The sequence below is a fragment of the Petaurus breviceps genome, unplaced genomic scaffold, assembly GCF_028583685.1.
Source record: "Petaurus breviceps papuanus isolate PSGF00001 unplaced genomic scaffold, PetGlider_PUasm1.0 37, whole genome shotgun sequence".
Lineage (NCBI taxonomy): Eukaryota > Metazoa > Chordata > Mammalia > Diprotodontia > Petauridae > Petaurus > Petaurus breviceps.
Window position 1 is genome coordinate 20,031,469 of NW_027186296.1, and position 72,089 is coordinate 20,103,557.

General features: G+C 38.5%; 1 protein-coding gene and 1 non-coding gene across 2 annotated transcripts; both read right to left on the reverse strand.

The window, feature by feature from the left end:
* Positions 1-25,954: 25,954 nt before the first annotated feature.
* Positions 25,955-53,640, reverse strand: CYP19A1 (cytochrome P450 family 19 subfamily A member 1). Its single transcript, XM_069097503.1, has 9 exons — positions 53,463-53,640; positions 50,146-50,296; positions 40,509-40,663; positions 38,125-38,301; positions 36,082-36,196; positions 31,627-31,741; positions 28,696-28,858; positions 27,911-28,152; positions 25,955-26,958 (listed from the first exon to the last, which is right to left on the reverse strand). Exons 1-9 carry the CDS (start codon positions 53,605-53,607, stop codon positions 26,713-26,715), a joined length of 1,509 nt encoding a protein of 502 aa, XP_068953604.1. The 5' UTR covers positions 53,608-53,640; the 3' UTR covers positions 25,955-26,712.
* On the reverse strand, positions 34,306-34,411 carry LOC138169671 (U6 spliceosomal RNA). Its single transcript, XR_011170425.1, has one exon. It is a non-coding gene; the product is annotated as a U6 spliceosomal RNA (small nuclear RNA).
* Positions 53,641-72,089: the final 18,449 nt, after the last annotated feature.

Below are 72,089 nucleotides of genomic sequence, written 5' to 3' on the forward strand. Positions count from 1 at the left end.
TTGTTGGAGAGATTGGGGAAGGACTGATACACTGTTAGTGGAGCTATGAGATAGTCCAATGATTTTGGATAATAATTTGGAACTATACACCAAAAGTCACTGAACTGCAGACCCAGAAGTACTACAACCAAGTTAAACAACAAAGAAGGGACAGAAAAGAAAGGATGGAAGAAAGAACGCGTCTGTATAAAAATATTTATAGTGTTGCTTTTTTGTGTAGCAAAGAACTAGAAACAAAGAATTGTCCCATCAACTGGGGAATGACTTTAAAAAATTGTGGTATAGGAATGTAATGGGATATTTTTGTTCTGTGAGAAATAAAGGGAAGGATTCAGAGAAATCTAAAAGGACTTTTATGAACTGAGCAGAACCAGGAGTACAATTTATACAATGAATATGTTGTAAAGAAAAATAGTGACAAAAGACTTAAGAACTAAGATTGAGGCAAATTAATTACATCTCCAGAAAACTCATGTCGAAACATGTTTTCCACGTCTTGTCAAGTCATGGACATTTTCAGACATAACCAGTATGGATTTATATTGCTTGCTACCTTTCCCCCAAATCCAAACAACTCAGAGACTGGAAAGTGGTTGCCCTGTTTTCACTCCACTCATAAAGGGGAGGTGGGTTGATCATTATTAAATCTTTTGAAGGACATTGACTAGTCAATATTAATAAGGGAGAGAGGCAGCATGGAATAAGATAGTGGTTAGAGAGCTGGCCTCAGAGTCAGGAAGGCCAGGGTTCAAATCCTTGCTCTGACACACACTGCCATTGTGCCCCTGGCAAGTTATTTAATAACTCAGTGCCCCAGGCAATTCTCTAAGATTATAAAGTGCAAAGGAAGTCTTCATTTTCATTCTTTTAATATAAGCAGAACTTGCTTACTAACATAAATTAATGGGTTCTTCAAAAACTTGACAAGTGAAATGTTACAGAGCTCCATTTGTTGCATAGTAACAATTTTGTTGCTGGGGAGATCTCCCAAATTATGATACCTATGATCGTCATAATAGGATTTTTGCAACATTAAGTGGGGTTTGGTTCTAATAAATTAAAGATGTTTTGGGGGAACCATATTGATTGTGCTGTAATGTGGGGTTTGAGAGCCAATATTTTCTTTTAAGTAAATTTCCGGAATATACAACATGTTCATATTCAAATGTTAGTTCAAAGATACTTCCCTAAATCAAACAGTCTGGATTCCCTGTATGTCTGTATAGATAAACAAAAATTGGCTCTTCATGGAAACATAGCACTCACCTGCTGTTAATATCTAGACTTTTGAAGTATTTATCATGACATAAATTATCTGAGAAAGTAAGACAGACTAATAAGTAGTTGCCAGCACAACAGAGCAGATCTTAAACTATCTGAAATGCTTGTTTGGTTTTTGTCTTTTCTTTTCTTTTTTTGGCTGAAATATACTTTCACTGTGTGCCACCTGCTGGTCAGTGTTTAAATGACAGGGATTCCATTAAAAACAACCCGAGGAAGAACCAAATGAGATCAAATGGAATAGACCTGACTGTACACTAGACAAAACTAGATTCGAATTTTAGTGTTGGAGGGAAGCTTGGAGACCCTAGTCCAACCTCCCTTCCCTTGATTTGAGATGATAAGACGGGGTTCAGATAAAGTAAAATAAACAAAACAAACCCTTCCTTTCCTTGGCCTTCATCCCAAATTGGACACAACCTATGTGTCCAATGATTGGGAAGTGGCTGAATAAATTGTGGTATATCAATGTGATGGAATATTCTTGTTGCACCATGGAGATGACAACTCTAAAACATACAAAGGGAATTGGAAAGGCAGAAAGTAATGCAGAGAAAGAAAATAAAATTAGAAAAACAACATATAAACTGACTATGACCATATAAAACAATAATAAAAGTAAAATCTAAGATTTTGAGGGGAAAGGAACATAGAAGCAAATCAAAGATCCTTTTTATTTTGTTATGATTTATTCAGATTTTAAACAAAATTTATAAAAATAAAATTGTAAATAATTGGAACTTTATAACTTTTTGTAAAATTTAGTTTGGAACTTTTGTTTTTTCTGTTAATAATTAATCAATTTATAAAACAAATTGTCCATAAGTCCATTGAAATCCATACAATGTCAAGAAATCTAGAGAATGGATCATAACCTGAGATTACAATCTATACCATTTGAAAAAGTACTGAAATCAATTAGATCGATCAGTTAATAAATTCTTATTAAGCCTCAATTATGTGTCAGATACTGAAATCACAGAGACACAAAAATATTGAATGAATAAAAATAACTATTAAAAATTTACCATGTTTTATAAATAGAATATATACTCCTTGAGGGCAGGAATTTTTAAATTTTTGTCTTTGTATCCCTCCCATGTAACAGTACCGGGGACATACTAGGTGCTTAATAAATATATGTTAGTTGGCTGATTGCTTAATATTAATTCCAAGTTCATTTAAAAAATTTTAAGTAATAAACTTTTCAGAGAGAATTTATGGCAATTCTATTAGGAATTTTAAAAAACTGTCCCAAAATTACAAAGAAGAGTATATTTTGTGCCTTTAATTCTTACTATGGTTAGAAATCTCCTATATTCTTCAGGAGGCTATCAGAATTAGAGCTGAGATCCCTAAGACTCACTTGCAATGTCCCCATCTCACCTGTCTTTCTCAGAGATACCAAGGCACTTCTATGCCTGATGGTGTGCTTGGTAGCTCTCCCTCTTGGGACACGATGCATCTAGTCTCCCTCTCCCTCCCTTCCCATTAAAGTAATTTATCCCTTTAAATAGATATCTCTTGAAACAGGAATTTACAGGACCTATAAAGAAAACAAGCATACAATGATCCTTGACATTTGATCTTTGAATGAATAATGTTCCTTTGTAGCATAGTGGGTTTATAGATTTAGACCTGTAAGGGACCTTAGAAACCAGCCTCCTCATTTTACATATAAGGAAACTGAGGACCAGTGAGACACTATTCAAAGTAGTGTCAGAAGTGGTCCTCTGTCAGGTCCTCTGGCTCCTCTTTCCCATGATCCACACCACTGATGATTGGAGCAAAGTTTTAAGAGCAGTACGGGGATTGAATATTGACCATAGATGAGAAGTGGATATATGTGGAGAGCTGGAGTTTGTTTCCAGAAATGAAAGTCTGAACTGGACAGGAGGAATGAGTATTTCATACTCATGTATTATTTCAACATTCTCATCCTCAAGTTTTTTAGAATTAAATTCAACACAAGCATTTATGCAACACCTATTCTGTGTCAGGTGCCAAGATGAAAAACAACAGTCTGATTTCAGGGAGTTTATAAATTAGTCTGATATGTACATAATTACAATGATGCTGCTGCTGCTGATGACAATGATGATGACAACATTAATAATCATGACAACTAGCTAGCATTTATATAACACCTACTATGTGCCAAACACCACGTTAAATGCTTTACAAAAACATTGTTTTATCTCATTTGATAAAAAGGACTTTGACATGTACACAAATTAGTGTGGTCCAAGGTGAAAAGAATATGGGAAAAGGAGCAATCAAAGCAGAGTGTCCTGGGCAAATCTGAGAAAAGAGAGAACATTTACAGTTGTAGAATCAAGGAAGGCTTCATAGAGGTGTGACACCACACTTTGTGCCAAGGAGAAAGAAAAGGATTTCTTTCAACAAGCTGAGAGGAGAAAGCAATAAATTTCAAATATCACCACCAGGTGGTGATATCTAGCAAGGTTTGGAGATTTAAGTGGCAAACAAAAGCAGAAGAAAAGTCACCCTCCTCTCTTCCTCCTCCCTTCTCCCCTTTGGAATTTTCAGTACAGATCAGAATCTTTTCCCTATTCCTTCCTTAGCTGGCCAAAGTGTGAGAGTCCTCCTTAAATCAACCTCTCCAATCTACCCTTGAGAAAAGCCTTTGAATTGCTAAAGACAGGACTAAAGGTAGGGGAGGGAGGAGTGAACTCCCTTGGGTGAGTTATTTATCTGGAAGAAAAGCCAGAGACCTTTAAATATCTAAATCAAACTACTGAATAATCTAGGATAAATACCCCCAGAGTCCTGTAGCTCTTCTCCTGTGCTATGTAGAAGCTCTTAAGTATTATTGATAAAATGTTTTTTTTTAAAAAGCCACACCACATTTTCATTTAGTTCAGTCCCCAGCTAGGGGAAAAGGAAAAACTTGTAGTATTTTATTTCTGCATACCAAAAACTATTCATTGGTTCTCTCCATTGCAGTCCCCACCCCAACTGTACACAATTAATGGGACACAAAAATCACATAGAAGTTATGACCAATTATAGTTTTATATGAAAACATCAAAAAAGTTAAAAAAAACAGATAAATTTATTAGGAAATAGTTGACAAACTGCAGGCAGGGGACAAGGAAGTCAGTCACCAAACATTTATTTATCAATTATTATGCCAGGTTCTGTGCTAAGTGTAATGAACTGAGTGTGAACTCAAGGAGTGCAAAGTCCAATGGTGAAGAAAACATGTGAACAACTACGAACAAACTAGGTACATACAGATAAATTGGAGGTAATTTCAGAGGGGAGGCACCAAGATTAAGGAGTTGGAATGGCTTCTTACAGAAAATGGGATTTTAGCTGAGATTTGAAGGAAGCAGGGAAGCCAGGAGGCAGAAATGAGAAGGAAAAGTCTTTCAGGCATGGGAGATAGCAAAAAAGATTGTACAAGGAATAGCAAGGAGACTAGTGTCAATGAATCATAGAGTACATGGAAGGGAGTAGAGGGTAGAAAACTGAAAAGGCAGGAAGGTAGTGCATTAGATGGATCACCGGTCCAGGAGTTAGCAAGACCTGAGTTCAAATGCAACTCAGACACTTACTAACTGTGTGACCCTGGGCAAGTCACTTAACCCTGTTTGCTTCAGTTTCCTCAACTGTAAAATGAACTGGAGAAGGAAAAGGCAAACCACTCCAGTATTTCTGCCAAATTCCACCCCCACTCCCAAAGAAAAGGGGTCACAAGAATTTGACAGGATTGAAACTCAGTATAACAACAAGAAGGGGCTAAGTTACTAGGTTATGAAGGATTTTAAAAGCCAAACCAAGGATTATATATTTAACCTTGGAGGCAATAGGGAGACACTGGAGTTTACTGAGCCTGTGTTGGGGAAGAGGGGGTGATCACATGGTCACCACTATAGCAGCTGGATGGAAAGTGGAAGGGAATAAGTATTTATTAAGTGACCACTGTGTTACAAGTATTATCTCATTTGATTCTTACAACAAGAGACAGGTGCTATTATTAACCCGATTTTACAGAAGAGGAAACTGAGGTAGAAGGGAAGTGACTTGCCTAGGGTCACACAACTATTAAATGTTTGAGTCTGCATTAGGAACTTCAGTCGGAATTCCTGACTTGGGGCTCAGGGCTCTAGCCATTGTGCTAACTACTGGGGAGAGACTTGAGATAGGCAGTGCAGCCACCATGCCATTGCAATAGTCCCTGTCTTGGGTAGCATGTGGAACTACAGTAGCCAAGAGCATCAATCCATTCCAACCATCCAGTTCTCAGGAATTTGAATTAGGGTAAGCAAGAGGCTTCTAGTTGCATCAACACCCTCTGTTTTAATCTCCATTCAAAACATGGGCTGTGCCATTTCTATATTCCAGACTGTTAGACCACAGCCTGCCATTGCACTCCTGCTTCCCTAGACACTGAAAATGAACCTCTCCGATACTGAGTTTCACCTTCAGTCACCTCAGTTCCACATACTTCCCTTCAAATCTCATGATCTTTCTTCTGCCAGGTGAGAATAGGGAAATAGGGTCTTTCTGTACCATACTTCTCAGAAATCCAGGCCATCAAGTTCCTTAGCCTTTTCCTGTCCTTGGAAAAGTCATTGTGAAGACCCAGTTAGAACAGACTTGGGAGGAGAATGACCTGAGTTAATGGGTATTTGAGTGACTACCTAGACCCTACTGCCTAAAGACTGTGTTATATTTTACCCAGGCCCCCAGGGCTCTTCTATACCCTTAAGGGAGTTGGAAGGTGTCTCTTTTCTGTCATTGATTCAAAGTCCCCCAGATTGTGTGCCCATAATTTCAGGTTTCTAAGCACCACAGTGTCATTTAACTAATTTGCAGTCATATTGGCTTTTACAAAGCAATATTTACTTCATGTGTATAGCAAGAACAAATAAATGATTCTCTCCTCCCAACATGTGGGGTGCATAATCCCCCCTTAATCTTTAGGGTATAATCACCTCTATTCTCCTTCAGTGTCTGGGAAGATGAGATTCACAGTTTAGTTCAGTACCTATAAAACATTAACCTCATTAAGTTCCAAGTTCCTGCTTTGGCTTCTCAGGGTTTCCTTGCTGGGCTGGCAACATCATCTGTCCTGGAATCCTGGCTTCAAGAATGATGTTTATACAAAGGTGCCCTAAGGGTTAATGTTAAGAGTTTCTTTTCTAGTACTTTGTGAAGCCCCTAGTTTACTCTCTAACCTGAAGGCACCCTAAAGTCTCTTCCCTTATCTTGAAATATCATAAAACATCCCCCCTTGTCCCTGGACCATCCTTGTCTCCCCCCATCTTGGGTCATAAGATTTTCTTGTCTCCCTTATCTTGTACCATTCATTGTCCTCATCCTGTGTCCTTACCTTGCAAGACTTATTCTATCCCTAAATATCAAACCCCCATTAGAAATCCTAAAAATTATATCATCATCCTACAGGCTGTATAGCTTTCTATCTATATAAGTCTGGTCCTTTTCCTGTGTCAGTGCCTTTGTTTAGCTCCTTGCTAAATCTCAGGTTTGTGTGCTTTTGCATAAAACTCTCATTGGCTAAAGAGAAGGTCTAAGTGAATTCCTTCAAATCTGAACCAATTCTCCCACTCTGACCTCAACAATTGTACCATGGTTCAAGTTCCTAAGACCTGGTACTCTACCATCTAAGCTTAGAATGGAAAAGGGCAGACAACTGAAACAATCCCAAATTCCATTTCTTGGGGCCACAGGGCCTAAAGATAGAGGAGGGGACCCTTCTCCCCCCTGAGCTTAGTACACCCCAGGTATGCTTTATAGCATAGTTCATTTATTTGAACAACACCTAAACCCCTGGACACTGAACAATGAAAAGAGAGATGGAAACTGTCTCAGTTTAGTAGTTTTAAAGGTGTGGCCAAATAGCCAATGGAAAGAAGCTACTCCCACTCATGTGGTAGGGGAATACAGGAAGTCTTCTCCCAAAAGCCCATCCTGCCACCTCCCACATAAATGCCTCCATCGTAGGTGATCTGGGCATACACTAAAGCTGGGTAACATGGGTAATGAGGAGGGTATAGGATGAAATTGAGGAACAGCTATTATTTCAGGTAGGTGGAAACATAGAGTGCCTTTAGTTGAGTATTGTTGTGGTTCAGTCCTTTTCAGTTGTGTCTGACTCTTTGTGATCACATTTGGGGTTTTCTTGGCAAAGATATTGGAGTGGTTTGCCGTTTCCTTCTCTGACTCATTTTACAGATGAGAAAATGGAAGCAAACAGGGTTAAGTGACTTGCCCAGGATCACACAGCTAGGAAGTATTTGAGGTCAAATTTGAACTCTTGAAAATGAATCTTCCTTATTCCAAGCCCTGTGTTTTATCCACTGTTCACCTAGCTGCTCCTGTAGCTGAGTCAGTAAGATAAAACTGGAAAGGTAGGTTGGGGCTGGTTGTACAAAGTGTTAAATGCCAAGTTATGGAACGATCACTGAAAGAGTCTTGGTCTGGCAGTCAGTTAATCAGTAAGTGTTTCTAAAATGCTAGGTACTGCGACAGGTATTGGAAATATAGACAGAAAGAAAAAAAGAAAGGGGAGAAGGGAAGACAGCAAGTATTTATTAAATACCTATTGTGTTCCAGGCACTACACTAAGTGCTTTACAAATATTATCTCATTTTATCCTCATAACAACCTTGGGAGGTAGGCACTATTATTATCATCCCCATTGATGCTTCTGGAAAATGAGGCAGAGAGAGGTTAAATGGCTTGATCAGAATCACATAGGTAGTAATCATCTGAGGCCATATTTGAACTCAGATCTTTCTGACTCCTGGCCTAGTGCTCTATTCACTAGTTGAGGGCAGGGACTGTGCCTTTCTTTTCTTTGCTGTATTTTAAAGATAGTAAATGCTCAGTCAAAAGCTTAGACTCATGATGATGTTCAGACCAACATCAAATGTCAGGAGGTAACAGAGAGGAAGTCAAACAACTAGGTAGTACTTGGGTGAAAAATCATGACCAGGAAACATGACCAAATTTCCTTCCTGAAAGAAAGAAGGATGGGAAGAAAAGAAAGGAATGAAGGAGAAAAAGGAGAGAGGCGAGGTGTAATTGTTATTATTATATCTCTGTTTGATACTTCAGAAAACTGAGGCAGAGAGGGGTTAAGTGACATAACCAAGATCTTATAGCTAGTAAGTATCTGAGGAAGGAGAAAAGGAAAGAGGGAGGGAAGGAAGAAAGAAGGAAGGAAGGAAGAAGGAATGGAGGGAAGGAGGGGAAGAGAAAAGGAAGGAAAGAGGGAAGAAAAAGGAAGGAAGAAAAGAAAAGAAAAAAGAAGGAAGGAACCAGGAAAGGAGAAAAGGCAAGAAGGAGGAAAGATAAAGGGAAAGAAAAGAGGAAGAGAGGAAATGAAAAAAGGGAAGGGAGGAGGGAAGAAGGAAAAAAGGAAAGGAAGAAAAGAAGGAAGGAAGAAAAGGAAAAAGAAAAAGTCCTACATTAAAGTCCTACATAAAGAGACCCAAAACACATGTGAGGTAATCTCACTGTGCAGAAACAAGGGGGAGATGCCAGAAGTAGGAGGGCTCAGGAAAAGCCTCAGATAGGAATGTGAATGATAATCTGCAGTGAAGTTTCCCCATTCTGAAAAATCAAATCTAGAGTGGCTTCAGTATCCACTAGGCCTAAGTTTAGAGGTCACCTGACCTTACAGGAATCTGGGACTTAGAGCAATGGAGACTGTCCCCAGTGCCACCTCAGCACAAGATATGCCAAATAAGGATAAAACTGCCTTCCTGGTCTTGCATTGGACACCCACCCGTGTCCTTTGTCTCCAAGATAGATTCCCGGCTTAGGTTGTGGGTTGGCCTCCCTACCAATGAGAGTTCAGGCCAGTTGGGGGAGAGGGGGTGGGTTTTTGCATTAGAAGGTTATATAACCATGGGCTTGCTTCTACCTATTGCTCTCTCCCTGGCAGACGCCATTTGAGTGACAGGAGCAGAGGGCCCTTTCTCATGAGAAAGAATAAATAAACTTTTCTCTACTTTCCTAAGCAGATTCCAAACTCATTTACTGTGCTGTTGCACGAAGGAAGGTGACTGCTTAAACATTTAAGCTAAGATCTGAAGGAAGTTCAGGATTCTAAAGAGCACAGTGAGGAAGGATTGCATTCCAGGTATGAAAAAGAGCATATTCAAAAGCCTGGAGATAGGAGATGGAGGTGATGAGGGTTGGCAATATGGTTCAGCAGGAACTCTGATCTTTATGTAAGACCAGAAAGCCTGCGATTCAGTCTGGAAAGAATTCAGCCCAGGACAACTTGGAGTCAGAGTTGTAAAAGTTTATTGTATGCTTTACAGCAGGCAAGGATCCTTAGGGGACCTGCAAGTTTATTGTAAGACTGTACAGTGGGCAAGAGTCCTTTAGGGGACCTGCAACCTTAAAGGGGTAGAATTAAGGTTTTTATTGAAAAATCCATAGTAGAACCTGTGCCAATTATACTAACTAGATGATTAAGGATGGGATTAGGGAGCAGTTAAGGTGGGGCCAGTGTTTAAAGGAATATGCATTTTTAATGTAACTGCGCTGGCGTATTGCCTATGATTCACTAGGAAAAAGCCCAAGGGGGGCTACCTGGAGGTGTGGTTTTAGGCTTGAAACATCACTAAGTCAGCTAGCAGTCAAGGGCTGACTGAGAAGTGCCCAGTCTGCCACCCATCAGTGTCATGTTTGACAAGATTGATGTCTGGGAACCAAGGCTAACCAAGACTCAGTGTGTGGATAATAGGCTAAGGAGTTAACCCAGAGATAGGGTCCTGAAGGATTCATTGAGGCAGCCAATGAGTCAACCTAGAGATAAGGTACCGAAGAATTCATGGGGGCAGCAGGACACTATACAAGGGGGAGATAATAGTTGCCTAAACTGGAATGTTTGTAGATACTTTTGTGAAAGATTCATAGGAATAGCTTGTTATTGTTCCAAGCTGAGATAAACAATTCATGAGTTATTGCTGGGCAGAGTTAATGCTCTGAAGCTGGGGGGTGGGGGGGTTGGGGTATGATTTTACAAACTGGTTTTACAGTCTGATGTTACAAATATAGGTGAGCAACACGTCACATGAGAAACAAGTAAGCCAGGCAAGAGAATTGGGTTTTAGTCCCAGTCCTTCCATTATCTAACCGTGTGACCCTGAGCAAGTTCTCCTCATTTTTCTGGGCTACAGTTTCCTCATCAGTAAAAAGAAAACGGGCAGAAGAATCTCTAGGGCTCCTGCCCTCTGTAATCCTCTGATTCTCTGTGTTGCTTTCTGGTAGTGAATTTTCACCCAAATACCATAGTTGTTTGGTTTCTTCCCTGTTACCTCCTGCCATTTGATCCTAGTCTGAACTTCACCTGGAATCTAAGCTATGGCCTGAGCACTTAAAAAACACAATAAATATAAGAAAGCCTGAGTCTCTGACCTCAAGGAACTGAGTGGGAGAGGTGGAAAACTTCTCAGACTATATCCTAAAGTCTAGTAAGGTTTCTTGTGGGAACAGGCCTGCGTTTTGGTTTCCCCCTTCCTCCTTCTTTACTACTGCCCCATCAGCATTAAGCCCTTAGAAGTCTTTCAGGACCCTCCCCCCTTCCTTGCTTTGGCATTTGCCAAATAGGGACATGTACATTTGGATTGGCTATACTCTGTTTTCCTGTTCTTTGTCTTTTTCGCGCCTAGACTGTAAGTCCACCTTCTAGCCACTAAGGAACAGTGGTGGGCTTCTTTGTTCCTTTTCATTGAAGAGGATTTTGCGCTTAGACTGTAAGCCTGCCTCCCAGCCAATGGGAGCAAGGGATAGTGGTGCGAGGTGGCTTGACTGCATTAGGGTATAAAATCTTGCTTTGTCTTCTGTAACACGCCTCCTTTCATCAGTCCTCTTGGTGGAAGTGATGCCATTTTCTGAATAAAAGCTTCCTGTTCTTATCTTGAGACACTTCTGACTTTTCAGTTTTGGGTAGGGGATTTTTGCGTACCCCACACAGAACTTACACTCTAGTAAGGGAGAAGAAGGGAAAACACAAAGTAAATTATAGTAAAAGGTGGGATGAGATAAATATCATAAGGAATACAAGAGGCAAACTGAGAGTATAGAGAAGAGAAAGACCAAATCTAATTAGGGAATGAGGGGAAAACTTCATGGAAGAGGTGACATTTAAAGTGAACTTTGACATACAGATGGAACTTCAACAGGCAAAATGCCAGGAGCAGACCATGGGAGTGCAGAGAACAGTATGACAAAAGTCGTAATGGCTGAAAAATATTAGGCTTATTCAGGGCCTAGGGAGCTTTCTGTTCAGTTCAGAATAGCCATAAGGGCTGACCAGATTGGTGAAGGTCATATGCTGTATAAAAATAGGTTAAAGGAACTGGGGGTGTATAGCCTGCTGAAGAGAAGATTTGGTTGGGCATGGCGGTGGGAGTAAGAGGGCCTTGACATCTGTCTTCAAGGATTAAAGGCTGTTCAGTGGAAAAAGAATAGACTTATTTGGATCCGTCTCAGAGGGCAGAATTAGGAAAAAAAAAACGAGCAGAAGGTGTAAAGAACCAAGTTTAGATTTGATTTAAGGACATTCTTCCTAACTATCAGAATTGTCTTAAAGTATGTTGGGTTGCCTTTGGAGGTAATTTGTTCCCTCTCATGGGAGGTCTTCAAGCAAATGCTGAAGGACCACTTGACAGATATGTCGTGAATGAGATTCTTGCTTTGAATTAGTTGACCTCTGAGGTCCCTTACAGATCTGAGATTCTTTTGAATCTGTAAGTATAGTGGGATGTGTAGGAGATTAATGGAAGACAAGACTAGGAAAGAATAAAAAACAAGTCAGTCTTAATGGTAATGGAAGAGGCAAAGCCATAACCTTTTATTTGTCAATAGTTCATTACATTGGTCAAAATACATTCACAGAAAAGATAATGATTGTGTACATTGATAGTCACTGAATTCCAAAGAATGACACTGGGATTTTTTAACATATTAAAGCTACCATTTTTTTTTTCACTATAAATTAAAAGATTTTCACAATACCTGGTCATAAAATCACAGTAATAACAATAGAACACCATATTTTAAGGTAATTGAATACATACCTATCCTAAAACGTCAAACAATGTTTAACTATTTGTAGACTGCTTAGAAGGACCGAGAGGATAGCGCTTTTTTTTTTTTTTAAAGGAAACAATCTGAGACTGACTTTTATTGTACAGATTACCAGACAACTTTTGGGCATGTCTATACATGAATCCATCTCATGGACACGGGATGATATTGAAATGAAGAAGAAATGTCAGCACAGTCCATGATATTGTGAACCTTTGATCCTGCTGCCTGGGTAGACATAGCCTTGGACCCAAAACTTTTTTTTTTTTTTCACAAGTTTTAGTAGACATAAATTTACTTTATGGTAAAGCACCAGGTATAGAATCACACTATCAAAATACCAAAGGAAACATGGGTCTGATCTAGCTACCTACCATAGCTAGGCCAGTTTCTCACCCAATTAACCAGGAAGTCATCTATTCTCAGGAAGAAATGTATGATCTTGGTTATGTAGGAATAAAGGAAAATTTGATGACATTAAACATATTTTCAACAGGTCTTTTCATGATTTTCTTATTTATGGCAAGTACTCAAATTCTAAGTTCTTGAGAAAAATAAAATGAAAGAAACTATGATTTGAAGACCATCGCTGGAACACAGATTCAAACAAGGGTGAAAGAAACACTAGACAATTGTCTAGAGCAGTGGTTCTGAAAGTGTAGTCTAGGAATCCTGGGAGTCCTTATGACCCTTTCAAGGGGTCCCTAAGGTCAAAACTGTTTTCATAATAGTAATGAGATATTTTCATTTCAAACATGTTAAAAATAGCTAGATATAACCCACATAAACAAAAGATCTCATAGGAGGAGGTCCTCAAAAATTGTTAAGAGTGTTAAGGAGTCCTGAGATCAAAAAGTTTGAGAATCACTGGTCTACAGAATTTAAATATTGTACCTGGATGATTCTGACCATAAAACCCACATCTTTTGTGTGTTTCGATGTCCATCTGTTTGGGGTTTGACACTGATATGCATGTCTGATTGTGCACATGTGATTGAGCAAACAAAATTATGATGTGACCCAGAATATAAAACATGTATTGATATAGAAGCCAGGACCCTGAATAACCAGGTAGCTAGGACAGAGACATTGAGGGTAGAAGAACTTTAAGACACTGCTTGAGAAACAACCCTCACAACCTCCTTATCCTCTTGCCATTTTACTTTTACCTTCTTATATCTATACTATTAGTTATTGTCTTCATTTTCCCCAGAGTTAAACTAGTTCTGAGGGGGTAGCTAGATGCTGCAGTGAATAGTGTGCCAAGAAGACTCACTTCCTGAGTTCAAATCCAGCCTCACTTACTAGCTATGTGATCCTGGGCAAGTCACTTAACCCTGTTTGCCTCAGTTTCCTCATCTGCCAAATGAACAAGAGAAGGAAATGGTAAACTGCTCCAGTGTCTCTACCAAGAAAACTCCAAATGGAGTCACGAAGAGTTGAACCCAACTGAAAAACAACAATGCGCTAGTTCTAGTTCTTGACTTTGCCTCTTCTAATCACATATTTTCTTCCTTTCCTATATCTAGCCTGGAGGCAGCTGTGCTGTCACATAATATATGGGAGAAAAGGCTCCAAGTTAGACACAGGTGACATGAAGAGGGAGGGCAGGGCACTGATAGATATGGGAGAAGTCTGAATGAGTAGGAGACCAAGGAAATGAAAGACTCTCTATATACACACATATCAGAGAATTGGGTTATTTTATGCCAGATTTCAAAAGTGGGATTTCCCCCCTTATTTGTGTCTGATGAATTCTTCTGGTTACAGTGTTTATGTCTGAACTGGTTAATGTCTAGGCTTGTGTGTCCATAAGCTACTGGTATCTGTAAATATTCCAGCAGACCACATTTCCTAATCCATTCTTAAAAGAATAAAAAAAATGTCCTAACAATGTGATTTCACTGGTTTAGGAAATTCCTGGTGACTGAGGAAATTCCAACCACTGTAGCTGGAAGCCTACTTGCCTCGGAGTCCTGATACTGTTAAACCTTAATCCAGATTCAATTAGCCAATATTTGTTAGAGACAGGATTTGAAACCAGGTCTTCCTGATGCTGAGGTGGTTGGCTATTCATTCCAGGAGAGGGGAACCTGCGACCTCAAGGCCACATGTGACCCTCTAGGTTCTCAAGTGCAGCCTTTTTACTGAATCCAAATTTCATAGTACAAATCCCCCTTACTAAAAATATTTGTTCTGTAAAACTTGAACTCACTCAAAAGACCTCATCCAAGGACCTAGAAAGCCACATAGGGCCTTGAGGGCATAGGTTCCCTACCCCTGCATTATACCATACTGCCTCTTCAATAACAGGATGTTTTTATTGGAATATTTTGTTTGACTGCCCCAACTTTTGAATTGATTTTGCCTGGGTAGACACAAATTGAAATGGATTATTTTTAGGCCATCTATTATGAAATAAATTATATATTTTAGCTAGATGAGACAATATTCATTTCATGAATAATCTTTCTAGTCTCAGTTTCCTCATTTGCAAGTTGAAGGGGCTGAACTAGATAGTCTACCCTGTGAGGTCCCTTCTTGTGTTGGCTCTATGATTCCATGACCAATTTTCTAAGAAATCACACAATACTTTAGGCTTCTTTAGGTACATATGGAAAAAACAACAGCAACAAAAAACCATTTTCATTCCAAATGTTGGTTCAACTCTCTGAGGCTCTGTCTGTTCTGTATGCCAGTTTGGGGTAGCAATGGCTTTGGGAAAGGCCATCTTAAAAAACCAGATGTGTTTGAGGCTTTGAGATGTCTTGATTAAAAGTGCTGTGGAAGACTGTCTATATCATTAGATCTGAGGAATCTGGCAGAGGAAGACTGTGTGTTAGGTATACTGGAGACAATGAAACCAGGAACTTATCACAAATGCTTTTTTTTTTGTAGGAAAAAAAGTTTCTTTGGCTATTGGGTTTACTCTGTTCTTAGTTACTGTGGGGTTCTGTAGAAAGGAAGGAGGAAAGTTAGGCATGGAGGTATCATCAGCAAAACCTTTGCACCTATAATAAAAGAAAGAGGCAAGTGGAGAGGACCCTAGAGACCACTGGTGAGCATTAATGGGAGTGAAACTTTACTTTAGTTCCCAGATCTTTCAGGTTCAGGTAGAACTATCCTTGCCTCCATTGTTTACTTCTTTCCTTTCCCTTCTCCTACCTTCCCCTTCTCTCCTCTCTTCTTCCATCTTTCCTCTTTTTATCTTTCCTTTATTTCTTATTTTATACTTCTCTCCTTTCCTTCTTTTCTTCCAGACACTCCTTTGGTTCACTGCGGAGAAATTATGCCAATGGATCTATTGAAAACAGGTTCAGTTTTTTATCTGGGAATAAAGTCTCTTAGATCCCTTCCCTAAAAGCCTGAGTAATACCAGAGTAGATCTCTTGTAGGGGTGTGTGTGTGTGTGTAATGCAATAATGCAAAGATAACTCAGCAAAATCACCGGCTACTGAGGAAAAGGATGACTGGAGAGGGGGCAGGGCTTAAATTATCTAGACTGGATATCAATAACAGTGGAATCCATCAGAAGAAAACTCAGTCTCCCTTTCCCTTTTCTTCTTAAGCAAAGATTATGATCATATCTCTGTTGGAATTGTTTTTATGAACCCAACTGGAGAATATTGATTGCATGCCTAGTTCATCACTATTTTGCTACATAGTTTAGCTATGGTAATTACTGTAATAATATCAGTTCCAGTAGAATCAATAGCAATTATTCAGAAACTCAAGGATCAATGAAAAGTGTTGTTTAAATCCTTGTTCACTATTTTTTTTCTGTTGTGAAAGGAAGTGGTTACATGTATGTATGTACTATACACACACATACATAAAAATGAAAATAAATCAAGAAACCAAAGTAGTTTTAACTAGAGCCTTCATATGCTAAGTCTAAACATAAATGGTATTCTCCAGTGAAATGGGGAACAGAAGCAATTAGTTGAGTAATTCAGGGGTACAATGAAGTAAAAGACCAGTGTCCTTTCTTTCACTTTACTTTATTTTGACTGGCTAGATAGTCTGAGATGCTGATTTTCCTGTCTGGGCTCTGGAAGCTATTAACTCTGCCATTCTGGGCCCAGAAGGAGAAGAAGCTACCATTTTTTTTAAAAATCTGTGATTTCATTGATATAAGAAACTCCCAGGTATGGAAACTCCCTCCACTCACGTAGGTTGGCATCTTCTCTGTAATCTCTAGCCTTATAGAGAATGGCTTTGAACACCGAGAGGTTAAATCCCTTTCCCAAGGTCACATACCCAATATGGGTCAGGGGTAAAGTGGTTGAAGATACAGAGGTATTGTGTACCTCTCCTACCAGTGGCTTTTTCTTACGCGCACTGAAGCTGAAGTTGACACCAGTACCCCACAAATGTTGGCAGCTGTGACACAGGTGGAAATAAGAATTTCCTCAACTGGGAATCTGTGATAATAGGAGCAACAGAGTCAAGAAAACTGGGTTCTAAAACCATTTGTGTGATCTAGGACAAGTCATGACTTACACTGATAGAATATTAAAGTTGGAAAAGACTTAGTGCAACCATCTCATTTAGGGTTAAGAAATAGAGGACCCAAGAAATTAGGACAAACACGGAATTAATGGCAAAGGAGGGTCTAAAAATCCAGCTGACTTTTATGTTCAGTGCTCCTTCTATAATAACTCACGTTAACAGTTTACAAATAATTTTCCTTGCAACAACCCATAAGGTAGTAATACAAGTATTATTATCTTCCTTGTATTGTTGAGGTCACTGAGGCTTAGAAAGATTGCTTAGCTGGCAAATGACAAAGTCAAGACTTGAACCCTGCTTGCTGTCATGATTCTAGGCCTAACGTTCTATCCATTATGCCACTTGTCTCCTATCAGTAACATAATATGACATCTAAGGTTCCTTCCCAACTCTAAAATACTAGGATTCTATGTAAATATTAACCATATCACTACAACTAAAATTTCTGAGAAAATATTGATATTAATAAGAAAAAGACACATTTGTTCTATTCTTGTTATATTGTTACATCATATTTCATGACTTATAAATGAAATTACTTTGGAGGTGGAAGTTGAAAGTTATATACATTTTAAAAATTTGTCCTCTTTGATATGACCTTTTAAAATTACTAGACCCATTTTATTGTTTTAGTTGGGTATTTTATTGAATTGTGAATAAATATCATATCTATATATCACACTATAACTTTTCAGAAAAGAATAAGTATTGATGATTCATCACTATGACACAGAATAAAAAGCAAAATGCTCCATAAAGGATCCATTTCAGTCTGGCATTATTTAATGTAAAATCAGATTACTCCCTGGAAACCTGGGCTAGTTTGTCTCTCTTTAGCCACCCTACTGCTCTGTCCTCTCCCCATTGCAGGAGAGTCACCAGATTAATGCCAAGCTTCATGCAGAAACCCTTCACTGTAGTTCAGAGCTCCCAAATTCAAAAGATGCTGCAACTGCATCCTCCCTAGTAATGGGGATTACAGGCACAGCCCACCATGCCCAGCTATTAAGCATTTTACCCTTAGTTAACAACTCTTATTTGCAGAGTACTTTAATGTTTGCAAGTCATATTTGAGGTAGGTAATGACAGTATTATTATTCCCATTATATAAATGAGAAAACTGGGGCTCTCCATAGAGCTTTACAACTTCAGTAAAAGCTTAGGAGACATCTACATGACTTGGCTGAATCAACCCAGAAGATCTGGTGGGTCTAATTTTCTCAGTCTCATTAAATCAACTATTCTACATGATTCCAGAAAACTCTGCCTCTGCCTCGTAGGACCTCAATAACAGCCTTCAAGTGTTTAGAGGGATTTAGGCTGCATAATAACAGAGCAAAAAGAAACCAAAGATGATATGTTTTAGTTTAGGAGATTCACCTTTGAATATTAGTTGTTAGAAAAGAATTCCCAGTTCTGAGCACTGTGGAATGAACATTTGAGTGCAACGTTCAGGAAATCTGTAAAATCTCTCTTTGGAGAATTTAAAGGTGGCATGGCTATTTACGGTAATGGGACAAGAAGAGCATGGGACTATAAGAAGCAAAGGAAATTACAAGATCTCTTAGTGCTCTGGTTGCAGTCAATGGATCATGGTGAAATGAACAGAGTAATTTTGCAATGTTGGATCCCGCTTATTTCAGACACTATATCGAACACTGAGGCCAACTCTCTGCAGCACCAAGTGAAGGGGGAGGACTGGTAATTACACCAACCAATTAGGAAATCCAGGCTAGAAATCCCATTTTTTCCCCTCAGTTATCTAGGTAACTGGAAGAAAGATTTTTGTTAATTTCCCCTTGAATTACATGAGCAATTGTGGTTCGTGCTCATTGTGGAACATGAATTAAACCTATTTTAATAACTCCAACTATCCAGATAACAGCTAAGTCATTATAGGTTAATATATTGTTGAGAAAAGTGTTTCTGGTCTACAGCATAAGGAGAAAGAATCATAGTTCCCAGCCTGGGGTTGGCCTTGGAGTCAGGAAGATCTGGGTTTAAGACATGTGTCTGACACGTCCTAGTTGTGTGACCACGGCCAAATCACTTAAACTTCTCTGTGCATCTCAATCTTCTCTAGAAGACTTCGAATTACCTGGGAATCATTGAGCTACATCTCGGTAGAGAGGTTTCCATAATGGAGGTTTCCCAGATAGATAAAATCATAGATCTGAACCCCTCCAAATATATACATACACACACATCCTATCCAATTTTTTTAAAAAGCCTGTGAAGCTCATGTGTATATGGAAGTACTTTGAAAAATGTAAAATACCATATAAATGTCAATTAGTCAAAAAGCATTTATTAAGTGCTTACTATGTGCCAGGCACTGTAAGGGATAATTAGTATGACATCATATCTACTCAAAGATGGCACTAGGGTCAGACATCTAGCAGGAGGTGTGTATGTGGAAGCCAAAAGAAATGACTGAATAGTTTGATCATAGGATATTGACGTGTGGTGGTTAAGATAGCCAAGCCTAGCTGGTCAGTGTTTATATTTAGACTCGGCTCAAAGTGATGCCAGCCGACAAAATCAGACGTGTCTCTCCTCACCCCCTCACCAGGAACAGCTGAACTTGAGACACTTTAGCATGGATGAATAAATATGACTAGCTTAGCACTCACTTCCTCTCTCCTATGTACTGATATAGCTCACTATTAATTGGTGGTTAAGAAAACCAGAGCCTTAATTTATTATATTTAATAGGATCATGGTATTTAAAACTGGAAGGGACCTTTGGAGATCATCTTCTCCAGTCTTCTCATTTTGCAGATGAGGAAACTGAGGCACAGAGAGTTTTAAGTGACTTGCCCAAGGTTACATAGGATTTTAACCTCCGTCCTCTCACTACAGATTCTGTCTACTATATCACAGTTGCTGTTTTCATATAAGGTTGAAAAACATGGCTGAAGATGGGAACCAGAATTCATTAGTCTCTTCAATGGGGGACTGCAATCATGTTTTCAAAATTTTAATTCTGATTCATTATGCTAAGTAAAACAGACAAATGTTTCTCAGGGGACTCACAATCATAGTGTGACATATGAAGAGGTAGAAGGGAACTCAGAAGCCATATCATACAACCTCCTCATTTTATAGACAAAGAAACTAAGATCCAGAGAAGTAAAAAATGGCTTGCCAAAGAACACAAAGGTAGCAAGTTGCAGAGTCAGGATTTGAACCCAAGTTGTCTGTCTCCCAATCAAGTACTCATTCTACTCTACTATGTTTTTAAACATAGCATCACAACAATTGAAAATGGCACTTGCTTTCTGTTAGCACTTACTCAGGTGTGTTCTACCCAGTGCCAGGGCTATGGATCAGCCATCCCTATTGTCTTGGGTTTTTTTCCTTGAAGTCATGACTTTTTTTTATTTTTGTGTGTTAATTTCGCTGTTTTGGAAGTCTTTAAGCATCTGCTCTAGAAGTAGGAAGGAAGATGCTGAAGTGAGAATACCAAGAGGCAGGGGAACATGCCAGTGCCAGTAAAGAGAGGTGAGACTCATATCTTAGTGACTTAACTGGTTTGGCCATGGAAGTGAGGGGCATCTGTATCATTCATTCCTCATTAGCTCCAGAAGAATCCAATCTACATGTTTACCCCTTACTTTCCTCCTTCCCCATTTCCCTTGCAGTTGGGCACAAAAGAATCATTTTGGAAGTACCGTTTGAAATACCTCATAAGCAAATGTTTCTGTTGTGTATACATAGCCAACATCATCTTGCACTAGCAAGTTAAGAGACATAGAGAGCTGTATAAACTTTTCTTTTTTTCAGGTCAGTAGGGTGCCATCTGAAAGCTATTAGGGAATAGTGGCCAAAGTGCTATCTTTGGAGTCAGGAAGACCTGAACTCAAATCTTGCCTGATACTTATTAGCTCTGTGACTATAGACAAGTCATTTAATCTTTCTGAGACTCAATTTCCTCATCAACAAAATGGGGGTAATAATACCTGTTGGTATCTATCTCATGGGACTATTGTGAAGCTCAAAGGAAAACGCTGAATATAAAGTACTTTGTAAACTTTAAAGCATCTTATAAATGTTAGTTATTGTTTTTATTTGATACAAATTGGCCCCAATCATCAACTTGGTGAGCAAATCACACCTTTTTCTATGGAAAAAATTAATGTCTCCCCTTTTATGACTAAATTCCCACCAAAGTAAACTTCCATATGGTGGAAACAATTTATCTATGTTTACAAGGAGAAAAAGTAGGTTTTGTAATGTTGATACTCATAACTAGAAAGGAATTATAATATATCCTTATGAATTAAAGTAGCAAACCCTGTGGCATTGAGAGAATCATTGCTCTAATTTCCAGGTTTAGAATCAGAGAAAATAAAATAATCTAATCCAACTCATAAATAAGCAAGGATTTTCTCAATAATATTTTTAAACAAGTGGTCGTTCAGTCTCAGCTTGAAGACTTCTGGTGATGGGCTGCTCAGTACTTCCCTTGCCAGCTACCTGTTAGGACGATTGTCTTTGTATTTGGCCAAAACCTGCCTCTCCAGAACTTTCACCTGTTGCTCTTACACTAATCTTTAGTCAGACAAGCAAACTTTCTCTTCCACATGACAGTACTTCCAAGACTTGAAAACATCTAACGCGTTCCTGATGTCATCCCTTCACCATCCTAGTTGATTTTACTGAGGGCAAGCTCTAGCTTGTCAGTCACTATCCTGATATATGGAGGCCTGAGTTGAACATAATAACCAGGAAAGAATAGAGCGTGTTTAAAACTTCTCTCTTTTTCTGGACATTATACCTCTTGAATACAGCCTACGATCACATTAGCTTTTGTGGCTGCCCTATCATTGTTTCATATCAAATTTATAATCCACTAAATTCCTCAGAGTTTTTTGTTTTTATATGAACTGTGTCTTGAACAATTAATTTTTTTAATCCAAAGATGGGAGGGGAAACACCTGTAGGAGAGAAACAAATTATCGTTTAGTATCAATGAAGTTTTTAATTAGTTTGTTGAGTGATACTCTTGGTAAGAGGGAGAGAAAAGCAGCCATGGTCATGTGAGTGAGGGAATAAAGGGGGAACAATGAGCAAGAAATGATTTATAAAGGGTGCAAAAGGCAAATTTCCCAATTTTTGTTTAAGACCTGAAATAATTAAATGTCTTACCCTAATTTTCTGGCTTACTAGTTATAAAATGCCACATACTAGAGATAAATAAATTCATAATCAGTCAACAAGCACTTATACAAAGCACAAAGAATGAAATAATCCCTACTCAGCTGCCCATGCTCTTTTAATTTATTAATGTGTGCAAAAGCTCAAGGAATGGGTGTAGAGATAGAAGTAATTTCAACATAGTTACAATTTTATGGAAATAAAATGTATCTGGTCCAATTTACCCAATGAAAAATACCTGGGTGACTGGGAAATCTGTTGGATTAAAAACTGAACATAACAGATTTTACCAAGATGTTTGGTGTTCTGGTAAACTAAAGAGATGGTGCCACTGTTGATCCGGTTATCTTGGCTACATTAACTACTGGTGTGATGGACTGCTGCAGTCACTGGGGAATGCATTGTATTGTGTCCTGGTTTGCTGACTGGATTGGGTGTTGGGATGTTGAAAGTACTATTTTTTTGCATTATGATTGCAAAAAATCATTAACAATTAAAATGTCTCTAGTGGTTAGGTTATAACTGAACTGAACTTGATGGTTTGCTCTTGAAAACAGGTGTTTTCAAATGAATAAAATTACTACCATTTGATTATAGCTCTTTCCCACATATGATTTTGTTTGAGATCCTTTGAGTCTCACAATGACTCTGTGTAGTGGCATGGGAAAATATTATTATCTCTGTTTTACATATGAGGAAAATGGAACCACAGACCTTAAGGTCAAAAAGTTAGTCATTTTTGGAGCTGGCATTAAAACTCTTGGGGAACTCTTAGTTCAGGAGGGGAAAAAAAAACCTTTTGGGGATTGATCAGAATGTGCCATATATCAGTCAGATTGTTTTTGAAGAAACTTTATCTGCTCACAATACATAAGAAAACTTTTGACAAACATGAGGGAGTTGGGATAAGGATAATATCTGATTTTTATATGTTTAGCCATTGACTGAGTTTCTTTGAAGCAAATCTAACTAAAAGTACCATATAAAAAACCAACCAATTCATTATTTCTATCAAATCTAATTTGGAGGTGCTCTCTGGAAACAACAATTTGATCACTGAGGTATGGGAATACCATAGACTTACACAATGTAAGTACAGTGGAAAGATTGCTTACTCTGGAGGAAGGGGATGTAGGCTTGAATCCTGGCTCTGCCATTTATTGCCTTTCTCCTCTCTGGGCCTCAATTTCCTCATTTGTGATATGAGAGTACAAGACTAGGAAACCTCTCAGGCCCATACCTCCTCTAAATCTGTGATATGATACTGGATAAGGAGAGCCCATTTAGCATCTCCACATGTATATAGTAAAAGGCAGCAATGAAGAGGCCTTGAACTAGCTGTGAGAAGACCCGGGTTTGATTAGTTTAGTTATGTGACCGTGGGCAAGTCCCTATTTCACAGGCTTGTTGTGCCCTTGAAGCACTGTGTACCCTTTAATGTGCTATATTCATGAACATGCACTGTGTTCTTAAAAGTTGACCAATCCCATGTGCTAAAGGTAGATAATGGTGCCATGAAATATAAAGGCTACTTCTTAGAAAGTGTTAGCAGGGATTTTACTTGAGTATTTTCTTCTGGGTAGAGGAACATGGGAATGGCCTCCAGTGGGGATTTCTAGTAACCTGCTAAGTGGGAGAGGAAATTGTTGCCCACGTATGCCATATTACACAACAGAATGAATGCATCCACCAACAGAATGAATGCATCCACCAACATACTGGGCATAGTGGACAAGGCCTGATGCAGAATAAAGCAAAACTCTGGCTATTCTGTAAGAGCCTCACCAGCTCATCTTTTCTGTGATCAGTGATACAGTGTGGGTTCCCAGTTAAGCTAGGGTGCTAGTGGTGGCGGGAGTTTAGAAGGGGTGTGTGTGTGTGTGTGTTCTTCACTTCAGTTCACTTCACTATTGCAGGATACAGGGAAGAAGAAAGCTTCTTCTTCCTCTGTGCCAAGGAGATAGCATTTTCTATACCTTCCTTAGCTTGAGACTGAAAGCTCCTTGAGTGCCAATATGGAAACACATGATGGAAGATTCATGGCATGCTCAGGGAGACCTGATTTGATCATAAAGAAAGCCCTTAGTGCATGCATTTCATTGATACTATACACATTCAGATGCTTATGGAATTGATGATAAAATATAGTTCAGAGTAAATTTAAAGATGATCATTAAGCTCTTGAAAATACAAAGCAAAATTCCATGGAGAAAGTTGAAATTTCAAGCCTTTGACTCTCAACAGTCTTTTGAATAATCTATGCTATTTCAAATACCTGAGACCAGGCCAATAGAATATACAAGTATTATATGGACAGGCAAAGTAAAGAAAAAAGCTGAACAGTCATTTAGATTATTTGATTTTGACAGAGAGTCAATTTTCATAAGATGGCAGCTACAAACTTTTTTTCCTTAGTATGCTTTTGGGCTGCATTATCCATAAAATTCTCTCAACTTTCCATTATAAATGGATATATAAACATAAGCTCTTTCTAGATTATAGGGCACTAACACATCTGGTTCATCTGATTTAACATGACCATTCTTCAAGACTCTGTTATAAGGCAGGAAATCAATAGTAATTTGGCTCCAAGCCTGTCTAACCTTCACTATGTAGATCCAGAGAGAATCCAAGAAAAGATGCAGGCAGTAAACACTGAGTGAATCTAAGCATGACAAACAAAGAATAATGAAAACCTAAAATGCCAGTGCCCCTTTTGTGGTTCAGAATTGTTTAGATAACTATGACTGTATTACTCTGGCTTCAAACATACCCATGTTTGTGAAGGCATAAGTAAGTGAATGGTTGGGCAATTATCTAGTGAATCTGAGTCATGTAGATAATATAAACAATTTAAGTTAATAAAACCATCTTTTCTTTAAGTGGTTGGTACCCATTCCCTGAATTCTCTGGATAATTGCCTCAACTCTGCACTTTTACTTGGCTTGTGGCATCAGTCACTAATGCTGACTGAGTACTCATTGTGTGTAGTACTTTCCACACACTGTACTAGACACTGCATGAAGGATACAAAATAAAAACACAGAATATAGTACCTTCCCTCTAGGAGCTTACAATCTTTCCCCTTATATAAACTAGGTCTATACAATACCAAACTTCAGGATAAAAACTGAAAAATTCAGTCAAATATCGGGATGACTGCTCTATTTAATACCAAATATCTGGATATTTATAAATGTCTAGATAACAATGAAATGTTCAGTTTTACACATATGTCCGGTATTATTTAGCTGTAGCCACAATATCTGCAGGGTAGGAACTCAAGTGGATCTTTAGTAATTACTTGGTTTGCTTACTGTGGACAACCATTCTATATATTCTAAGCACAAATCTTGTTCATGGCTATACAGTAGTGAAATAAACCATGCACCTGTCAAATCCCTGCTTCATTCATTGATGTATAGAAGACCTGAGGTAGGATAAAAAAAAGACTGGAATGGTTTCCACTTTAACTCTGTTCTCCATTCATTTGCCACCTTGGGTTTGGAGGGCATTGAGAGAGGGGATGAAGAAACTTGGAAGAAAGTGAGGCATGAGGAAAAGGAGGATAAATGAAAGTAGATGAAGAGGATGGGAGATAGATTCTGGAATGGTTTGTACTAACTCAAGAGTCAGGGTATAGAAGAATTAGAATCCATTTCTCCTGTCTCCCCTCCAGCCTTAAGGAGTGAGTGTGTAGATTGTACCTACCTCCTGGGATTTGTGTGAGGATCAAATGAGATATTTGCAAAATACTCAGCACAGTAGATAAGTTAAGTGATTTCAATATAGTTACAATTTTTATATTTCATGGTCAACTCTCCATTATCCATATAAGTGTCATAAGATTTAGACATTTTTAAAAGTCTTCATATTTAACTTTAGAATGTAATGTGATCTCCCCCCCGCCCCATAGCTGATTGACCTTCTACAATGGATAATCAAGAGTTAACTCTGTATAGTTTGTGGTTGTATATACACAAAGCCATTTTTTTAAAAGCAATCGGGGTTAAGTAACTTGCTCAAGGTTATATGGCCAGTTATTTCTGGGTGTGGTGCTTAGTATCTGAGCCTGGATTTGATCCAGATCATCCCGACACTGGAGCCGGTGCTCTTACTCGCTGAGCCACCTGGCCGCCCCTCACAAAGCCATTTTTGAGCATTTGCCTGTTAAGTTTAATCTGTGCAGCAAAAGCTGGATGACTCATGCCCAAATCCTTTTTTGTCCACAACAGATTTCTTTGTCCAAATCACCTAGACAGTTGCTTGAGTTGTCCAATTCATTCTGCAATAGCCATTCAAATGCTCTTAAAGATAGGTCACCAGAGATCCCATAACAATTCAGAATTGAGATTTACTGGGGGTCTATCCTTCCCAAAGTACATTTGTGTAATTGGGTCCTTTAAAAAGGCTACCATTTTTCTCTGTTAACATTTTTCACCCTAAATAAAAATATTGTCTTTTTTCCATAGTCTGTTATCCTGGTTTGAAGATGACAGAATTCCAATTTGCTGACAATTTGTAAGTCCTGGGCCTGCAAAACATTACAGATAGCTAAATATTCATCATAAGAATGATACTACCTGGGAAGGGTGGATGTTTGTCAGATGAACCACAGATGAAGAATGTTCTCAAGAAGATGCTAAATAATCATCTTTATTATTCTTGGCATTTTTCTGTATTTCTTGGAATAAAAATCATTCCCAGAAAGTCCCTATTCTCATCGGGATGCAAAGACAAGTTATTTTTTTTCTGAATGCGTTCAAGACAACATCCTGTCAATGTCTGCACGCGGAATCTCCTCAGCAGTGTAACAAGGATGACTTTCATCATTACCATGGCAATGTATTTTCCTGCACAGCCCCGGGGGCCAAAGCCAAATGGCTGAAAATAACGCTGAGGAACCTGTGAGAGCAGACAGACAATTAGACAAGTATATGAAAGGCAAGTGGCATTTATCTAACACTAAAACATTTGGTTGGTCTGATACAGAGAGTTAGGAGGGAGCTTGGAGCTCATCTCAGTCTAATGTTGTCAAACTCCAAACTACAAATTCACATTATCTATGTTGTATTGTTTTTTCATTTATTTTGTTAAATATTCCCCAACTGCATTTTTAATCTGATTGCAGCAATACTTAGGAGATTTTCTGGGCAGTGAGTTTGACACATCAGATCTAGTCTAATCTCGTTTTTACAGAAAAGGAAACTGAGCCTCAGAGAGACTAAATGACTTGTCCAGAGCCATGGGTGGGGTGTGGAATATTAGTAAGCAACAGGGCTAAGTTATAAACCGGGATCCCTTTCTTCCACTCCAGTTCTCTTTCCATAGTATTATACTGCCTAGGTGGCACCATAGCGCAGAGAACACTGGGCCTGGCATCAGGAAGAGCTGAGTTCAAACCAGGTCTCAGATGTTTGCTAGTTATGTGACCTTGGGAAGGGCACTTAACCTCTGTCTGCCTCAGTTTTCTCAACTGTAAAATAGGGATAATAATAGTACCTACCTCCTGGGATTTGTGTGAGGGTCAAATGAAATATTTGTAAAATACTCAGCACAGTACCTGGTCTGTAGCAGGGGCTTAACAAACCCTTGTTTTCCTCTTCTCCACTCCTCCATTCCCCTTCCCTTCTCTAATGTGTAAAAAGGTTGCTTGTTTGGGGTGGGTTGTAAGAATAGGGCAGATTAGCCTCTACTCCAAAGAAGGGGAAAATGTGCATTTCTTGTGAGGAAAGGAGTCAAAAAGGGTGACTTTTATTCAGGGTAAAAATATATACTCATTTTAATTTTTTTCAATTTTACACTGAAAGGAGAGATACATTTTAGGTTCTTAAATGCCCAAGGCAGATTATCTTACATTCTTTGCAAAGTTTTCAAGAGTAAATTCATTCGGTTTGGGGAAAAACTCAAGTCTATGCATCCTTCCAATATTCAAGATAATGTTAGTTCCCCTTTTCACTGGATAACCATCAATCACATCATCTTGCAAAGCCTTGCGCATCACCAAGTCCACAACAGGTTGGTATCTCATGCTCTCATAAATGAAACTTTCAACCACTTTTAAATTTTGCACATCACCGATCTTAATGTCTCTCTCACCTGTAGGAATATTACAAAAAAGAATAAAGGAAGTTAATGTTATCTTCATTACAGTATATGCACTTGAGCTATTACAGTTACAAAGATCAGTTTTGAAGGGTTTAGTTAAATAATTTTAAAAGTTTATATTACCAATTCATTGTATCTAAAACCTAGATTCCAGGGGACATTGGTTCCATTAGAAAAATGTAACCTATCAAAAAGAGAGGTGCCTGTCTTATTCTTAAATCTTGTGGACATTTGGCCTTCCTATTTTACATGCCATTCACTTTACAGTTGGTAACTCTAATATGGTTGCTTTTTAGCATCCACAAATTTCATTCCATCTGGCGAAAGAAACTAAGTTTCAGTATCCCAAAATATTCTCTAAAGGATTTGATCATAAAGTGGCAAAAAGATCATTTTACTACTTTGCTCTCTGGACAAGTTATTTAAATCTTATGTTTAAACTTCAAGTTTTTTCAGCTATAAGAAGGGGACCCTCTGACCAAATTGTTTTTGAGCGCCACTGACTTAACTGAGGCTTTCTTTTATGATCCTTACCAATAACAGTCTGAATTTCATTTATTACTGCTTCTTCCACCTTTGGGTGCTTTGCAATCAGCAATAACATGAAGTACACAGAGACAGAGAGAGTGTCAGGGGCCGCAATCAACATTTCCAGGATGCATTGGTTCACATTCTCACCTGTCAAGTCTCCACGCCCCTGGAAAATGCAAAGAGGTTTTTTAAAAAAAATGACAGTAAATATCAAAGTGCTGAGGAAAGTAAAGTGAGGTTTAGCATTCAGAACAAGAATCTGTAAAGCATCTGGGAATGGTTTAGAAAACAAGGAAATCCATGTTCTCATTGTAATTAAACAGTAATAAATACCTACAGAAAGCTGAGAATTTGGATACGAACTAAAAAATCCAGCCATCTAGCCTGTTACTTCCAAATACCTGGCTATTTGGTGTTATTCAGATATCTGAATATCTAGTTTAAGGGTCAGGCTTTCTTTTGTTTGGTATGGTAACAACACAATCATATTTTCAATCCTGAAATGGAAGAGGGGTGTGTGTGTGTGTATGCACACGTGCATGTGTACACCTGAGAGCATGCAGGAAAGGGACACTCTACTGCATGTGTTATAGAGGGTGAGGGTATGTAGCATCACCAAGGGGACCAATGCCAGAGGGTGTGGGATTTTTTACTGACGGCTCTTCAACTCCCACTACAAAACATGTCTTGATGGTGGTTGGGAACAGGGTCACAGGTAACAATTGTAGTATACCTCCAAACTTGGCTTTTAGGGGTAAGTAGAAGGTAACCAGATTATTGAACACAGTGTTTTCAGATCTTACCATCTAATATGAGAGAAAAACACAATGGTTCTGGAAACAAATTACTTAAGTTCTGACCTTGCTTCTATTGCATTATTACCTTTGTAATAACTTAAGTCCCTTAGCTTCTCTAGGCCCCAGTTTCTTCATCAGTAAAGTGAGGGTATTGGCCTAATAGACTCTCAGGTCCCTTCCCCTCTAGATTTATAATCCTGTTAAACACATTCTACACTCCCCCCCGCCATGTTCACATGCACATACTCACACTCATATGTACACACACACAGGTGCACACAGATGCACCAACTGGGAAAGTTTGCCCTCTACGGATTTATCATACATTTAGCCTGGTTTCAGATTATATCTAGATAATGATAGAGCATACATTCAGTTGGGCCAATTCGATGAGAAGCAGTCCAGTGAAATATTTGGCATAGTGTATAAGACACAGCTGGTTAAATGAAATATCCAGTTTTTAAGGCATTGTATAGCTATTGCCTCATGATCTTGGATGTCAGTCCAGATAAAAAGTTCCTTTATCTCCAAAATTTAAAAAGAAATAAAAAGCTTGAACTCAGTTTTTTCTTAGTAGATAAGACTTGTATCATTCCATAAAAGACACTTCTTTAAATTTGTACCTTTCTTCTGTCTTTTAATCTTTGTTTAACCAAGCTCCTCTCCACTCTCTTCCCAGGATAATACTAAAAATATGGCTCTACCTATATATTTAGATCTTATTATGAATGCTTTGGCCTTCTCGGATATGGCTAATTCTAGCCTTAGAAGCCCCAAGTGAGACAAACTATTATGTAAATGTTGATCTAGTTAGTGCATATTTAATGAAGATTGAGTAAACTGTAGAATGAATTCTCTAATCAGCATGGATGCCTCAAGTCTATGTTAAATATATGGGACTAGGAATGTTATGCAAGGCCCTAAAAGAGAGTTTGGTCAATGGAGATAAGGTAGGAAGGAACAGGGGTGTAGTCCTTAGGGCTCTACCTTACTCAGTTTCTGGAGTATGCTCCCCAGTTATGCTATGTTTACATCAAATAACTTATCCCCAAAGCCAAGTCAATCAAATATATAGTATTATCCTCTGAAGAGAGCTATGCACTCACAGGGCACATTTTACTAATGGCATAAATGCCCTGATGATGGAACAAAATTTCAACAATGTCTTGTTTTAAACATTCTCATGACCACCACTGAAACCCTACTTCTTTTTTTTTTTTTTAAGCAATAGGGGTTAAGTAACTTGCTCAAGTTTACACAGCCAGTTATTTCTGGGTGTGGTGCTGAGTATCTGAGCCCGGATTTGATCCCCAGGTCATCCCAACACTGGAGCCGGTGCTCTTATTCGCTGAGCCACCTGGATGCCCCTTGAAACCCTACTTCTTTATGACAGCTTTTCACACCTACATCTTACCATTAAGCCTTGCTGGTTATATTAACAGACAATCAGATTTTCATTTTTTTTTTCTGGCCAATAGAGCCCAATTCTGTCATATAACCTGCATTAGAAATTAGACTGCAGCTGTGAAAATTATCCAAATGGTTATTCTAGAGCAATATTTGTTTAGAAAAAGAAATATTTCTGAAGAACCAAACAATGAATTTTTTCAGCCTAGTTGTTGAATAGGTTTAAATCGGCTTGCACTACCTGTGCCTTCATTACTTTTTTATAGAAACACGGAAACTTGAACCAGCTAGGGGACAAGGCATTTTGAAATTTGATTTGAAAAGAGGCTAGTACAGGGTCAAGAATTTCCAGTAAGACCACCTCTAAAGTTCATAACTTTTTGCTTGTATGTGTGTATATATATACCTATGCAAACACACACACACATATATATACATACATAGAAACATATTTCTCTATACACATATATATTCTACAAAGAAAATTAGTCATCATATTAAGGTAGTTGTTTACCAAAATGTAGGGTTCTTACAGTTATCTGGATAATTTAGACTAAAAAAAAATGTATCAAAGAAAAAAATATTTTATCTTGAATTATATCGATCATCAGCCTCTTTCTAACAAACTTGTAGGATAATTACTCTATCCATCATTTCACTTTTGCTAAGTAGACACAAGTAATACAAGCAAGCCTAAGAGCCCATTTCTATGCTAAATTGTTGACTGTACCTGGGCAAAAATCAATTGCGAAGCAAAATCCATACAGTTTTCCAGTTTATCATCTGTAGAAAGTCTGTGTCTTTTTTCCTCTATTAAAATTTCTAGGGCATCCTTCAAATCCTTGCTGAAATGAAAATAAATAAAATTAATCTACCATGGTTCATCATAGTTCTAGGCAATACATCTGCCATTTGTTTAAAGGTGTTCAATCTTGATTAAAACCATTTGTATCAATAAGTAAGTGATATTGAAATTTTACAAATATATTTGAATTACACATATTTTCATTTTACAACAGATAATCAGGGTCAATTGAGACTTTGATATGCTAAAGCTATATACAGGGTGACCCAAATGTCTTAGTGAAACTTTAATTGCTTAAAATTTCACTAAGACTTTGGGGACACCCTGAATATTAACACATATGTTTGTATATGTGTATATGACTGCTATGATCTATCATTCATGAAGTTAACATATATACACATACATTATATATGTATGTATACACATGTATATGTATATGTATATATATATGTTTTGTTTTCATATGTATAGTCTTAGAGAAATCCCTAAAGCAATGCTGTCAAACTAAAATAGAAATGGGCCATTGTATTTCCCATTGTAATCTGGTTTCAACTTTTCTTGGGAGGGTTTTGCCACTCAACTCTCAAGGTAACACACTTCTGGCCTAGAGCAACATTATCAGTATGTAGATGCATATGTACACAATACACACGTGTATATGTGTGTATATATGAACACACAACATACACATACACTATATAACACACATATATACATGACAGGCAAAAAATGTTTATATAGGTATAGGTATATGCATGTGGGTGAATACACAGCCCTTCCTCCCCCCAATATATAGTCTACAAACACACATTCTTGCCCATATACTGCATAAGAAAGTGGTTCTGGATTCTCAATGGCTACACCAGTGGAGCATATTTTGGAAAGGTTTTAAGTGCAGGACAAGTAACAGAATGTACATCTATTACATGAAGGGCACCTTAGCTGAAGGTGCTCTTCAGCAGATTAGATGGTGGATGATTAAATTTTTTATCCACAGTCACTCTTGAAGGCTCTCTAGTGGTAGTCCATAGAGAGATTGGGTCTATGCTGGAGGAGTGAGTAAATTACACATAATAGAGGTAGAGAAATACACACATACATAATTTGTTGTTGTTCGATAATTTTTCAATTGTGTCTGACTCTTCATGACCCCATTTGGGTTTTTTTTGGCAAAGATACTGGAGTGCTTTGCCATTTCCTTCTCCAGCTCATTTTACAGATGAGGAAACTGAGGCAAATAGGATTAAGTGACTTGCCTAGGATCACACAGCCAGGAAGTGTCTGAGGTCAGCTTTAAAGTCAGGACAGACTCCTGGCCCAGCACTTTATCCACGGAACCACCTAGCTGCCACATACACATATATACTACACACACGTTTATGTGTGCACATATATATGGACATGTATGTTATACATATATACAATGTGTATATATATGTGTGTGTGTATATATTCATGGTGATATAGTAAAATGAGGACTAGACCAAGATTTAAGAGACCTAGGTACCAGTCTTATTTTTGCCACTAATGACATAAATATATACCCTTGGGTAGGTCCTATAACTTCTCTTTGCCTTAGTTTTATCATCTATAAAACGAATTGCTGAACTAAATTAAATGTAAATAGCCTTTCTGGATCTATCTACCTTCAAGATGCAATCATCTTTGGGTAAATCATACTTATAAAATCAGGTGTTGGTAAATGTGGTAAGTATGAAAAAAAACAAGTATTTTTTTGGAAGGCACTAGCATTTGGGGTGATCAGAAAAAACTTCAGTTAGAAAGTAGCACTTGTGCTGAGCCTTGAAGAGAGCTAGGAATTCAAGAAGGCAGAGGAAAGAAGGGGTACATTTCAGGCAGGATAACCAGTACAAAGGCAGAAGGGCATGGAGTTCCATGACTGAGAAGCAGTAAAGTAGGCCAATTTGACTGGACTGCAATGTTTGTGCAGAAGACTAATGCAGATATAATATGGCTGAAAGGATAGGACCATATTGTGAAACTATAGAGTAGTTAATATTTGATCCTAGAGGTAACAGGGAGTCAATCAAGATGATTAATTAGGAAAATGACATGCTCCAACTTGCACCTTAGGGAAATTACTTGAGCAGCTGAATGGAGGATAGATAGGAGTGGGAGAGAACTGAGGCAAATAGAAAAATTAGGAGGCTACTATAATAGCCAACAAGAGGTTTTGGGAACTTGCATGGGAGCTCCATGTGAGTAGAGAAGAGGTCAATTGTAAGAGATGTTTGAGAGAGAGAAAAAATAAGATTTGGCTACTGTCTGGATACATGTGGTCAGTTGCAGTGAAAAGTCAAGGACAATTCAATGAGGTTGAGAGCTTGGGGAACTGCCTCAGCTCTTGACAAAAAGAGGGAAATTAGGAAGATATATGGACTAGGAGGGAAAGGGGAGAAAAGATAATAAGTTCTGCTTTGGACAGATGCTTATATAGGACATCTAGTTTGAAATGTTTAATAGGAACTGGTGATGCAAGGCTGGAGCTCAGGAGAAAGCTTCTGTCTTTGTCTGTCTCTGTTTCTCTTAACATCTAAAAGATCTTTATTTAAGTTTAGGAATTTTTTTTATTACAAACTTTAAAGTATGGAATGTTTCATAAAATTGCCTGTCACCCTTTTTCAGGGGCCATGCTAAATCTTTTCTGTATTGTTCCAATATTAGTATCTATTCTTCTGAAGAGAATACCGAATACAGGAATAGTTAAAAAATTATTCCTAATGAAGAGTATGAAATGGTAAAAAAAAAAAAAAATTAAGAAAACATTTTGTAAGCTTGTGGGGTTTTTTGGTCTGAAATAGAATATAGATTTCCCATGTGAAATTGGGAATAAAATGGAGAAAACAGGCAACTTCTCAGCTTCTCCTAATATAGCTATCACATTCTTTTGTTGGGAATGCTCTAAATCCCATGCCAATAAAGATTCCCATTTCAAAATGTAAATCCTTCCAAAAAAAAAATAGTAGTTATTTTTCTCAAATACCATTTTGGTTTACTCTATATGAGGCAGCTAGGTGGTGCTGTGGATAGAGTGCTAGGCCTGGAATCATGAAAACCTGAGTTCAAAACCAGCCTCAGATACTTACTAGCTGTGTGATACTGGGTAAGTCACTTAACCTCTACCTGCCTCAGCTTCTTCATCTGCAAAATGGGAATAATGACAGCACCTATCTCACAGAGTTGTGAGGAACAAATGAGATAAAATTTAATACTTAACACAGTGCCTGGCACATAGTAAGGTTCAAAAATGTTTGCTTGCTTCCTTCCTATCTATGTATTTCTTCAACCTCCAATTTTCAATTAATCCATAAGTTGGATGCTTTTTCTCTCATCTGAGTATGTGTCAGATAGCCTGTGATATGTAACTGGTCAACTTTCCAATGGGCTAGGCCAGTGTAAGTGATAGGCCATGATCAAAACTGCTAACTATATGCAATTTATTGATATCTTCAAGTCCTGCCAAAAGCCACCTAAACACACACACACGTAATATTTTCTTCAGAGATAGTCACATGATTTTGTTTATAGTTTCAGTCATTTTCTTTTAACCTGAACTATTTCAGCCTTAAAGAATATTACAGGGGCGGCCAGGTAGCACAGCAAGTAAGACCACCGGCTCCAGTGTCGGGACGACCTGGGGATCGAATCCGGGCTCAGACACTTAGCACCCACTCAGAAATACCTGGCCATGTAACCTTGAGCAAGTTACTTAAGCCCAATTGCTTACAAAAAAAAATATTACAAATTCCCAAATTTGTAATATTACAAATGTTACAAATAAGTTGGGTTAACGAAAATTACTTCTGAAGTAACAGAACTTGACTCTGTGGCTCCATTTTTGAGAGTTAAAAAAGTGGTAGTCTAGCACAGGGGTTGTAGACCTATGGTCCACAGATTGTGATATTTATGATTTGAGTTCCTTATCTTTTGATGATGACTTTATTTCAATATAATTGGTTTCCTTTTTAATTCTATGTATTTTATTTTTTTTATTCTGGCAAGGGGACCATAGGCTTCAGAAGACTGCAAAAGGAGTCCATGACAAAAAACATTATGAACCCCTGCTTTAGACAAAAAAGAGTTATCACTAAATGACAGAAATGGGATCAGTCAACCTTCCTCTACAGCAAAACAACAGTGTTCTAGCTCCAGACTCCAGAGCACACAAATCATATAGTTCTGTATCAAAAACACCCATCAAGAACATTTCTCCTTTGCTTTGTGATCCAGCCTAAGATAGCTAAAATGATATAACATGCTTATAGCACAGGTCTCAAACCTATTAGAAAGGCAAAGCAAAGTTAGAAAGGAAGAAATCTGACTTTTTCCCAAATTTTCAATGTTAGTATTACTTACACAGACTTTTCATACTTCTTGTATAGCCAAGATATTTTAAAGAAGATGTCTGGTTTGAGAAGGAGAGCTTGCCAAGCATCAAAATAGCTTTGTATTTTGACCACAATGGCATTTTCTGAAAATAAAAATCAGAAACCAGTTTAGGTGATATGTGAGTCAAAGAAGACTACTTTGAAAACAGTTATTCCCCAAAGACTTTCAAATAGCAGGCTCCTAGCCACCTGTGATTCTCTTTTAGACAAAGCGATATCAATTTCAACAGGAATTTTAACCAAATAAGAAGCACTACACGATTCAGGCTTTCAATTATTCAGTTCACCTATCTATGTCTCTGCATTGGCCAAAAGATAATTGCTAGTTCCTCCACTTTGGGTTTTGTTGACACAGAACAGAGTCTCATATACACTATAGGACAAGCCTCCATGGCCACACAATTCAAACCCATGCTATTCTCTAGGAGAAGAATGGAAATCAGTAGTTATAGGAGGCAAAGTCCCAGGAATGGTACCTAAGAATAGGAGGGGCAGAGTCACTATTCCTTCTGCTATTGGAAAACTGCAAAACCTTCACTTCACTTGATGCTGTTGGGTTAACACAACCACAAAGTAGCCATATCTACACAGCCCAAATTACACAATAACATGGAGAAAAAAAAATATTTTTCTTAAATTACACCAGGCCTCTTCAACACAGACTGAAATGTGGAGTTGGTGATTATTTGGTGAATTACCTGAGTAGACAAAGGAATGTAAATAATCCATCTGGCATTATTTAGGCTGTCTACATTCATGGGATAACTGACAATGCTTCATTTCCTTTTAAATATCCTCTACAAAATGAAGCTTTTATCTGAATTAATTATAAGGTACTTATGAGATCTAAGGCTATTTAGAATTAGGTAACTTCTATATAGCATAGCCAAACTGGGCATGGTATTCCCTGTCTAAGGGAGATTTGGATGGAAGAATGTCATATAGAATTCAGACTCTGAGAGGTGGACAGAATCTTAAGAGGCCATCCAGCCCAGCCTCTATCCATAGCTCAATCCCTTCTGGATCATCTCCAGCAGGTGATCATCTGACTCTGCTCTCAAGGTCTCCAGTGAGAGAGAACCTGAGACAGCTCTTTTCACACAGGATCAGCTCTAATTACTAAGAAGCTTTTGTTGAAATCTCCTTCCCTGTAAATTTCACTGGTCTGGTTCTGACCTCTTGGTACAAAGCAGCACAAGTGTAATTCCTTTTTCTATATTACACCTCTTCAATGTTTTCAAATAACTATTATCCTATTTCTCCCCCTTCTTCTCTCTCCAAGACTAAACATCCTCAGTTCCTCCAAATGTTCCCCTTGTGAGAGAGGTTTGAACCCCCTTACCATTTTGGCTACTTGCACATATGCACATGCTCTGACTTGTCAATATCCTTTCTAAAATGTGGTGTCATACACTGGACATAATAGTTTGGACGTGGTACACAAAGGGTAGAGTACAGTGAGACTCTCACCCCCATCATTCTGAAATGTCATTTGCTACATAAATGTAAGCTACTCTCCACTTCATATCATATAGATATAGTTTTTATATATTTTAGAGGAGGATGGGGGAGTAGGTATTTTGCACATATACAACCCCATAATAATAGTTGGAGGTATATAAAAATTCAACTTGCTGGGCAGCAGGCTGTCCCAACTAACAAACTCAACTCATTTGTTTGTTTTTAGCCTTTGATCAAAATAGTACCAGTTTGTTAACCATATGAATTGAATTTCTGCTATGTATAGAGCAATATTCCAGGCCTCAATAGAGACATAAAATAAATAGAAGACATAGTTCCTGTCCTACAAGAACTCACAGTCATATGGGAAGCAAAACACACACACTTGGAGAAACAAAACCCATGAGATCAGTTAAACATACAATCAGTTGCAGGACACAAATACAGGAGTCTTCTCCTATCTCTCCCTTCTCCTTGCAGCGGGAGGAATCTGGCTCTCTGATCGATAAAAGGACAAAATGTAATATGACAAGAACAAGATTTTCAGTACCATCTAGAGGGATGCCTAAGAAGAGGACATTGGAGGTATCCAACATAATGCGTCTCATGAGGTTCAGCACATTGACATAACCCAATTCATTGGTGTCATCCTCCAGTTTATCCAGATGAATTACAGTTGAGTTAACACAAACAGCCACCATCCGCACAAGGCCTGGCCCAGATAAAGCTAAAAGGCACATATATATATAAAACAGTCAGTAAGCTGGAATTGAAATCAAAATAATTCAGTCAGGTGACGTCCACAGTCCAGAAGTAGAACTAAAGACCCCCAGTTACTAAATGGCTTGAGCACATCTAACATTCTAGGGGTTTTGCCTGCGTGTTAAAGAACTTGAAATACTGTTTAAGACAAACTTTTGTCTCACTTACAAACAGTGGTGAGAGGCAGATACGGATTTAAGTGGAACGCTTAGCATTTGCTCCAAAAGGCTGGATTAACACAGACAGAAGGAAGTTAAGAGAGGAGCAAGGAAATGGTGCATTCTATCAATGTAGATAGATATCTAGAGTCTAGGATGTTCCAGGGTAAAAATTTCTCAGAAGCAATAATTTTGGCCCAGTTTCCTGAAACACTCCCTCAGCTTCACTTCACTATCACTACAGAAGACATACCCAGATAGCTGATAGACTACCAAACTGCCACAAATGAATATTCTGCTGGGGCAAGAGAATAACCATGAAACTTTTGCTTTGAGGGATGAAAGACAATTTCATCAAGAAATGCTGCTAACTCTTAGTGATCACTTAAAAACAGTCTGTTTTATCAGTTTAATTTCAATAGGCAATGTGAATTTACTTGATCTCAAAGACAGGTGGGGTCCAGTTTGATGGACAATCTATATACAATCTATGCATCTCTTGGGCTTCTTGAAGGTCTAAGATAAAGATGCCAAAGGGAGCCGGATAATTAACTTAAAATCCTATTACCTCTTTAGAGCTAGGAAAGTTGTTGGTGAAGGCTAACTGCTCAATAAGTCTGAGCAAAGATCATTGAATTTGGAATCAGAGACCTGGGTTTGAAAATCCCCGCTGTCACTTATCATAGATATGGCTTTAGGCAAACCACTTAGAGTTTCTAGGCCTCAGTTTCCTCATCTTGAAAATGAAGACATTGGATTAGGTGACTTCTAATAGCTCCTACAACTCTAAATCTATGATCCTTTGATCCTTTTTGACTTGGATGATGCTGGTGCAGGGGGAGGGGGTAATTATTATAAATACTCATAAAGAAAATACAAGAAATATATTCTTCCCTTCTAGAGTCTGTGCATTCACTTAGATCAGTGTAGTCACCAAAGATTCATTTTCCCCAACATGTATCAGATCTGGAAGAAGACAGGGCTGTCTTCAGGATAGCTGTAGTAGTTTCATAATTCAGTAGCCATGAGGATGAACATCTGGGTGAGGGCTTTTTTGACACTTGCACACTTTTCTCCTATTCTAGAAGCTATGCAAATGGGGTCTTGTCTACTATATAGTTTAGCTAAAAGGGAGACGGCTATTTGGCACAGTACATTCTAGTTATACCTGAACATCATCTGAATGTGAAAATAATCATACAAGCACGATCTATGTTCTATCTAGAACAGTATTATGTCTTGGCCAGAGGCACTGGGGAATGAGTTATACCAAGGCATACCTCTTTTCTTCAATATTTACCTCAAAGCAAAGTATACTCAGAATACCTCAGTTTACTCTGAAACCTTATGTGGCCCAGTGGCATGAGCACTGGAGTGGGAGTTCCTAGGCATGGACTTAGGTGCTGACTGCCATGGTTGAGGTTTTTGCAGGGAAGGGAGCATGTCTATGATTTCACAGATATTGGCAGCTCTTGATATGGAACTTCTCCTCCCAGTGCATAGGAACACCTTCTTTGAAACTTGTAGTCTTAAACATTTGCCTGGGTCATTGAGGTGATCAATGTCATGCCCAGAATCACACAACCAAGATATCTCATATGTGGGATTTGAACCAAGAAGGGGCATAACTCTTAACCTCTTCACTTCTCAGTTTTGTCATATGTAATATGAGGAAGTTAGATTACGTCACTTATAATGTCTCTCAGCTCTATGACTTCTATGATATCTATTCATCATTCTATCATTTTCAAAACATCTGATCAACTTGATCAAGTCTGTTGTTTGGCATTGTATAGAGAAAACTTTTTAGTGATGAACAGTTCTAGATTGAACTAACCAAACATGCAGAGACTTTCTCTTCTTCTGTCCCATGAAGGAGACATTCTGATCCAAAGAGAAAACTAAAACTCAGATTGACACCTCAATCTACAAAATAACAGGATTGAGTAGAATTATCAAAATTTATCCACAGAGGGAAAAAAATAAGGATATAAGCCCAGAATAACTTGATTACCTTTTGTAAAGAAAGGTCGAATAACTTTCCAGAGAGCTGGGTTGTTATTAAATATGACACCATTTTCATGCATTCCAATACACTGTAACCCAAGTTTGCTTCCAAACCTAGAAATATAGTGGCTATTTTTCATTATATGAAACATACTTGAAGACCTGAAAAGAAAGGAAAAAATTTAGAAAATTTTTATTATTAGGAAATGCTCTTTAACTGACATAAATAATCTTACAAATATAAACTGACTTATTCATATGCTTTCCATTTCCCAAGTCTGGCCATGCCACTCCCCTCCTCAATGGCTCCCTATTGCCTCAGAGATAAAATTTAAACTCCTCTGTTTGACACTTCACAACCTAGCCCTAACACATCTTTTCTGACTTACTTCCTGTACTTTATGGTTCAGTCAAATTGGCTTTTTCTCTCTTCCTCATTTACAGCCATCTATTTCCCATCTCTTTGACTTTGTACTATCTGTCACCTGTATCTGGAATGAATTCCTTCCTTCCTCCACATCATGAATTCCTGCTCTTCCTTCAAGGCAGAGCTGAAATACCATCTTCTACACCAAGCCCTTCTTGTTCCCTTCCAGCTTCTAGTGACCTCTCTCCCTAAGTACTCCGTATTTAATTATCATGCATTTATTCAGTAAATAGTTATATGTGTACATATTATCTCCCTTTAAGAGAATAGTAATGAGAGTAAGAACTGTTTGTGTGTGTGTGTGTGTGTGTGTATTTGTATACCCAGCAACTAGCACTGGATCATAGCTCTTTAGCTTTTTTAGAGCACACCAGGAAAATGTTTTTTGATGCTAGACAACTACGAAGAGAAGTAAAGAGTTGAGGGAGCAGTTTGGTGAAAAGAACAATAGGTGGAATGCAAAAGAGCCTTGAACTTATCCCAGGACATTTTAATGGACAAAAAGCCCCAAACCAAAACTCCCAAAGTGCTGCCTGCCACGCACAGGATGGTGTCCTGCCTCCCTTTAAGCTCTCTGACAGATTGAAGATCCATGTACTAAGACAACCCAGAAGATGCTCTATCCATTCTTCTGTAAGAGTGAAACAGATGGTGAGCAGACACTGGTGTGGTTAAGACCTCAATGTCTTAATCTTCTACCAAAAGCTGTCCCCCTAATACTACCATCCACCACTCATAGTTTCTAGTCAAGCTTTTTTACTTCTGTTCAGTTTTGAGATAGATTTTAAAGAATGATAAAGATATGTGGAAAGTAAGAGGAGGGAAGGAGGGGCCTTTGCCATTGCTGCAGTGGTTGCCATCATATTTCAGCCTCTCAAGGTTGAAGGAATTTTTCCTGTTTCCTTGGCAACTTGCCTGCCTGATGGCTCACAAGCTGAGTTAGAATTACATCTGGAGGAACTGTCTCATGAGCTATGCTTGACAAGGACAAGGTGCCAAGATTCCCATTGTGCCCAATTGGTTATAGAGTATTCTCCTATAGTGCAGTAGGTGGTTCATGATAATGGTGATCATGTCCATTACAGAAATGAGAACTTGAATGATCATTCTGTTGTAGCAAAGTAAGTTAAAATAAAAATAAAACAGAGCAAGGTTGATAATTCAGGTCAGTTTTTTTTTTTTATGCAGACCACTGTGGTCCCCTTATTGTCCAAATCCAAAGTACCAGCTTTCACCAACTAACAGTGCTTAGATTGACTCCCTGCATGATGAAGAAATTGAGAGTGAAAATCAATTACTGTGGGCCAGAGACATTCTAAAAAGTAAGCCCCTTGAGAGCAGGAATTGTTTCATTCTTTGTGTTTACATCCCCATGGCTCAGTACAGTGCCTGGAACACAATAAGTTAATAAATTCTCATTGATTTGTTGACAAATTGATTGAGAAGGTTCTGTGGAAGATGTCAGTCAATCTGTTGTCATGTAACAGCTCTGCTCTGACTGAACCAATCAATCAATAAACATTTATTAAGCACTTACTATACTTAACATCTCTACCAAGGATGAAGACTAAATCCCCAGAGTGCTCAAGGGTACAACTCTGCCACAAATCAGGTTAAACAATCTAGCAGACCCAGTATTTGGCCCACTCCCCCAACCGCCACAGGGGAAGATTATAGAAGAATTACCAGAGATTGATCAATGTCAGTGAAAAGCAGGGATTTCTTCCACTGGACTGGAGATACAGCAAAGGGACTTGGAGCATGGCCAGCTCTACATGACCAAAATAAAGTGAAGAGTGAAGGTAGTGATTCATATCTTGTGAAAATGGAGAGTGTGTGTGTATGTGTGTGTGTTTGCCATATGCTCTATGAATTAATTCCTTAGCACCATCTCACATATACCATGTTTCCCCGATAATAAGACCTATCCCGAAAATAAGCCCTCTGGTGTTTTTCTGTCCAAAAAAAATTAATAAGACAGTGTCTTATTATCAGGGAAACACGGTAGATGTTTTTTTCAGTTCTCCATTATCATTTTGGCTGTAGAGAAACTTATCCTATCTGGGCATTATTAGAAACAAACAGAATTTATCCTTATCACAACATTCATTACCCTTAGGACAACACAAATTTCAATGTTAATAATAATGATATTGATAATTATATCTAGCATGTATATAATGCTCGGAGATTTGCAAAGCACTTTACATGTATTAGTTTGTCTAAACCTCAACACAATTGCATGATGTAGATGTTATTGCCATTTCACAGATGAGGAAACTGACTGAGATGGGCTAAATAACATTAGATCAAGTGTATACAGATATTATTTATGTCTTTTTAGTAGCCCTCTTCACACAAATGGACACATTTTTGTTTGACAACATAAACTGAGAGTTGTTTTTTAACCTAAATTATACAGTTACTTGCCTAAGCCTTAATTTAAGTATGTGCTTTAAGCCTTAACAATTTCATACTGGTTAATCAACCACACTGAAATGCCTCATTTAATAAACATTTGAATTAGTAGCGGAACAAATGAAGGAAAACAAGTATTTGAAGACACAGGTAACATGAAGTCTAAATACTAATGAACCAAAAATCTTTCAGAAACAAGATTCCATCTTTGAATCAAAGCACTCAGGGTTAAAGATAATATTTTCCTGCCTCCATCCCAAATAACCTAATGCATTAAACAATACAGAGTTTTGTAAAGTTTTTTTCTCCTCTTTCACAAGCAAATAAGGATGACAAAAAATTCTTCTATTTCATTCTAGGGTCTTTCTTCAATGTAGACAATACAGCAAATAGTATAAAACTGTTGGCTCAGAGGGAAAAGCCACCCTATATGGGATCTAGACACCTCAAAACATAGAGATCAGAGATCCTGGGTTTACTTTCTATCTGCCCCAATATCACTTATAATTATAGCAAAGATTTGGTGATGCTCTTAAAAAAAAATCTGAAAGGCAAAAAAAAAAAAAAGGCAAGGTATAGAACAGAGTACAGTAAGAACATTTTAGGACACTTTCTGAATATGTAACCTTTTTTTTGGCAGATGTCTCTGTAACTTTTGCACCTGCTTAAACTAAATTGTTCAGTACAACTCTGTCAGAATTGTTTTTGTTGTTATCTGCATGTTTCCTTCAGTCAGTAAATTGTGCTATTACCTGAAAATAATGTCCAATAGAGGGCGCTAACATCTTAAAAATGCTGAGCCAGAAACAACCTTAAGAATCAAGAACAAAAAAGGGATTGCAGAATTACAGATTCGGAGTTGGAGCTCTACCTTAGGAGTCCAATCTGGACTATTTATTTTATAATTAAAGACACTGCAGCCCAGTTTGGGGAAATAGCTTGTCCAAGATCACGTGGGTTGTAAACACTGGATTCTACATTTGGACTGTGGTCTTCTAACTTCACATCCAATGTTCTTTCTACTAAAGGAACTGGCAAAAACCATAGTGCATGCACTGCCTCTGCGGTCAGAAGACCTGAATTTGAATACTACCTCTAATGCATACTGTCACTTCAACTCCCTCAGGCCTAGGTTTCCTCCACTGTAAATGAGGGGATAAAATAAGATGGTGCCTGAGATGCCTTACAGGGCGCTATCTATTATTTATAATCAGTTTCTGCTGTATACACACACCACACACACACACACGCACACACATTGAACTTCTCTGAACAGAAGACCAGTAACTAACAATGTCACGGACAAAGTTCTTGAAAGCATTTAACATGGTGGGATCACGTCTGTGGTTTAGTTCTATTGGTCAATCTTCCCCTCCCCCAGGTCCACCCACGCAACACTCTGTGTCCTGCCTTGTGCCTTTGCACTGGTTGTTCTCTATACCTGAACCACTCCTCTTCCTTACCTCCACCTCTTGGAATCTCTGCTTCCTATGAGACTCAGCTCAAGGGCTACCTTCTTCAAGAGCTCTCTCTCTTATTCCCCCAACTTTAAGAGCTCTCAGGACTGTATATACCTTTATAAACAGTCAGTATATACATGGTCAACATATACATAGCATATGCTGTATATACATAGTTAAGAAACATTTATTAACTACCTACCATAAGCTACACACATATATAAATACACACATGTTGTCTACTCTGTTAGAATATAAGCCCCCTGAGGTCAGGAACTGCTTTGCTTTTGACTTTGTATCACCAACACTTGCACAGAGACTGGCACAGAGTAGGAACTTAATAAATACTTGTTAGTTGATTGATTTTATATAATCTGACAATTTGATTGCTATGAAGATCTTGTTCTGGAAAGACAACATGATATAATAGAGTGTTAGACTTGGAGTCAGGAAGGTTTGAATGTAAATTCTGCCTCTGATAATAACTACTTGTGTAACTTTGGGTAAGGCAGCTAGGTAGAACAGTGGATGGACTGCGGGGTCAGGAGTCAGGAAGACCTAAGCTCAAATCTAGCCTTCCATATTTACAAACTGTGTAACCTAACCCTGGGCAAGTCACTTAACCTCTGTCTACTTCAGTTTCTTCAAGTGTAATGTAGGGATAATAGCACCTATTTCCCAGGGTTATTATGAGGCTACAATGAGATAATATTTGTAAAGCACTTTGAAAACCTTAAAGTGTTATAAAAGTATTGCCTATCCTAGCCGGCTAGGTAGTAGAGAGGATAGAGCACTGGGCCTGGAGTTAGGAAGACCTGAGTTCAAATTCAGCCTCACACACTTCCTAGCTGAGTATTCCAGGGTAAATTACAAGTCTGCCTCAATTTTCCAACTGTAAAATGGGGATAATAGTGTCTTCCCTCCAGGGTTATTATGAACAAGAGAGGAAATATTTGTAAGGCACTTGGCATAGCATTTAATAAATGCTTGCTTTTTTATTTAGCCTTCCAGGGCCTCAGTCAAAGTACTGACTTAAATGAGTTATAGACAAGTTGCAATCTGCATTGGTGGAGGAAATTTCCACACCAGGAGGTACTGAGCAATCCCTAAGTTCTCTGCCCACCCAGCCCTCTTCACTGCCCTTATAATATACAAAGCCTGTGAATTAGTATAATTTCTTTACAGCCTCAACACATTTCCAATATGATGAGGAAGGAGACTCACAGCAATAAATGATCACATCAACCTGGTCCATTTAAGGTCATCCAAAACCAATTCTGAGCCTGCCTTAAGTGTCACCGTTTGATACATCTGTTTTTCTGTAAGGACAGAAGGGGTTTCCAGAAAATACTTCTATTCCTGCATCAACTCTATAACAAGTTGAGACTAATCTGAAATGGGTAACTGATTCCCTCCTAGTTTAACCATAGCTTCCATGTAACCTTAAAATTTTTCAAAAGAGAGAAAAAAAACTAACAAAATTTTCTTACAAAAAGAAAAAGCCTTCTAGTGTCAAAAGGGGGTCTTTCCAAGAGTTACTGGCAGCTCTAGATAAGATTTGAAAAGTCAGCAGGAAAATAAGGGAATTGAGACAAATACTTTCTCCCTAGGAAGAGTTTGCCTTCAATAACAGGGTGGCATACCTGTGAAGTAATTAAATTAATTGTAACTTAGCGTGCATGTGAAAAGTTTGGGCAAAGAGGACAAGGAGGGAAATGGAAAGATGGGGGTGGGACAAGGAGGCTGTGGAGATCTCACTGCTTGAATAAGCTTCCCTGGCTTCATTAAGATTCATAGGAGCATAGATTTAGAACATGAATAGTCATCTAGTCCTGATTCCACCCTTTAATGATGGGGAAATTGAGTATCAGATGGGTTAAGTGACTTGTTTGAGGTCACACAAGAAGGGCTTTGCTGTTGTTAATAGAACTGTCCTAGTGATGGTGTATAAGTTATTTCTCAAAATATTTTTTAAAAAGGAATAAAATTGTGATGCCTGCAAGTTCTTTCCTTCCAAAAGTAGAGCTGTCTGCAGTTGGCTTCAATAAATACCCTAGAAGAGGAAGAGCTCTATTCAGGGAGTAAATGCTTGGTCTTGAATCTGCTGCTGGGCTAATACTTCCCTCAGAGACACTTCTTTATTCTATCACTTTCTAGGGTCTACTCTTCCCCCAGAACTCTATTTTTAACTAAATCATCTTAAAAGTTTGATTGAACTCATCAATTGAGTCTAGTAAGAAAGCTTCTCCAGAGTAATACAGAATGGCAGGTAATTATATGATAGCCAGAATTACCTGGCTAGAAGCTCTCATAGGCAGTCTAAAATGAGAAGCTGATACCTTTCTTTTTAGAAAGATCCTCTTCCCATGAAAGAGCCTTGTGGTTGGTTCAACCAATACATCTTTGAACTGTGACTCAAGCTTCCTCTAGTCCTTGGGAACTTGGTAGATATTATCAACTCAGGTCAGAGATCCTGAAGTTAATGGGACCATTTCACCTATTTGATGAGGAAAGAAGGTGTCTGGGTAGACAGAAGCCCAGATGGGACAGGACAGGCATTGAGCAGGAAAGAATGGCTAAATGGTGAGTGGCAGGAGTTTGAGCAGGTCACAGTAAGTATCCTCATCTAACAGTCAAGATTACAAATGGTGAATGGGGAATTCTTAAAACAGCTGGCTGCATAAGTAGCCAAAATACTGATTTTCTAAATGATTTTAAATTAAGTGGTTCAGATGGAAAATTAGTTTCAACTTGTTGGTAAGAACGCTGTCCAAGGTAGAAAAAAGGGGCAAAACTCAAACTGTATGTTTTGACTATTATGGTGAGTTAGGGTGGCTATTTGCATAAATCATATAAACATTACCTACCGGGCATTTATGGAAGCTCTACAATACCACTTGAATATAAAAGAAAGTAATCCAAATAGTCAAATACTTGTAGACCAATCTCAAACATCTGGATATTAATTCCACCCCCTCCCCAGTTTTCCTCTAAATAACTAGTTCAAGGAAGATAAGCTAAATTCTAGCTCTAGCATTTGGTAATTCTTTTAGGCTATGAAGGTCTTATTTAGTACAGTTAAGCAACAATTTATTAATTGATAGTCTTGACCTGAAGTAAAACAACTTGCAAAAGTGCTTTACTTACTTTTTTTTAACCAGACTTATGATTTCATGGGCATAAGAAATTCTCTCTAAAAATGGGGATCAATACTTGCATTATAACTGGTAGTCTTAGTTGCTGTGGCAGTAGGAGGTTAAACAACTACTACTCTTTTCAGAATAATATTTAATAATATAAAATGCATAATAATAACAGTAACTAGCATTTATATAGTGCTTTAAAGTATTCTCTCATCTATCCTCACAACAACTATGGGGGGGGGGTAGGTTCTATTACTATCCCTATTTTATAGAGGAGGAAACTGAGGTAGGAAGTAGTTAAATGACTTGTGCCACTTAGCTGCCATGAAAATTTTAAAATACATAAAACATATTACAAAAAGAAAACCAATTATATTGAAATAAAGTTATCAAAATATTTTTTAAAAAAGTATATAGACTTCAAATTAAGAACTCTTAGGGTAGATGATGTGCAAGTTCCCTTCCAGTTCTCCATCTATGCTGATTTTTGTTTTTTATGTCACATTCATTTACCAGCCTACCTCTTCAAATTGAACCTTCTATAGAGACAAAGAAAAACAACTAAGCAAAAGCATCTGATAATAGAGATCAGGTCTGATAATATTCTGCAATATAATATTCTTCCCTGGTAGTCTTTCCTCCCCATCCCCTGCCCCCCAAGGAGGAAATAAATTTCATTTTTATCTTTTATAGAACTTTCCTTGGTTTTCCTATTATCCAGGATCATCTTCCTTTGAGTGATCTTTCCATGTACATCATCATAGTCACACACACACATACACGCACACAAATGTTCCCATGTTTTTCTAAATTCCTCATTCGTACTTTCATACTACACAACAATATTAAATTACATTCATACATCATGATTTTTTCAGCCATACCCTAGTGATGGTCACCCACTTTGTTTCCACTTCTTTGCTACCACAAAGAATACTGCTATGAATATATTCAATCATTTTTGCCTTTGATTTCTTTGAGGGTTCATGTCCAATAAGAGTATTGTTGGGTCAAAGACATTTTGTTTGTTTAATTCTATAATGAAATCTAGAAAGGCTGGACCACTTCACAGCTCTCTCAACACAGCAACATTTTACAGATGAGGAAACCGGGGCAGACAGAAGCTAAGTAATTTGCCTATTGTCATACAGCTAGTGTCTGAAGACAAATTTGAACTCAGGTCTTTCTAACTCTAGGCCCTAATGCTCTATCCACGTTCTCACCTTTCCCCCATGTTTTTTACTGCTGCTTTCTATGTAGTAAAACCTTAGCCTTTAAAAATTTGCCTCTCCCTCATTATTAGTGACTTGGAGCACATTTCCATATGACCATTTATACTTTGCAATTTTTTGAAAACTGTCCATATCCTTTGACCATTTATCTACTAGAGAGTGACCCATTCTACTTTGGATAGTTTCCATTGTTAAGAAAATTTTCCTTAAAGATAGCCTAAATCTACTTTTTTGCAACTTCCATTGTTTCTAGCTCTGCTTTCTGGGGTCAAGAAGAACACTGTGCCTCTCTTAATGTAGCCTAAAATCACATAATTTATTTTGAGCCATATCACAGCCAAAATTAGACCAGCATTAGAAAGGCAATTTGGACAATTCAGTCCCTCAAAACTTTTTTTCTTGGTAATTTATTTTTTCAAGATTTATTCAGAAATTGCTTTCTTCTACCCATCAGGTGGATCATGTACAATCCTGTTTTCCACATAAGCAACATGAGCTGTAAAATGCAATTGGCTTGTTTTTCTGTGATTTGTCCATTTGGCAGAACAGAGTAGTACAGAACTGGAAATACATAAGCTATTCCCTCAAGCAAACCGGACCAGCCAGATTTCTTTTTGTTATAATCCAACAGTACTGTTAATTCGGCTTTTAAAATTGGCTTTTAAACTCTCATTAATACCTTTATTATATATTTACAAATCCTCTGTCAAGATTTGTTAAGAGAATAATTCAACTTTCCAACTGTTTTACCTATAAATGTCTCAATTTGAGTAAAACCTAAATTATTCAGTGTGTCTATACTGTTCAATTTTATCAGGTAAACTGATCAACCATGTACCTTACTTTGCTTGTAATTACACAATCATAGAAAACATCTTAAAATAATGAAATAATTATTATTTATAATAAAAAGCCCAAATTAAAACTTTCTAATGTTATTTCTTAAAAGATTAAAAATATTTACTTGCTTATAATGAGTGTCTCCTCTCCACCAATCCATACTCTCATAAATTCACCGTACATCTTATTGTAATAGTTACAGGCACTGCCTATTCCCATCCACAGAAATCTTCCATGTGAAAGAAGGGGTCCAATTCCCATACAGTAACCAGGACCTAGAAAAAATATTCAAAATATAATCACTATCTTAGCTCACATTAAAAACCAGATGCTGTTTTTATATCATACAAATTCTTTTAAATCTGAATTCTAATGTAAATTCTTGAGTTTCCATGGAAATTAAATTAAATTAAAATTTAATTTAATTTAAGCAGTATTACTTTGAAGAATTTTTTCCTTTAATAAATAAGAGATAATTAGCAGATGAAGTAATTCAATTTAATATTAGTCCTACTAAAGCCTAAATGAACTGGGGGTAGATTGATTTCTCATTTTGGATAATTTTGTCTGTCAGCTGATCAGGTAACAAACACAGGAATCTTAGTGAAAGAAATATAGTTAAACCATTTGAATTGTCTAATAATGCTCCAAATCTGTCTTTTGTGTAAAAAAAAAGTGACTGAGTCAAGATTAAACTGAATCGTCATTTTGGAGTAACCATTTTACAGATTATTAAACTGACAGATCAAGTGAGTCCTACAACTTTATAATGATAATAATGTCTATCAAAACATATAGCTTCACTTTTAAATACTGCTTCATTGGTAAAGGAGAACTTTAGTCTAAACAAAGTGGGCCAAAGAATTGAACAATTATCTAATACCTGATCAAGGCCAGCCAATTTGGATAATCTGGGCCCAACAATCCATTCCCCCATCCCCTTCCCCAAAGAACCGATGTTTTGAATTCAAATAATTGACTCAGTTCCCCACTTCACATTGCTTTATGCAAACATATCCAGAGAATTGCAAAGGCACTTAATTCATCATACTGATGAAAAAATTTATATACCGCTTATTTCAAAGCACCAAAAGAAGTGATCTGAATTTAACTGGTTGTGGCAAAAGGTTTTTTTTTTAAATTTGAGATAGTTTTGTGGTTTTATTATAAATAACCTTTCTAATTTTCTTCCTTTTAAACTCAAACTGTCAATTACATTACATTTAATGAGAAGATCCTTTCCCTCAACAGCCTGTAAACTTTAGGTTTATAGAATTAAATGTACAATCATAGAATCATAAAATTTTGAAGTTGATGATCATCTAGTCTTACCCCTTCATGTAGCAAGTGAGAAAATGGAGGCCCTGAAATGTAAAGGTCCCTGCCTAAGGTCAGATAGCTAGCTGGTGGCAGACCTGGAATTAGAATCCAGGTTGTCTGATTCTGTTTGATTTTTTTTTTTTTACAATCTTGATAATATAAACTTTGATCTAAATTATCTGAACTGGTTCTCTAGTTTTTAATTCACCAAATTACTATCAATACTTAGTTTTACAATGGCTAGGTTAGAGTAGCCACAAAGGCAGCTTTTCTTCTAACTCCTAAGAAGATGGCTATCATTTTATATCAGATAAAAAACAAAGAAACCAAATTATCATTATACACACATACACACATATGGGCACACACATAGGCATATGTGGATTTTAAAAATAAGAATACAACATATGGTTGTTTTCCTGTAGAAGATTTTTTTTAATAATAGCACAAGTCTTTCAACTCAGCAACCAACTTTTATATTTAAACCATCCCACACAGTTCTAACAAAGGATTGACCAATCAGTTTTCATCAGTTTTTGCAGAGGTAATTATTTTGTAACACGAACAACAACAAATTCTTAAGTATTTTTATAATTAGATTTATGCACATGTCCTAAGAGGTTAAGATTTCCATGCATTTTACACTTTAGGGAATCATTTTAGGCTGTTCTTATATGGTGCTAAGCATCTGGATGAAACCAAAAATCCATTCAAATACTGGATGTTTCAACCTATGTAATTTGGTAACACCTGGAGATATGAAAAGAAATGACAGAAATCCTAAAATTTTCACTTTTCATCCTAATATTTGGCATTGTGTCAACATAACCCTAATATTTACTTAGAAACAAAAAACACTTAAAATTTTTAAAATGGAGAAATACAGCTAATAAAAGCCATAGTTTAATTCAGCAAACCAAGTAAAGAGCTAGGAATTTATGTGAAACTAATAATCCCAATGAGGTTTAATTTACTCACTGACAGTCACACAGAAATATCAGAAAGCTGATTAAGATTTTTTGCCCACTCTAATGGTCAACTTTATGTCACCTGATCACATTGTGCTCTTGCCAAAATCAGCTGTTAAACTAGCCCAAAGTACCAGGCTGAGGCAAATGGAGAGCCAGGCAATTATTTGGATAATTCAGGGGAAAATATTCCATAATTATTTAGCTACTCTGCCAAGGCTAGGCATTTTGTTCTACCATAACTTGCCTAGTTATCTCTGGCTGTGCAGACCAGACTTTCAAAAGCCTAATAAACATGCCTATGAACCACAATTACAGACAATATTTGACATGTTTCAAGAGTCCTGCCATGAGAAGCTTTAGCTAAAAACTAAAAATATAAATACTTACAGCAAATCATTTAGGCAATCCCCAAAACAACAGCTTTGTAGGTCTTGTGACTTGCAAAATCTGGATAATAATCTCAATTTTCTAGTTTTCTCTCCCTATGGATTTCATTGTGGTGGTTTACAGCAGAACTTAAGATGGGAAATGAAAGGAATGGAGACAATTCCTTCCTTCCCATTTCTATCCCAGCACCCATCCAGTCTTGACCACTAAGCCTGACCACCCTTTTTGAGAAAGAGGAGAGGAGAAAAAGAATAGGGTAGAGGGAAAAGAAGGAGGGAGATTGGAGGCAAAGTGGGAGGGAAAATTGAAAGAGCTGCTGAAGGCTGTCCAGAGTTCACCTGCTAAGAAAAAGTGGAATGAAATGAAAGCTGTCATTAAAAAAAAAAGAGTTGGAATTCAATTTCCAACATCCCCTCACTCTACCTCATCTCAAGCCTCAGTTTAAGAGGATTTTCTTGCCAAGTGTACCTTAGGAAAGAAAGTGAAGTATAGAACTGAGGCATTTATATAGATGGTTTTAAAGGGCTAGATGGATTTTAGGGGTTCTGACAAACTGGCTTAAAAACAAAAATTTGACTTGGATTATCTAGAAGATCAATTCTACAGTTCACCAGAACCCTGGCTATAGGTTTCACACCATGCCAGTGGCCTTTTATTCTGCCTTTACATTACTGTGCAAGATTTTCTCCAATTCTGTTGCCCCAACGCCCAAATAAACTTTCTGCTAAGCAAGAAAAAGAAATATTTTTCACCTCTGTTTTACCTGGTATTAAGGAAGTGTCTTCATAACTCCAAACCATGAGGAGAAAGCAGGTGAGGAGGAGGATGGGCATAGTAGCAGCTGGCATTGCCTCAGGTACCATGCCGGTGAGGTTGTAATGCATTGGGTTGAGCATATCCAGGATCATCTTTTCTTTCTTGCTTTCAGGGAATACTGTTTAAAAACCTACAGAATGGCAGAAATCACAGAGAAGTCCAATATAACTTTAAGCTACAACTCACATTCCCCCTGCAAAGTACCCTATAGTACAGATAGCCCCTCCAAATGCAAGCTTTGATTTATAATATGATTGGACACTTAGACAAGACAAATTTGTGGTTACAAGTCAAAACAAGCAATTAGAAGTTAGACTCCTTGGCTTGAAATAATTTCTGACCTTGGTAGTCTTTCTCAGGTTCTTTTAGACACTTGACCTGATAAGACTTTGATATCTTTAAAATTGCCCTTGAGTTAGAAGAGTGACGTGCACACCAGCTAGGGCACCAAATTTCTAACCAAAATAAAAGGAGATGAAGTTCATTCCAGAGATTGAATCATCTCATGAGCTCAGCTGAAGGTTCTATTTTGCAAATCTGCCTTTCAAAACAAAAACCAAAGCCTTCCCCCTCTGCCCCCTCCTACCCGCCCCCTACCCCCACCCCGCCCCACTCTCTTGTCCAAACTGTGAGCTTCCAAGATAAGATGTTGCTTCCTAGGGTGCTGAAGGGATTTTGTTCAGGGCCCTCAGATGATTTAATTTGAGCTCAATTCTACAGTTCTCACCCAGGAAAATCTCTTGGCTTCAATGGAGTCCAAAATCTTTAGGACATTACTGAATCTTAAGCAATACCAAAGAGAGCCACTAGTAGGCCTAAGTCATAGAGAAAAGAGAAAAGAGGAAAATAGGGAGGAAAAAAAGAGGGGAAGGAGAGAAGAGAGGGATGAGAAAAGGAGAGGGTAGGATGCCAACAACTAACTGTCTTGTAGAACACTCAGTGAAATCAATGCCACATGCCCTCTCTACTAGAGCAACCACATTTTATTTTTACTTTCTGGTTATCCTGTATTATTCATACGTGTACTACTCAATCTGGCTTTTTCAATACAGAGGCTTTCAATAGAGGTTTATGCCATCTGTGCTATGAGAATATAATGTTACAGGCCCCGGTCTAAGAGGTTCAGCTGTTTTAGAAAGATCTGTGTACTGAGGAAAGACACAAAATTAAGGTCTGTAGTTTTCTCAGTGGCATATGACATGTGTATTTGACCTCATTTAGGAATTTTCCCAGCCTGGGTGATTAAGATTAACTCTGGAGTAGACTTAGGCAACATCTATGAACTATCAAAAAAATTCATAATTCACGTGTTGTGAATACACCAACTATCCAGACTGCTTGAAATATAAAGTTTTTTTTAAAAAAACGGATCTGTTTTTTTTCATTCATTCATTCCACAAACATGTATTGAGTACTTAGTACAACAAACAAGGCACTGTGCTGTACCCTAATCTAGGCTCACATATTTAGTTCTGGAAAGGATCTTAGATATCTGGTCTAGACTCTTTATTTTGCAAGTAAGATTCTGAGGCCCAGAGAGGTTAAGATCATACAGCTGGTAGAGCTGGCATTCAAACTCATGTTTGACTCCAAATTCAGCATTGATTCCATAGTACAAGACAGTGTACTTCCTCATCTTCCCAATAAGACCTCATTGGAATGCATCATACATGGTATGCTGCTGTTCAGGCCTTTCAGTCGTATACAACTCTTCATGACCCCATGGTTTGCCCTTTTGTTCTCCAACTCATTTGACATATGAGGAAACTGAGGTAAACAGGGTGAAGTGACTTGCTCAGGGTCACACAGATAGAAAGTGTCTGAGGCCAGATTTGAACTGGGGAAGATGAATGTTCTTGACTTCAGGTTTTGGACAGCTGCACCATCGAGCTGCCCCGTGGTTCCATGATCTAGGAAATTCAATATTTGAGTGGAATGAATCTCTAGAACCATCATTAAAACTAGTTTCTTGTTTGACTAGGGTTTGGCTTTTGTGGTTGTTTCATTTTGTTTTTATGTTCTAATTTCTAAGGCAAAATTGTATCTGATTTGGAATAATGTTTTTGTGCCATTGTGATGATATTGATATCTCTTTTTTAAATGCATTAAAATGAAACAGGTTGGAGGAAAGGACAAACAAGGGGACATGAACAATAAAGTTAGGTTCCTATTTATATCATTAATTTATATAAATTTCAGTTTTAGTTCCAGTAATAGAGACAGAAGTTAGGAGCAGAGGATTTTTTTCTCCTTTCTTATATTGTTTCTATATTCTTCACCTCATCAGGGTATCTGGGTAGTGTCACTTTTAAGGTCAAATTATGAAGTAGTAATTTTCTTTGACATGTCTCCCTTACCCAAACCTTTTTCTCTTTCCCCCTTTCCTATTCCTGTTGAGTGTGCTACCATCCATCCAACTAGTCACCCAGAATTGAAACCTTGGTGTGATGCTAGACTCCTGTTGTAAAATCTTAATTTTATTTTCACAACATCTTCTTCCCCCTCTGACACTGCCACCACCCTGGACAATAGCAACAACCTTCTCTTTAGTCTCTCTGCCTCACATCCTTTGCCCCTCTAATCCATTCCCTCAGTTGCCAAAGGGACTCTCCTAAAACTCAGGTCTGACCATATCAACCCACCCCACCCTCCTCAGTAACCACCAGTGGCTCCCTGTTACCTCTAGAATAAAAAATAAAGTCCTGTGTGGCATTTAAATCCCCTTCCTACTTTCCTAATCTTCTTATACCTCACTCCTTTTCAATGAGGGAGCACACTCCCATCTGTCTAAACTAGTCTGTTTGCTGTTCCTCATATGTGTTAATCCGTCTTACACCTCTGTGTATTTCCGCTGCTTCTCTCCCAGGCCTGTAATGCTCTCCATCCTGACCTCCAATTCCCAGCTTCCCTGACTTGCTCAGAACTCAGCTTGAATCCCACCTTCTTCAGGAGGCCTTCCCTACCCTCAGTCTCTTCCCTTGAAGAATACCTTCCATTTATACTGTGCCTGTATGTATATGGCTGTTTGCATGCTGTCTCTCCCACTAGAACGTGAGCTCCCTGAGAACAAGAACCAAGTTACAAGTTACAAGAACAAGTCTTTTCTTGTGTGTCCAGTGCTTATATATTTGACACATAGTAAGTCCTTAATAAATGCTTCCTGACATTCCTCCTTTTGGCTTAATTTCTCCTACCTAGGAGACCCAGGACTATTTGTGTTTCACTTCTTGAGGCCTGGATTTTAGTTTTTAAAGTAATTCCAAATAAAATATTAGCTGCTAAGTAAGGGCTTAAAGTGTTGTACTTCCCAAAGACAGTTGCATTTAGATTAGGAAGTCCTAAAGGCAGTAAAGCCTTCGCAAAAGGAGTACAAATGACAAAGGAGGGGGAATATTTGAGGACAAAGAAAGGCTTTCATAGTGCCTCCAAACCCATCTTGTGAATGACTAAGGCTGGCTCTATGCCTGGACACCACATAGGCAGATCTGTTTGTGTGTAGCAGGTGAGCATTTCAATATCTCTCTGGTGTCTCCCAAATGTTGACTAATAAAGAGAGAGTCACCTACCTATCTTACTTGTAAGTACTCATCAGCTGCTGCTAAAGTTATTCATTGACACAAAATAAATAAAAGACAATATATAAATTCAGATTGTCATTATTATTACCTATGTGGGTAAAAGACAACAAAAAGGTACCAGAATCCCAATAAAAGTAGCATACATTCTAAGTTCACACAGGAGGAAAAGGTCACAGATGAAAGGGAACTTCTAGGCAATCCTCATTTTAGATATGAGAAACTAAGGCCCAGCAAGAGGGTTAGAGATTTGTCCAAGGTCACCCAGCTAATAAGTCAGGGGAGCTGGGATTTGAACCCTGACCTTCTTAGTCTAAATACTGTATTCTTTCCATGGTGCTGTGCTGCTTGCCAATCCCCAAGATGAAAACACAGAATTTGATGAAATGACCCCAACAATCCGGATTAGAAGTGAAAAATTACGGAAAAAATAATTTTGCCTCTCCCTACCTTGTCTTCCCAATGAAATGACTAATGAGTGGAACAGTGGGAGAAAGAGTGCTTGATTTAGAGTCAGGAGACCTGGATTCAAATCCTGACTTTGTTATTCACTATCTGAATCTGGGCTAGTACACCATTTTTCTGGATCTCATTTTCTCACCTATAAATTGAAAGGTCCTTCTAACTCAAGATATACTAAATATAAAAGTCTGAATAGTTATGTCCCAAAATAAATTCAACAATAATTAATTAGGTGCTAAGTTGCAAGATTTTGAGCACGTAAGAGATTTTGATATAGGTGATGGGGGAAATCTCAACCTGTACGCTGTGAGGAATTAAACTCCTCCACCGTAAATCAGAAACCATCATATAACTTAAAGTCCTGGGCCACTGAGAATCTGGATGAGAATCCTGCCCATGGTCACGTAGCTAGTCTCATGTCACATCTGGGACTTGAACCAAAGTCTTCTAGATTCCAAGGCCAGACCTCTCAAGGTGTTTATAATGTTTTATTTGTCATTCAAGCTAAACTTTAATTTCGTGTTGATTGTTTTTTTAAACTCCATACTTGGGAAAAAATCAGGAAAACCTGGGTTCAAGTCCCACCCCTGACACATACTGACTATATCACTTAATCTCTCAGTGCCTCAGACAGCTCTCTAAGACAGTAAATTGCAGAGAAGGCTCTCATTTGCATTGATAGAGTTTCTATACCAAAGGAATCATTCAAATCAACATTTATTAAATACTTGCTATGTGCTAGACTCTGTGCTATGCACTGGGTATAGTTTTAAAATCACAGGTCTAATTAAAAACAGCAGTGTGTGGCTGAAACCCTATTAGTGTCTATATGTGTTGGGGAAGCATTTATGTGGGTGGGGACTGAGTTTCTGGATGCCTGGTAAGATTTAAACACTTGAAACTTTACCTCCCTCTGTGTGTGTGTGTGTGTGTGTGTGTGTGTGTGTGTGTGTGTGTACTGAAACCCTGCTACTGTATGTGTGTTTGAGACCCTGTTAGTGTGTGTATGTTTCTGCACTGAGATTCCAATAGTTTGTGTATGTGTCTGAGTATGACTAAGACCCTGTTAGTGTGTTTATGTCTGTGTGTCTGTCTGTGTATCCGTACTGAGACCCTGTTACTGTTGTGGCTGAGACCCTGCTGTGTATGCGCGCGCATGTGCACGGGAGGCCAGGCCGGCCTGGGCCAGGCTGGACCGCGCAGGCCCAGAGGCTCTGGACCCCCGACCGCACTTAACTGTTGGAAGCCTGAGTGGCCCGCGGGTCCCTCTTGGGGCTGCAGGCCTCGGGGCCGGGCTCACCAGTTCCTTACCCCGCGGGGCAGGGGCATCTTGGCCAGGCCTGGGCGAGGCCCCAAGTCAGGAGCGCCTGGTGCCCATGCTGTGTGAGCGAGGCCAGGGGCCCGCCAGTCCATGTGGGGCCCCCGCTGGGCAGGGCAGGCCCTGGTCCGTCCCCTCTCGGGTCCCCCGGCAGCGGAAAAACGGCGGCCTCGCCACCTGGGTTCTCCTTCCCGGGGCTGCCTCCCTGCTGGTGCCGCCCCCACGCCGGTGCTTCCACTCTGCTGCTCCTGGGGCTGCTGGCCTATAGTCAGAAGGGGTCCGAGAGGCTGGCAAGCCCTCATCTTACTGATGAGCCATTAAAGATTGGCCCAGGACCACCCACCCAGTTAGTTAAATGACAGAGCCAGGATCCAGACCCAGGCCCTTCACGTTCATCCCTCTTCCGCTTTGCCCTTGAGTCCTTGGATTCCGTGTTCAGAGCCCTTTCCGCGGTGCCCTCCGTGGGCTCCCTTGGGATCACAGGATTTAGGGCTGTAAGGGCCTGAGAGGACACTGAACAATCCCCTCCCCTCCTCCACTGCTTTGCAGATGTGGAAACTGAGATCCAGGGACGTTCAGCAACTTGCACAAAATCTTGAAACTGCAAGAATTTGAAATCAGGACCATGAGTGTGGAACATTGCCACTGCTGTCATACAGAAATGACCGTACGGGTTAGTTTTGCTGAATTGCTTTCTTCTCTTTCTTTATTATTTTCTTGTCACTGGGCTACTGCTTGTTGTGGAAGGGAGAGAGGAATGATTTATTCCCCCTCCCCCAAAAATCAAGATATCGATTTAAAAATAATTGTTTTTGAAAGGAAAAAAGAGAGAACAGCTCCTCTATTTTGGCAGTTTTAGAGAAGCTTTAGTATGTTTCTTTCGTATAAAAGTGATTGAAGCACCAAGTTGGGTGTCTGGATGGATATATGCTGGCGCTCTATCTTTCTACCAAAACCAGAGCAGCTGACAAATGTGGTTCACCTTACCACCACTTAATCCTTCAAAAACTAAACAAAGTGACAGAGATAACTGTAATTCTGGCTCTGGTTCTGACCAACAAAAAGAAACTGGCAACCTTGTGCCATTTCAAGGCTCCAAACAACAGGACAAGTGACTACTCCATTAGAATATTTCTGAAAGAGAAGAGAAAAGCAGGGTATGCTTTGACTTGTGCCCTAGGTTTGGGGAAAACAGATTTTAAACAGTTCTGAGAAAAAATAGGTATGATTTCAATGGCTTAATGTTTTGAAAAGGGAGCTGCCTAAAGGGGGATAGGAAGTTAGCAAGAAAGATATGAAGATACACAGAGATAAGATTCTGATAATGAAGGAAAAGAGAGGCTGCCTACAAAGACAATGTGGTTGCATAGAGAACTAATTTTTTTAAAAGCTCAGATTTTAAAAAGATTGTGTAAGAGAGGGAAGCAAGAGCAAGTTATAGAGCCTGAATACAAAAGAGTCATATGGTCCTAGAGGCATTATGTCAGGACTGTGGAAGCCCAGAATGCTCTGATACTAATGAAAAATGATAAGAATGGGATTAAATGAATAGATAAATGAGCTTTGTTTGAAGGTACAAGAAGTACCAAAGAAAGAATAAGACTGATGCTTGGGGAAGATGGAATGATGATGATAGCAGATGATGGTTGGAAGACTAATCTACTTTGCTTTTGTTTTGCTTTTCCAAGGAGAATGATCTTTGTACTGGGGAGGATAGAGCAAAAAGAGCTGATAGGAAGAGAAACCAGAGATGAGAGAGTTTAATTCACAAGGTCCTGTTGAACACTATACTAGAAAACTGAAAGAACCAGCAGAAATGATAGCTAAGCCATTGTTGGACATCTTTAAACAATGTTAGGAGAATAATAGAGGTGCCACTTGACTGGAGAAGGGCAAATGTCTCAACTTTTAAAAAAGAAGAGTGTAGGTTTTTTTAATTATAGCATATTTTATTCCCTGACAAATATCTAAAATATGTTAAGAAGATTGTGTGTGTATGTGTGTGAACAAGTTAGAAAGGAAAGAAGTTATCACCTCAAGCCAGTGTGGCTTCATCAAGAATAGGTCATACTAGGAGGCTAGGTCATGCAGTGAATAGAGCACCGGCCCTGGAGTCAGGAGGACCTGAGTTCAAATCCGGCCTCAGACACTTAAGACAAAAACTAAATGTGTGACCTTGGGCAAGTCACTTAACCCCAATTGCCCTCCAAAAAAAAAAAGAATAGGTCATACCGATGTAATCTCACTTCCTTTTTTTTCACAAGGTAATTAGATTGGTACATAGATTGGAAGAATGCTGTAGATATGGCTTTCTTATGTGCTACAAGTTCTGGTACTATTCTACCAACTCCCACCAGTACCTATCATCATCATTAATATTGTAATTATCATTATTATTGTTATAATGTGGGCCACCAGAAAGTGACTATTATCTCTCCTTAGGGTTCCAGGGATGGTATTGAAGGGTTGAGAGTAGTTTCTTATCTTTTTATGATTCTTATCACTGTGTAATGATCATCAATTGACATCAATCAGCTAGCCAAACATCTTTTAGAAACATATATTTACTACGGGGCTATATTGTGTGAAAAATTGAATGAAATGAAATTCTGTAGAGACAAATGTAAAGTTCTGTAACTGGATATTTTTTAAAGCAAATATCACAATACAGAATGGGAGAGATGTGGCTAGATAATTCCTATGAAAAAGATCTTGGAGTCTTCAGAGAGTTCAAATTCAATATGAGTCAACAGTACGATGTGGCATCAAAGCTAATGCTGTTTTCATTAAGATGGGCATAGTGTCTCAAACAAGGGGGATGGCAGTCCTGCTCTGCTCTCTTTGGTCAGGCCACATATGGAGCAAGTGTTCAGTTCTTGAGTCCTCGTTTTATTAAAGATATATACAAACTGAAGTATATCTAAAAGTGGGCAACCAGAATGGTGAGAAGACTAGAAAATATGTCAGAATTCACTTGAGAGAATTGAGGATTTTAGCCTGGAGAAAAGAACTAGAGGATTTATAATAACTGTTTTCAATAATTTTGTGAGTTGTCATGTGGAAGAATGATACAACTTTTTTTCTTTTTTTTTTCCTCTTGTTTTCAGGAGTGAGAGTAATGGGTAGAAGTTACAGAAAAACAGATTTAGGCTTGGCATAATGATAAATTTCCTAACAACTGGAGAGCTACCCCAAAGTAGAAAGGACTGCTTTGTGAGTCCCACTCATTGGAATGGTCAAACACAGACTAAACGATCACTTGTTGCTGCAAGTGGATCTTAGTATTTAATTAAGAAGCAAAGTAAGCTGTACATAATAGAGACCTATATTTTCATGTGCAATCCTTTCCCCTCTACCCTTCTCCCTTTATGTATATACAAATGGGTGTCCTTTTTGGTCTCTTTGTTAAGTTTAAAATCAAAATCAAAATATTGATTGTTAACCCAAGTACAGGTTGGATTAGTTTGATGGTCTCTTTCTGGTTGTGTGAAAGTACATCTTTAAGAATAAGTTAAAGCTTCTCTCTCTCTGGAGAGCTTACTGGCTAGCGACCCCAGCAAGAAGTTTCTATTTACCACCTCTTCCCTCACTCATTTATTCTTTTAGCTCCTTCTCCCTATTTCTGGTGCCTTTCCATTCTTCCAAGTGTCATTATACAGGTCAAGAAATGGGCTAAGAGAGATTAAGAGATTTGCTCAGGGTTACATAACTGGTAAGTGTCTTAGATCTTCCTAACCCCAAGTCCAACAACTGGTCCCCAACCCAACTCTGGTCAGTCATACTGGCAGGTCTCCTATCTAGGTGCAATTGTGTGTGCCAAAAGCAGTTACAGATATGGCCTTTGAAAGGCTATACGAAAGGGAACTTAGATGCCCATTCCCTTCGTCTTACACAGAAGAATTGGCTGAGGCCAGGAGAGGCAACGTGACTCGTCCAAATTCACAAGGTAGTAAATGACAGTGCACGTTTGAATACAGTTCCTCTATCTCTGAATCTTTGCACCTCATATGCCCCACTGCAGGTGCCATTGTCCCATTTTTTTCAATGGCCAGTAATTTTCCATTGTTCATCTTCCATTCCAGGAATGTTCTTGCTCAATTCTGCCTCTTGGGATCGCTGGATTCCTTCAATATTGAGCTCAAATTTCACCTTCTTAGCCCCCTAGCTATCAGTACCTTCTCTTCTAAGGTCCATCTATTTTAAATGTATCTTGTATATATCTATTCACAAGTAAATGTAAACTTCTTGAGGGCATTTTTGCTTCTTTTTTTTGTATTATTTGTATTTTTTTGTATTTTGTATTTGCCAGTACCTGGCACAGAATATTTAAGCAATAATTGATTAATTGTAATGGATACAGGAATCCTAGTTACGCTATTAAGGATAAATTTTGGCCTGACTTACATTCTTCAATAATTGGGTTATTGTTATTATAGGATTTTGTTAATTTATTTTTTAAACTACATATGTATATATGTATGCATATATGTACATAAATATGTATAACAATTCTAAAATGCTAGGATTTAGTGCTACAGATTATAGTTTCTCTGGCCACTAAAGAGTAATACAGGCACGTACCTTCAGACAAATGTTTCCCTGTTCTATCTGACATTACAGATCCTATGTCCTAGAAGTACAATTGCCCTCATAGCCACCACCCAAACAGTAAGATAAAATTGCAAATGTTTCCAGCCCTTCCTTACTGGTTTATCTCTTGTTTAATGAACAGGGTGAGGCCAGATAGAAGTATTACTGGAAAGGGGTAGGCAGATAACCCATGGCATACATTGGCTGAAGAGACACTGCAAGTGTTGGGGGCACTTTACCATTTACCACATTTATCTTTCCTCTCCTCTCCATTTCTATATCTCTGTCTCTGACGTCTCTTTATTTTGGACTCTTTCTTTCCCACAGTGAGAGACAGTGTGGTATAGTGAACAGAAAGCTGACCCCAGAGCCAAGAAGAGCTGAGTTCCAGTCCTTCCTGCTCATACTGGCTATATGAACCAGAGTACATACCTTAACTTCTCACTACTCTAGGCAGTCTCTAATGATCAAGTTGCAGAGAAGGTTCCAATCATGCAGGACTTCTCCAAGTCAATTAAGCCACACCTCCTATCCTCTCCTCTTCTCCTTTCCCTTTTTGCTACTAACTACACTTGCTTTTTTCTTATTTTCTTTTCTTTTTACCTACTTCTCTTCCTATGCTTTCTATCTCTCAGTAGCCATCATGGGCATTTTTAGACCAAGGAAGGACACATATATTAAGCACCTACTATGTGCTAGGCACTTAAAAAATATTATCTAGTTTGATTCTCACAATAACTTTGGGAGATAGGTACTATAATTATCCCATTTTATAATTGAGGAAAATGAGGCAAAGAGGTTAAATGTCTTCCCTAAGGTTACACAACTAATTAGTGTCTGAGGCTACATTTGAACTCTGACTCTAAGCCCAGGATTCTATCCACTGCACCACCTAGATGTCTCTAAAGGCAGCTAAATTAATTATTAAATAAACAAGATTTAGCTTTATACTTCCAGTTCTTCCTGTTGTTGACCTATTCTCTTCAAGTGTACAGAGATCTCAGGATTTCTTTTAAAAAAATCTATCCAAAAGAAGATCTGAAACTTGAATGAAATCTTCTGTACTGATAATAGCTTAATAAATTACCCAGGGAGAATTTATGCTTTAACCGGGATAAAAGCCTTACACTAAGAGGAAGAAGCCCCTGTGTTCAAATTTAGGTGTAATCTAGCAGATGGAGAATAGATTTCAAGCCCTTTGAAGTTAGACCTGGAAGCCTACAGATATTGGCCCAAAGCCATTGTTCAAGAGCTGATGGTAGCACACATCAGAAATAAAAGAATTGCCTCTTGTTGATATGAGCAGATAGGTGGTGCAAGGAAGACTCATCTTCCTGAGTTCAAATCTGATCTCAGACACTTACTAGCTGTGTGACCCTGGGCAAGTCACTTAACCCTGTTTGCCCTCGTTTCCTTATCTGTAAAAGGAGCTAGAGAAAGAAATGACAAACCACTAATATCTTTGCCAAGAAAACTGCAAATTGGGTCATGAAAAGTCAGACATGACTGATACATTCTTCTAAATTAAAATTTTAGTATTCTTGAGGTCACCAATCAAATGTATTACTATTGTCTAGCAGGGGTGGGGAACCTGTGGCCTTGAGGCTACATGTGGTCCTCTAGGTCCTCAAGTACTGCCCTTTGACTGAATCCAAACTTCACAAAACAAATAACCTTAATAAAAGTATTTGTTCTGTGAAACTTGGGACTCAGTCAAAAGGCTGCACCCAAGGACCTAGAAGGCCACATGTGACCTCTAGGCCACAGATTCCCTACCATTGTCTCTAGAGAGAGTATTACGCTAACCTCCTAACCATTCTCTCCACCTCCATCTTTTTTCCTCCTTCAATTCAACCCACAAAAACAGATAAATCTTCATAATGTGCAACTCCAGTCATGTTACATATTTGATCAAGCCTTTCAGTGGATCACCATCATATATTTTAAAAAGTCCCAATTCCCTTACCTGGCATTGATAACTGTCAATAGTCTGATTCCAACCTGGCTTTTCAGGCTTGTCTCTACTCATGGACTGCAGTTTACCTGGACTACTCCCAGAACATAGACAATCTTTCCTCACTGTTAACCTTTGCTCCTACAGTCTCCTAAATTGAAATACCCTTCTTCTTACTTCTTACTTCTGTGCAACTGATATTCCACATCTGTTAAGGCCCAGATCAAATCTCATTTTCCCTGTAAAGCTTTCTCTTATTTCAGGTCCAAGTGATCTCTATTGTTCCTCTGAGCACTTAGTAGCATTGATCATAGATATAGTCATATGGTCATTGGTCATATATATTGAGGTGTCACAGATATAGATATCACCTAGACCAACCCTATCATTTTATAGATGAGGAAACTGAGGCCCAGTGAGGAAAAATCATCTTCTCATAGATATATTGAGAGTAAGTGGCAAAACTGGGATTTGAACCCAGACTCCAAACCTAGCATTCTTTCCACTATGCCATACTGCATTCTACATATATAAAATACAGAGAAGCAATGAGGTAAATAGTGGAGAGTGTAATAGATGATGAGTTGGGAGACCTGGGCTCTAGTTTTATCTCCATCTAGCTGAAAGGGCAAGTCACTTAACCTGTTTGCCTCACTTTCTTCATCTATAAAATAGGGGAGAGCCTCTCTTAAGGTCTAGTTGAATTACAATTTTCTAACATTCAACTTCATTTCCACTCTTAATTTCTATTAGTTTATTAAGTCTAAACAAAAGAAATATGTTTGAAGAGATGCCTATAAAGATAGTGTGATAGTAAATATTTAACAACCAGATCTCTAGGTGGAGAAATGTACCCCTGACACGCTTTTAAAAAAAAATTTTTTTTTTTAAAGCAATCGGGGTTAAGTAACTTGCTCAAGGTTACACGGCCAGTTATTTCTGGGTGTGGTGCTGAGTATCTGAGACACTGACACGCTTTTAAGTTTAATATGTATTAGTAACATCACTTTCTGACTTCTAGACAATCAATAAAATAATGTCAAATTTGGACCTGGAAGGTTTGCTGATTCCTGAAATATAAATGCTCACTGAAAATTTAAAAATCAGTTCTTGAGAGTTGTAGTATACCTGTGCTTATATGTAAAGAATGATTTTGAGCCTTTAAGGAAAGATACCAAAATGAAAAAGGCTTTAAGAACTATTCCTACCAATAAAGTTTTTCTTATCTTGTTTATCATAGGAACTAACTTAAAATTTTTTCATACAAAGTGTATGATAAAAGATCATTAAAATAAATATATCATTTAGTATTCACATCTGAAAAGGAACAGCATGAGCAAAAAGAAGGAGGTAGGAATGAACATGTTATGTGAACTGACTGCAACAAGGGATTTGGATGGAAGAATAATAAGGGAAAAGTCTGGAAAGATTGGTGGGACCAGATGGTAGAATTTCAGTCACTGTGAAACATCTGGATGATGGAAAATTTGAGGGATTTGATAAGGTAATCACAACATAATCCCCTGCCCTGTAGAAAGGTTGGAATTTTAATAGACATTTAGGGTATTCCATTAGGTCTTCATATATAATTTTGGCAATTGAGATACACACACATATACATGAATTTGTACATAACACAATCTATATTTTAAAGAATATAAATAATTCACATTATGTTTGTTTATTACTATATATACTCTTTCCTTCCTAAAAACCCTGAAGAAATGACTATTAGAACTGAACTTAATTATTTAATGCTATGTGTGGTATAGTGGCAAGAGCTATGGATATGGAGTAAGAAGATTTGGGTTTGAATCCTGGTTCTGTTAATCACTACTCCTGTGACTTTGGGAAAATAACTCAATCTTTCTTAGTTTCTTCCCTGAGAAAACGAAAGGGTTGTCTGTGCCAGTTAAATTACTTTATGTTCAAGCCTAGTATTTGAAAGAAACAAAGCTTCCTATCTTTAATAATGATATAGGATCATAGATCTTCATTTAGAAGGGACCTCAGAGGTCATCTGGTCCAACCCCCTTATTTTGTAGGTGAGAAATCTGAAACCTAAGGAGGTTAGGACTTGCCCAGAGTCACAGGTAGTGCCTCTGAAGTGGGTCTTGAACCCATATTTTTTGTCTCCAGAACCAGCACACCATATCACTCCAAGGTTGAATAAACAATCCAAGTGCATGGAAGCCCTTCCCCACAATGCAAAAAAAGAAAGAGGTCTCTTATGGTTTTTATTGGGACTTGTATTAGACTCATTGTTTCAGATCCAAGATCTTGAACTATGACATTTCTCTTTCTGAATATAATTTCCTGTCATCTCCCTAATGACCCTGATGTTCAATCTCATTGGAAGCTCCAGTCTCTTTGTTTACTCTATGTTCTCATAATTTGTCACTCCTACACTTTATTCAATTCCCTTCTTTCAGAAGGTTGACTGTTTAGTCAGGCATTTCTATATATGTCCTTCTTCCCCCCTTCTCAAATTCCCTCATCCCTTCAATATTCCTTCTCTGCTAAACCCCAACCTGGAGCCAACTCCACCATCTGCTAAGTCTTGGATTGCTAGAGGAGGAAGTCATAAAACTCAGACTATTAGGTTCACCAGAAATTCATCCAGCCTCACCTCAACTGGGTCCTCACCAATATACAGAGATTCTTTTATTTGTTTCTTACTCAATACTGTATTCCTGTTATAGAAATGGGAATTTAAGATCTTCCCTGCCCCTAGGCCCTTTGATTGGCTTGGGTGACTCTGAGAACCTTCCTTGATTTGAAAATATACTCTGTCCCCTGATGGGCTGAATGTGGTTACATGGAGCCTGTGGTGGGAGGCTTGGTTTTCAGCAATGTCCACACCTTGTGCTCTGTGATTGGGCAGTGGATCAAGAGGGTTGTGACATTCTCTGAGCCAGGAGAAGGCTATATATACCCTGATGTGTGCAGCAGAAATGCTTACCCAAATAACTATCAGAGGTTTCTCAAGGTAATTAATTCTGGTTCTTAGGCACTGCATTCCAAATTCCCTGAATCACCATGTTTCTAAGATCTTGTAGGTGCCTTCTATGTATGGGGTTATTGTGATCCCAGTTGGGGTCTTGGAGAGAAAATTTTCCTCCCCTCTCTGACCCCTTTAAGCCATAGGCTGTGATTCATCCCAAGCCTGCATAGTGGCCAGCCTAATTTCTCCCCTCTCTTCCCCAGTGAATAATATATTTAAGATTGATAATAATTCTCCCCAAATATACAAATTGGATCCTAAAAACTGATTAACCTGATCAGCGACTCCTGAGGGTCCTCAATTAACTGCTTCATTTCTTTTTTTTTTTATTTGTATGTTTTTATTTTTTTTGCAAATGCTTTATTAACTTCCGATTTACATCATTCATTTCCGCCATATTTTGAGTTACAAATTTTCTCCCCGTTTTTCCCCTACCCACCCCCACAAAATAGCAGTCCCACAGGATATCCCCTCCTCCAATCTGCTCTCTCCCTTATTTTCTCCCATACCCCTTTCGACTTTTCCAGTGGATCTCTATGCCCCAGTGCCTGTATATCTTATTTCCCAATTACATGTAAAATAGTATTGATAATAGTATACACACACACACACACACACACACACATATATATGTATATATATACACACATACATATTTGAATATTTGATTTAAAAATTTTAAATTCCAGATTCATTCCCTTCCTCCCTTGTCACCCACCCTTACTGGGAAGATAAGCAGTTCAGTATAGGATGTACATGTGTGGCTAATGCAAAACAATAATATAGTAGATATATTGTAAAAGACGGACTATATTTCTCTCCCTGCTATCCCACCTCCTTCTTCTTCTATTCTCTACTTTGATCTGTCTCTTTTCAAAAATGAGTGCTTCCAACTTCCCTCCCCCCAGCCTGCCCTCCCTTCCATCATCACCCCTCTCATCCCCTTCCCTCCCCTACTCTCCTGGAGGGTGAGATACCCTATTTAGTGTGTATTTCATTCCCTCCTCAAGCCAAATTCAATGGGAATAAGGTTGACCCATTCCCTTTTGCCTTCCTATTCTTCCCCTCCATGGTAACCATTTCCCCTTGCCTCTTCTGTATGAGATAGTTAACTCCATTCTGTCTCTCCCCATCTTCTCTCACTATATTCCTCTCTCACCTCTTAATTTCACCTTTTAAGTATCATCCCTTCCTGTTAAATTGGTCCTGTGCCCTCTATCTATGTATACCTGTAAACATATATACACATTCACATATATATTCATATGCCCATATACCCTCATATTTAGACATATATATGTGTGTATACATATATATATATATATATATATATATATATTTCTATTCCCTTCAACTACTGAGAAAAGTTTCATAAGTTACAATTATTGTTTTTCCACGTAGGAATGATTTCTTTTCCCTGCTTACCTTGTCATGCTTCTCTTGCTTCTTGTATCTGAATGTCAAATTTTCTGTTCAACTCTGGTTTTTTCAGCAAGAATGCTTGAAAGTCCTCTATTCCAATGAATGACCATATTTCCCCTTGAAACATGATACTCAGTTTTGCTGGGTAGGTGACTCTTGGTTTTAATCCCAGATCCTTTGCCCTCCAGAATATCATATTCCAGGCCCTTCGATCCCTCAGTGTAGAAGCTGCCAGATCCTGGGTTATCCTGATTGTGTTTCCACAATATTGAAATTGTTTCTTCCTGGCTGCTTGTAATATTCTCTCCTTAATCTGGGAATTCTAGAACCTGGCTATAATATTCCTAGGAGTTTTCTTTTTGGGATCTTTTTCAGGAGGTGATCAGTGGATTCTTTCAACCTCTATTTTGCCCTCTGGTACTAAAACATCAGGGCAGTTTTCTTTGAGAACTTCCTGGAGGATGATTTCTAGGTTCTTACTTTGATCATGGCTTTCAGGTAGTCCAATAATTTTTAAATTATCTCTCCTGGGTCTATTTTCCAGGTCAGTGGTTTTTCCCATGAGATATTTCACATTGCCTTCTATTCTTTCATTTGTTTGGATCTGTTTAACAGTATCTTGATTTCTCATGAAGTCATTAGCTTCCAGTTGCTCCAATCTAATTCTAAAGGAATGATTCTCCTCAGTGAGCTTTTGAGATTCTTTTTCCATCTGGCAAATTCAGCTTTTTAAGGCATTCTTCTCATCATTGCCTTTTTGAGCCTCTTTTGCCATTTGAGTCAGTCTGTTTTTTAAGGTATTATTTTCCTCAGTCAGGCTGTTGACTCTCATTTCATAATTTTCTTGCATTGTTCTCATTTCTCTTCCCAATTTTTCCTCCACTTCTCTTATCTGCTTCTTAAGGTCCTCTATGGCCCATAACCAGCTTGTATTTTCCTTTGAAGCTTTTTGTGCAGGAGTTCTGACTTCACTGTCTTCCTCTTGTTCTGTGCTTTGCTCCTTTTTGTCCCCAAAATAGGAGTGTAATGTTGGAATCTTCTGTCTGCTTTGTTTCCTTTGCCTGGTCATGTCGCCCCTCAGTCACTTGACCCCTGGGCTTTTTGCCACAGTAGGACTCTGCCACCAGACAGGGGAGCTTTTGTCCCAAATGCTGGGGTTTTCTCAGTTGCCAGAGGTATTAGATGGGTACCCTCTCTGAGGTCTCCACATGTTCTGGCAAGCTGGACATATACGCCAGGACCCTCACCCTAGACTGCGATCCAGATCCAAGCAGGTTAAAGCAAGAGCGATTACCCCTCAGACTGGTGCTTGGTCCCCCTACCCTCTGCAGGCCAGGAGCTGAAGCTGCCAAGTGGCACAGCCAATGCCTCAGCAGCTTCTTGCCCCAGGGAGCAAAAGCCATGCACTCCCACTTACTGGTCCCAAAGTCCAGACTGCACTGACCTCTCACTTTGTCCTTCGCATCTCTGTGTTGATAAATCTGGAAAGGGCCACAGCTGCTGCTGTTCTGGAGTCCCTCCAGGCTGGTCAGGCCTGCCCTGGGGCTAAAGCCTCGTTGTGGGGCTGGGCTCAGCTCCCAGAGCTCTGAGCTGGCCAATTCCTGCCAGCCTGCCCTGCTGTCCTCAGTGCGAGGTTAGCTTCTCTGTGTCATTTTGTGGGTTCTGCAGCTCCAAAGTTTCTTTAGAGTCCCCTTTTTATATGTATTGGGGAAGGTGGAAGCTGGAGCAGCGGGGAGGTCCTGCTTCTACTTCACCATTTTGGCTCCGCCCCCTTCTCCCTTCTCCCCTCTCCTCTCCCCTCTTCTTCCTCTTCTCTCCCCCCCTCTTCATTTCTTTCTTAAAAGTTCTAATTTCAGTGCTGCTTAAGGAGTAGGGGGGAGGGGGACATCCACATAACCTATCCCCTGAGCCAGCAGGACTTCCTGAAAAGGGAAAGCTTTTGCAGCTTCTGCAGTCCTAGGGAGAGGAAAATTTTCTTGCAGAGAGGTTATGGGTGTGCCTGACCCAGCCAAGTCAATTAAGTCCCCAGCCCTTTCAGATTCCCTTTCAGAGGGCAGGGAGGGCAGGGAAGGAGGAGTTGAGGCTGGGCCAGGAAGTCCCCTTCAGTGATGAAGGAATATAGAGAAAGAAGGGGGTCTCAGGAATGGGGCCTCTATTCTTGTTCTTCTGATTTCCCTTTGGGCTCCTCCTTCTTTAGAGTAAATTTGTTCTACAGCCCTGCATATTCAATTTCCTCCAGGTTAAAAGGC

Excerpts from the sequence above, each read along its gene's own strand:
- CYP19A1 (XM_069097503.1), bottom strand. The coding sequence starts at position 53,607 with ATGATCCTGGATATGCTCAACCCAATGCATTACAACCTCACCGGCATG. Across the intron at positions 36,197-38,124 it reads CTTAGGCATCCCTCTAGATG|AAAATGCCATTGTGGTCAAA; the intron begins GTACTGAAAATC and ends TTTTATTTTCAG. Across the intron at positions 28,859-31,626 it reads CGCAATTGATTTTTGCCCAG|GGGCGTGGAGACTTGACAGG; the intron begins GTACAGTCAACA and ends TGCATTTTCCAG.